This window comes from Cyclopterus lumpus, chromosome 11 (assembly GCF_009769545.1).
Source record: "Cyclopterus lumpus isolate fCycLum1 chromosome 11, fCycLum1.pri, whole genome shotgun sequence".
Classification (NCBI taxonomy): Eukaryota; Metazoa; Chordata; class Actinopteri; order Perciformes; family Cyclopteridae; genus Cyclopterus; species Cyclopterus lumpus.
The window spans coordinates 11,566,308-11,627,255 of NC_046976.1; the positions used below are offsets into that span (position 1 = coordinate 11,566,308).

The 60,948-nt window shown below is 41.1% G+C and overlaps 3 protein-coding genes across 3 annotated transcripts in view; 1 reads left to right on the top strand and 2 right to left on the bottom strand.

Moving 5' to 3' along the window:
• The window catches only part of elp2 (elongator acetyltransferase complex subunit 2), a 22,949-nt gene extending 15,482 nt beyond the window's left edge, over positions 1–7,467 (bottom strand). Inside the window, exons 1-10 of the mRNA XM_034545354.1 lie at positions 7,333–7,467; positions 7,103–7,181; positions 6,644–6,714; positions 6,425–6,569; positions 5,101–5,178; positions 4,703–4,767; positions 4,520–4,589; positions 2,766–2,912; positions 2,458–2,553; positions 1,592–1,692 (exon numbers count right to left, since the gene is read on the bottom strand). Coding sequence (XP_034401245.1) covers positions 1,592–1,692; positions 2,458–2,553; positions 2,766–2,912; positions 4,520–4,589; positions 4,703–4,767; positions 5,101–5,178; positions 6,425–6,569; positions 6,644–6,714; positions 7,103–7,181; positions 7,333–7,464 — 984 coding nt within the window. The 5' untranslated portion in view covers positions 7,465–7,467. The remainder of the gene's footprint in view (positions 1–1,591; positions 1,693–2,457; positions 2,554–2,765; positions 2,913–4,519; positions 4,590–4,702; positions 4,768–5,100; positions 5,179–6,424; positions 6,570–6,643; positions 6,715–7,102; positions 7,182–7,332) is intronic.
• Positions 7,468–12,276: 4,809 nt separating this feature from the next.
• Positions 12,277–54,026, top strand: ctnnal1 (catenin (cadherin-associated protein), alpha-like 1). The gene is made up of 19 exons (XM_034545563.1): positions 12,277–12,719; positions 35,513–35,702; positions 38,978–39,165; positions 40,015–40,134; positions 41,482–41,571; positions 41,822–41,992; positions 42,649–42,849; positions 43,848–43,934; positions 44,268–44,426; positions 45,578–45,670; positions 47,242–47,392; positions 48,557–48,594; positions 48,683–48,733; positions 49,034–49,188; positions 49,507–49,555; positions 50,071–50,127; positions 51,447–51,566; positions 52,138–52,221; positions 52,499–54,026. The coding sequence occupies exons 1-19, from the start codon at positions 12,624–12,626 to the stop codon at positions 52,667–52,669; spliced, it is 2,271 nt and encodes a 756-aa protein (XP_034401454.1). The 5' UTR covers positions 12,277–12,623; the 3' UTR covers positions 52,670–54,026.
• Positions 53,212–56,205, bottom strand: abitram (actin binding transcription modulator). Its single transcript, XM_034545564.1, has 6 exons — positions 56,001–56,205; positions 55,783–55,834; positions 55,059–55,188; positions 54,846–54,922; positions 54,690–54,759; positions 53,212–54,494 (listed from the first exon to the last, which is right to left on the bottom strand). The coding sequence occupies exons 1-6, from the start codon at positions 56,080–56,082 to the stop codon at positions 54,357–54,359; spliced, it is 549 nt and encodes a 182-aa protein (XP_034401455.1). The 5' UTR covers positions 56,083–56,205; the 3' UTR covers positions 53,212–54,356.
• Between the last annotated feature and the right edge of the window lie 4,743 nt (positions 56,206–60,948).

Consider the following 60,948-nt stretch of genomic DNA (forward strand, 5'->3'; position numbering starts at 1 on the left):
ATTACGGAAAACACTCAGACAGAATCAAAGGCAAAATGTAAATACAGTTTAATTCACTAACATTTCATTGTCTGTGTGTGTGTGTGTGTGTGTGTGTGTGTGTGTGTGTGTGTGTGTGTGTGTTTAAGAGGTTAAGCTTCCTTTGTAGGTAGAGAACCTGTCAGTTCAAAGCATTTGGCTCTCTTGTTTGAGAGAAAAAAGAATAGAAGAAAAAAAAACACACACAGGTCGGCGCGAGCAAAAGAGAGGAGAGAACTGCATTTCCAAATTCAACAAAGGATATTTCAGGTAGGGGGGGGTTATATTATTTTTGGAATCAAGAACAAAGGCCTGAGTTTGAGGAAAATTGGCCACACAAGACGGGACTTCAAACTCTCACTGCTGCTTTTCACTTCCACTGACCACCTTTGTCGAATAATACTGAGTGACGAGAATCGACACCGGCTTCAGGCGCTAATCATGGCCCCTTTGTCAGAGGAGAATCAAGACTTTCCAGGTTGCTCTTTTCTGGGGTCTTTGTTGCTCTCAATTGTGGATGAGAATGGTGAGATCAAAGGCGCAAAAATGTAACTGATCAAATGTGGACTTTTTCTCATCACCTCATATGTGATCACACTCAAGGTGCATGCTATGGCGAGGTGAGCATTTGGGAGCCAGTGTGGACACACACACACACACACACACACACACACACATACACACTGTGTGGTACCTTCTGCGTGTGGGAGCAAGTCTATATAGTAAAGTCTGCCCATGAGCCCCTTTTGTTTCTGTGTTTTTATCTGGTACGTGGAAAGGTTATCTGAGGTACTACTGAACCTCCTGAGAATAAGCTAATTGCATTTAAAAATAAATAAATACATTTTAAAACGCTGTGGGGGCAGATGGGCAGAAAACAGCTTTTTCTTCGCCATGCGCACTTGTGTTAAATTTAGCCTCATTCTGGCACAACAGCAGCTGTTGGTAGCTCAGAGAGATGAGGTAGAGGGGAGCGAAAATAAAGCAGCAGACAGATCATGTGTGAGAGGGAGACAAGACAGTAGGAGAGAAAGGGAGGAAAGTCGTGGAGAAAAAGAAGAGGTAGAGGACAGAAAATGGCAGAAGGTGGAGTGAGGAAAGAAAGTGAAAGACAGATCATGGAGTAAAAAAAAAGATGAGTCAGGCGGTGAAGGCAGAGGGGATGGCATATCTCCCAGAAGCCTCTCCATCCCACATCAGATGTGTTTGGGGAATGAGCCTTAAAAGAGGGGGTTCAGTGTGAATGAGTGATAGAAGGGAAGGCGGGGGAGGTCAATCTTGGCTTGTCTAAACTCACAGGCTCGGCGGCTCTTCATCACGGTCTATCACTTCTATTCCTGACACCTAAATGTCAGGGAGAGTGGAAACTGATGCAGGAGAGAAAATACTAGGGGAGGGCTCAAGCTCCTGGATCATGTCAAGTGCTACTGAAAAAGGAAGCTAGCACAAATAGAGTCCGAAATGTGTGTGTGGGTCTACATGCAAACCCTGTATAGACTAATTGATGCCATGTGTGTGTATAGGCTCTGTGTATCTGCACACACACCCTCCCTGAATCCAAGTCAACACTCACCTGCTCCACCCAGACGCCAGATCCCTCCTCGGGAGCCCAGATGATCATGGTTTTGTCCATAGAGGCTGAGAGCAGACTAAGAGGCTGTTGCAGCTCACCACCTGCAGGGGGAGACAAATAGAATACATTAAATTATTAGGCCAGTGGTTTGTGAACTTCTATGATATATTTGTATGGTTGCACTGTAAAAATGATCATGTTTTTATCTCAACAATGTATTTAAAGCTACAAGGAACTTTAATATGGTGTCGATTTTGGCGGTCACTATGGACAAAGGTGGTATTGTTTCTGAGCACCAGAATTAATTGTTACGGATTTATGAAGGGACACATGTTCAGGATGCATGGTATCATATTCTAAAATCCATGTTTCACAAAAAATAATGTAGTCAAAAGCATATGATTACACTATTGTGCAAAAATAATTACCTCTGCCCTCGTAATTTAGCAGCTTTACTTATTTTGAGTATCTAAATATAATGATGTGTGATGAACACAAAAGCCTGGATGGGTGTGAAGTGATCTTGATGTAATAACCAGAGTTTAAAGAGAATATTTAGCACATTTATCAGCGTGTTTTCCCTCCGAGTTAATTAAGACAATAGCTTTTCACACCCGTTGTTTTCTTTTTTTCTCTTTGAAAATTGTCACTATCTTGTGCTGCCTTAGTGCAGCATCTTAAAACAACATTCTCTTACACAGGCTGTAGAAACAGAATAAATTATTGAAATGTTTTAGACGTAAATGTCAGATTTTGAAAGTTTGATTCATGTTTAGACATTAGGACCTTTTTCCAGGAACCTGCTGCCAGTTATCTGAAACTTGTGTGAGTAATGGCCGATCCCTTCCCTTTTCAAATGAAGATACCTTTGTAGAAAGGAGGCTGCCAGTGGACTCCATAGACCCAGTTCTCATGGCCTGCCAGGACGGTCTCAAGAGACACAGCAAACACTGAAGACACGTCTGTCGCAGAAACACAGAGGGCAAATTAGTTCAGTTTTATAGGAGGAACAAGAGAACGGTGGCTGAATAACTGGGTAGGTTTTCATTGTTGTGGCCAACTATATGCAACTCTAAATGTGCCATGAAAAAAAATTAAAAAAATAAACCAAAGTATGTGTTATACCGATGAAAAGACGCACACACACACTTTGTACATATCATGGCCCACTCACCTCTCTCCTTTACTTCAAAAACGTCCTCTTTCATTTTGATGATGGTGTGATCGTCCTCTGTGTGGGCATCTGTCCCAGACTTGGCACACAGCCTCCACACTCTGATGAGGCAGTCCTGGGAACAGCTGGCTAATAACAGCTCCCCACCTGAACGAGAGAAAGAGAGAAAGAGAGAGAGAGAGAGCGTGAAAACCTTCCTGGCTGAAAGACATTTTCTCTCAGTAAATTTCCCCACTGCGGGACTAATAAAGGATGATCTCATCTTGCTGTTGTGTTCTATAGCAAAACAAGAACTGTCATATTAACCTCGAAGCACACATGAGCTTAAGTAAAGTTGATACATAATTGAGCCATGATAGACAATTTAGAACTGAGCCTAACAAACAACTGTTCTGAATGGATTCAAGAATACCAACTTTGGTTTTCTGGTTTGTAATGAGCCTCACGTGCTTGGCCAGTGGACGGCAGGAGTACCGGCCAAACAAAAACAAGCGTTTTTTTTTCAAACACCTGATGTTCTGTCTTTTTTCTTTTAAACCTAAAAAACTGGTCTTTTATTAAAGAAAGATGAAGTGTAAATGAACCTCTGCCCCTCTGCAGTTGACATGTTGCATTTCACTGAAGAAGAAACGTGTGATGCTGAACGTGCATCTTATTATATTCTAATTCTAACACATTTAACTTTATTTGAGTTCAACTAATGACATCAAATGTGTTTTTTCAAAATGGACATTAGCTACCTTTTTGATGGTGATGAGGAACATAAAGCCCTGATAGACGCAGGATAGATCCTCTGCATGAAAAACATCTTCATGACTTGTCGCTCTCATGAAAGTCATCTTGTTGAGGCCATTTTTTTGATTTCTTTTTTATAAAATATGTCTGGCATGAAAAGGTTGAACTAAAAACAACAAGTCAGACAACCCTCCCTTCAGCATAAGTAAAAACCATCAAATTAAAACATATCACCAGCTGATTTTATACTTGTACTTATTGTTTTCTACTACTAAGATTAATGCAAAGAAAATGGTTTTTGAAACACAAAAACTGAAAACAGCATCATGGACTGAAGGCCAGTGTTTAACAGCTATGATATACTGGAACTCTAGTGCTGCAATTTGCCATCTGCCAAGTCATAAAAGAAAAGAATGATTGATGTAACTACTATCACAGTGGAGAGAGAGTTTTGTCATTCCTATGGGAATATTTCATATAAACAAACATCTCTCTATGTCTCTGCTGGCTCGTAGCTTGGCAGTGTGGAGTAGGTCATAGACTGTGAGTGGGAGGGAGACACTGGTGGAGAGAGCTGGTTAAGGAGATGAAATAGCTTTTACACAGTCAGAACAGTGCAGTAATGAAGAGCCCTTGAAGAGGCTTACACAATTAGTATAACTTGGATTGGATCCATACATTGACATGTGCCACCACAATACTGTGGATAGGCCAAGACAAGATGCCAGACTCAAAATAAGTGGTTTAAAGGCTGTATATAAAGGCTGCTATATAGCCCTTAAAAAAATCTAATTTATGGTACCCCAGGAATAACCTGACTGGGTTTAGAGAAGATGCTTGTGTTTTGAGAAAGGCTCAAGAGCACTTAATCAATTCTTTTAATTTCTGTGTGTTTTTCTAATCACAAAACCCTGCCTACATATATTGTATATTGTATGTATATCTGACTTTGAGTCAAGTCAAGTATAGCTAACAGTTAATACAAAAACAGTACCATTACTCCAAACAGTAGCGCTCACCTAGAGATGCCCAGGTCACTCCACGAATCCAGTCTTCATGCCCTTGCAGTGACATGGCTTTATGGAGCTGCTGTAGATCAATTAAAAAAGGTAAAATATTGCTCTCAGACGTCAGTAATTAAACTTAGTGTTGGCACGGAAAACATGAATAATCGGCCCGACAGCGTATCAGTCAGAGCTTACCTCTCCGTTAGACTGCACATACAGATGCACCTGAGAGTCATCACCCCCACAGGCCAGTATGGGAACTGTGAGAAAAGAAGGTTAGATTTTCACAGTCATGCAAGCACACACAATCGCATTGCATACATTTAAATCTAAGCCTACGTTTTATGAACAGGAGCGAGGTGGAAGGGAAGGATGACGCACAGCATCAAACAGACTAACGGCATGTAAGACAGAAAGGCAAATTGATGGGAGACACTTCAAATGCGGGCTGCATTTTGCATATGACATTCGTTTATAGCAGTGGTGCAAATTGAGATGGATGACATGAGAAGGAAAAATGTCTGCGTGTATGTGTGTGAGTGTATGTGGCGCACAACTTAAAGGATGTCTATGTAGAAGCAGCTTAGGCTTACCTCTGCTGCCTGGCAACAGTGCCAGAGAGACATCCATCATGAAACTGCTGCCAAATGATAAGGTATGGAGGCACTCAGCTGAGGAACACACATGCAAACGGAATTAAACTTTTCAATGCTCTGTGTCATATTACTACAAAACTACACTAAATATATACAGTAGAAGATTTTGAACTATATAGTTTGGGGTTTTGTCTGAATAGACACAAAATACATAAATACACAACATATTTGTTTTGACAGTTCCGGTTTGAAATATTTGCCAAAAGATTTACAAAAATATTCTGCCTCCCCCATATGTGTAGAGGCCAAGGGCCTCTCAAGCTGTCATTATTCAACACGGATAGTATTTTATCTGGGATTACATCCCAAGGTTACGCCCCCCATACACACATTTCCATGACTGTCAAGCCCCATCAGTGTTCATCTGCACTGACAGGTGGACAGAAACTTTCAAGCAGTTCTAGGTGACAGCTTCTAAAAAAATAAAAGTAGATATGGAGTACAGTTCGTATCGCCTCTGATTTTTTACTGTAAGCAATATTATTATTAATACGGCTGCGATACTAACAACTTACATTTTTTAGGAAATAAAAACATTGCAAGGAGCGATTACACAGTACGTCACTTTGACCAAAATAACATTTCACTTTTTTCTATCGATGTTAAACACATATTACTATTTTAAGTGGATGTTGGAAAAATTCCAATACAGACTAAATGTCATAGAAGTGACGCATGCTAAAGGCTCAACAGTTCTGCAGCACTGCAGAGGGGAGGCAAACAATCATGCTGTTTGTAAATATTGCCATGTCCCATAGCAGCCACTAGGGGGCAACTCTGCTACTTGTAAGGGAATTAATCAAATTGTTGATTGATTGTTTATTTTTTAAGTAATATGTAAGTCTGTTACTTTCTGGATATATTTCTACATCAAAACAAAAGTGCAAGGTATATGGTAGTTCTTGCAAAGCTGACTTATTAAGAAAGACCTCTTCTTGCCTAAAACTTATTCAAATAAAACCATCTGAGAAAGGAAATCCCTGTGGCAGGTTCATACTGAACCCCAAATGAGTATGGGTATGTGTGTGTGTGTGTGTGTGTGTGTGTGTGTGTGTGTGTGTGTGTGTGTGTGTGTGTGTGCGTGTGTGCGTGTGTGCGTGTGTGCGTGTGCGTGTGCGTGTGTGTGTCCGCACGCATGCACAAGCAATAGTTTAGATCAAAACCAATTCCAACATTATTATGGCAACAAAGTGCTGTACCACAACAACTCCAGGGGGTAACAAATGTAAAATGTATGCGCCAGTTTGTTTTTGTCCATTACCTTCATTGGCTTTATTGCAGAGCCACAGCCTGACTGTGGAGTCGGATGCTGAGGAGGCCACTAAGATCTTTGAGTCCTCCACGTAGATGGCATCCACAGCACAAACTGGACCAGTGTGGCCTTTGCACTCCACTAACTGAACAAACTGGCAACAACAGAGGACCTTTTAGAAGATAGAAAACAACAGATAACCACTGTCTGATGAACCAGGGGACTTACCTTTCCATTTTGAGCCTCCCAGACGATTAGCTGATTGTCTGAGCCTCCTGAGACAAGGTGACTCTCTGGAGCTGCCAAATCAATAACACCACAGTTATTAAGTAAAGATACACATCATGGCTAAAGTATCTTTTGTGCACTCTTGGACTGCAGCTTTTATATCAGGATTTGGGCTATGTCCATAGTTACTATTTAGGTCAATCTCAAATGCAACAGCAAACAATGGTATTTTAGGAGAATAGTGTACTTCCAACTAACGCTATTTGCTAACAGGGAAGGCTTTCTGAGATGAAGTGGGCGGTTTTCAGGGGTTGGTGTGGACAGAAACCCCTGGTTTTGTAAAGAGATGTTCAACAAATGAAATGTATAATGTTAATGTTTGTGTCACGATTGTTGTGGTGGCAAATCAAACGGTCAAGACACATGAATCCAGATCACATCCAGCTAATAGACACTCACCACAGTCCTCTCTGTGAACCCACTGGACTGTATTCACTCTTCCCGTGTGTCCATTCAGGACAGCAACAACGCCCCTTTCCTGACATAAAACAATAACAAATAGTATGTTTACTGAGGGAACAAACAAGAAATAACAAGTTTATATGCAACTATGTGATGCTCGGATATCGTTGGCTGTGACAATTAACAACGAAAGCTAACTTTAAAGAGGGATTTAAACAGACTACTACCTGTGGGTCGTACAGAGCTACAGAGGTACATGTCCCAAAGGCAATGATCCCGCCACGACCCCAAGAAACAACATTTGGAGTCCTGTTTGCGCAACATGCTACATGGCATGTTTCAATTACGGGCGGCGCCATCTTGAAAACTGTATTTGTGGCGTTACTTTAAATGAAGTTGTAGCTAAACCGACCCGTACGAACAAAGGTTCCGCGTCCAAATGTCTGCAGCGTGGCAATAGATTGTAATGGTAATATTGTTTAAGAAACATTTCCACAGACTAAAACATACGCAATTATATTTATTATATATAGGTATTGTAAAAAACATTGGTTCAAATGTCGGTCATAAGCAAATATTAAACAATTGAAAGCTAAAGTGCACTGTTGAGTAATGCCCACTAGATGGCGCACGTCAATCACAAAATCCAGAGAGCCTACCCAAATATCCTGTATAAATGGTTATATGAGCTTCATTAGTTGTTCATTTCTTGCTTATGAATGTTTTACTTGCTCTAGAGTTTAACGTGGCCTTTATGAACATAACTAGAAAACTCTGCAAATGTAATGCCCAGAGGAATTAACCAAAGTACATTATGTATCGTCTTTTTTCTTTATCCACAGAGAGCCAAAGGTCAAAACAAAGCAGAGCTGGTGGGGATTAAGTGCCTTGTTTGGAGAGATTTGGATAAATACTTGAGGATTTGAACCTTGGTTTTCTGGCTGAATGTTGGTCTCCTGTTCTGATCTGTTGAGTGTCTGTAAATGGCACTGAAGACAGCCCATGAATTTATTGAACAATATAGAAATTGGAAAAGGAAGTGCTTGTTCTATCTACCAGGTTATTTGCCTCTCAGTAGAGTATTCAAGGGTCTCGATTAGAACATAATTCAAGTATATATTACTAAAGTCAAATGTTAAACACTTTATCCAGTTAAATTTGTTTTTGTTTAAGTAAGAGGAGAACCAGATAAATATACTGTATATAAACCAGATGGCTAATTTTGCATTATTCTGAAATTACTCCATCACCAATTAAAATGCCACAATAGGCTATACAAACACGGCTGTGTCGGACTTTATTATCCCCTTGACAATAGTGACTGAGGGTGACAGGTCGCAGCTGAGGTAGCTGCGAGCCTTGCTTGTTAAAAGAAGCCCTTGGGCCTTATGGATTTCAAAGGTTCAGGCGACAGTTTTGTCACAAGGAGATTCTAGCCAGCCATTTGACAAGATCAGAGAGAAAATGTGATGGCATTTGTGAACCCTTGAGACGATATGATAAATGACAATGCAGCAAAGAAAATGAGGCTAGAGCCTTTGAGGAAATGAGAAGGGGAAGGAGGTGAGGCTGCCAGGTTGGCTTCCTCCGGCTGACTTGTGGTATATGTGCATGGCAAAGACAAAATAGACGCACTCTCACCAACACTTGGGGAGGAAATAGATTGTGTTCATATTGCTATTGTTGTCCCTCCTCACTCACTCTAAGGGAGACCAGATTTAGACAGACTTGGCAGGGTGAGACGACCTCTCTGTGGAGGATACCCATGCATCTATGGCTCTCATCTCAGGAGTGGCAGCTAGGTGATAGCTGGGATGTAGCCAAACAGCTGCGTCTCTGAAAAGCATCTCTATTATCTCTGTACTCCTGCATTCGTCTTACTCTTGCGGTCAAATCTCTGTACTTGTTTACACAATGCAGGATTAGTTTGGGTAAATGTAATAAGTCATTGCAGCTTTAAACTGTAAAACCGCTCAGGGTCAGTAAGTAAACACAGTGTAAAGCCAACTAAATATTCAAGCGTGAACTTCCCCTCAGTTTGACCTCTCTCTCAGAGGGGCCTCTCCAGTCACTGTATGTTAGTAAGTAAGTGAGTTCAGCTGCAGGTCTCTGTCGAAGCTACGGTAGCCTGAAGTGCAAGTATTTCTTCTAAACTAGTTCATTTGACGCCGCAGCCCGGAGGCTCATATTTATGTGTGCAATGTGGTGTTGAAACTAGAAACAAAACGTGTTTATCTTCACGTTAATCTACCAAATACAAAACACCATTTTCTGGAAAAAACAATACAAAGAGGGCCATAATCAAAAACAGTGTACATAAATATACAATATATACTTGAGAGAGACATTTTCTTACATTTTAATAGTCCAGGAGCATCCTTTATATATTCAACCACATTCTTTGCTTTGAATGCAACATTGCAATCTATGTATCCAACAGGGGAATCTGACTGAGTGCACCACAATCACAGCCAGTGTACAGCTAGAAGGAATGATCCAGAGAGAGAAAGGATAAGTCAGCACTTCTAAAGCACGAGAAAGAGAGAGAGAGAGAGAGAGAGAGAGAGAGAGAGAGAGAGAGAGAGAGAGAGTGTCTGTTTGCAACACAATCACACTATGCGTAAGCATCTTTTATTTAATGAGTAATACCCTTGGACTGTGCAGACGAGAATACACAAAAAGGACTTCCTGCTTATGGGTTTCAGGGAAATTGTAAAAATGCAATCTGCCTAGAATTCAATTCAATTTCAATTCAGTTTATTTTGTACAGCCCAATATCACAAATTACAAATTTGCCTCAGAGGGCTTTACAGTCTGTACACATACGACTTCCCTGTCCCAGGACCTCACATCGGATCAGGAAAAACTCCCCAAAAATAACCTAAGAAAAGATTAGAGGCAGATGAGCTAATATTGAATATTCCAGTACAAATTAGATACTGTTTAGAAAAACAAGCCTGTTTCACAGTAAGAGTATGGCACTAACAAACTCAGCGAGAATATGCACACTATTGTGTTTGTTTGAGCTAGTGGATTGGAAGCACTAATAGAGATAACTAAACTATTTCCACTGAAGTGGTATAGTTTTGGATGTGTCGTATATGCTTCTTGATCTTATCTGCTGTGACGAAAATAATTGAAACCAGCACAAGTTGATACAACACAATGCAAGTAGCCTAAGTGGAGTTCGTTATCATCGAATTGTTTGGAAGAGAGCCGAAGAGAAGATTAAGAAAAAACATACAGATATCATCTACTTAGTAGTGGAGCCATTCATCAAAGTGTAACACAGCCCTGTCCGCACATAGCAGCCAAACTGCTCGCATGCCTTCATAATGATGCAGTGTGTGTGTGTGTGTGGAGTGAAACCTATGTAAACAGGGAGGGTTAAACTATAGCTCTGAGGTTTTAAATAAATACTGGCTGAGCCTGAGAGCGGCGGACAGCCTTGACACACATACACACACACACACACACAGACACACACACACACACACACGACTATTGTCTCTTCTGCTGACACAGAGTGTGCGCCAGCTACCATAGTTGATGATAAAGCAGGCAAAAGCCCTCACTAACAGTGCTTATGAGCCATATCTGCTCTCAGTCATCTGGTGTTTTTGTAATATGAAGTGTTACTTGCCACTTGTTATCCAGTGGCTACACTTGTTATAACATTTAGAACTATACTGGAGCCACTTGAGGATACAGATAATTTGACAAATAGTTTGGTCAGGTTCTGATCCAGATGGCCATAAAGGATTCTGAGTTATATTGTGGATAAACTCACAAAATAAGAAGAGGAACAATATGTCACCAGGATCAAACTTTCTTCTTTTGGAGTGTGACAGCAAGATTTAAAGAACCTCTAAAGCAGACAAATAACACACATTGATGATGTAGAGCAGTAGAACCTATTAACCTTATACCGGGCAGGGGATGCTGGATAGTCTCGTCCCCATGCACACCAACATTATTACAAAATACAAATAACATCCATATGGTCAGTTTGTTGAACATTAAATGTCATCCAGACATTTATCTCAGGTACAAAAATACGCTTCAGCAAGAATAAACCTGTTGCAACTCTATCATGCATCCAAAGAGTCACAATCACTCAACGTGTCCTTTTCTTACCTTCAGATGCACATTGGGAAAGTAGTGTGGGGAAATGGGGTGTGTTGACTGGTGGTAATGGGTAAAAGAAAAGCGGTGGATCTATGACCTTATCTTGCATCTCATCTTTCTGCTTAAACAGTATGAAAAATAAATACAATGTGTCCGAAAAAAACAACACATCTATGTCCATCAATGCACATCTCAAACGCACATCTCTAATTGAAATGCTGGGTTTTATTGATGGGTTCATGCTAATCTTTTGTAAACAGCTTTTTGGCACTTGCCATCTATTAAACTGCAGAGGATAATTCTCTTTTAGTCTGAGCAGCAAAACAATTCCAACCAGCTCTCCGTGTTCCATTTGTTTGATCAAAACAACAAGAGCTGCTCTATTTTGACATTTGTTTGACAATTTATTCATTTCAACCACAATTGAAATCATAAATAAACCTTTTGAAACCACTTTAGTCATCTCAAAGGCCAACTTCACAGTTTTGGACCCTGGGTAAACCCACAGCCTATTATGTGAAAGATATTCTTTATCCAGACACATAAATGGTAAAGTCTCTAACTTTTTAAGACAGGAAGTGTGTTGCAGCTGTCCCATGTGGCTCGGTGCAGCCGGGTTTGATTGGCATATCTGGTGTGTATTTTTGAGAGGACGATAAGGGATGCTTAGACTCCAGGGGATAATGTGGGATTTTTTTGTCTCGGGGATAAAACCAGAGCTGTGCTGGAAGGAAAGCGTTGCTCCTCTCTCTGGAGGGCGACATACAACATCCTGCACAATTTGCATGATATATAACACAGTAAAAAAGTCCTATATAATATTAAATCTTCCCCTTTTGTTTGCACACTATGGCCAAACAGATACACCACTGATGTTATGTGTTACATGACTTTTATCCAAAATGTATCTGATAGTGTTTCACCTTGTAGCTATTACATAACTGCTGTTGGTGAGCAAACAGACGGATTACAATCAAAATGTTCATCCTGATTATCAGTCAAAATGTTGACAACGTTGTTAAAGCCTTGAGTCGCACACGAGCAGCCCGCAGTGAAACCCCTCCAGACGTGTGCGCCGCGGCGCGCGCGCGCGCGTGCGTGCGTGCGGCACTCTGCTCCCTGCCGGTGTTGAGTGAACTACAGGGACGTCGGCGGGTTCCAGCGGCTCAACCACGGAGCCGCAGAGGATTAACACAGCGTGCGTGCGCGCGCGCGCGCGGAGAGCCACTGGACCAACGACCGTGTGCGCGATTCACAAATCCACCGGCGTTGCCAGAGCGAGTCCGTTACAGCAGTTTGCGGCTGCGAGACGGCGAGAGGGGGGAACAAAAAGGCGTTCAGGAAACTCCGCCGTGCATCGTGTGTGTCAGCCAGGGAGAGCTCGGCGGGAATGGCTTCATCTCCGAGCGGCAACAGCAACTTTGATTCCGGGCTGGAAATCAAAACTCGCTCGGTGGAGCAGACGCTTATTCCTTTAGTGTCGCAGGTGAGTGCCCCCGCGCGTCGAAAAACAAGGCGTTTTATGTTACTTTGCTTCCCCCCCCCCCCCCCGTATCCCACCGGAGGCCTACTTTAAACCGTACTTTGGCTTCACAATAACTGTAGTGCTTTCACTCACGAGGCTCACTTTGATTCTCGTGTTTACCTGTTTGCACGTTTTCCGCTCGCGCTGTGTTTAAAGACCATCCCACGTGCGGTTGAGACGACTATAAGTTATTACGTTGTCCTGCCCCTCATTGCTTGTTATCGATAATGGTGTTTTATTGCAAAGTCATACGAAGTGTACACGTTTAACAGGTTAGATGCACATTAGACGACAGACACAGGTCGTGTTGTTGTTAGGCAGAAGTTGCTGTAGATTTACATAACAGGCTACACTCTACTGTAAAAGGGGAAAGTACAAATGGGAGCAATTAAACCAATGATCAGCCATCCAAAAAACAATTAAATTCACTGTGATACTAATCCCCCCCCCCCCCTTTTTTTTTTTGCTGGAGATCACCAGAAACTCTCCTGCTAGTCAGCAGACTCCACTTTGAGGAACTACTGCTGAAGGGGGTATAATAGTTTCCCCAGAAGTTGTGTGCTGTCCTTTGCCAGTCCAGTGCTAGGCGACTGTGAGGCCACATCTCTAATTGTGCCACTTTGGGGCACGTGTTTTGTTTTTCAATAAACAGAAGTAGAAGAAAGTCACACTTAAAGCCACTGCACTCACTCAGCAGCTCTTCTCTCGCACACTCGACATAGTTGCCCCAGCTTTTAAAGCATGGAGTTCAGGTCAATGAGTTAATTCAGCATGTTATTGTATAGTGCTGCAAAGTAGGCTATAGGTTGCAAACGCAGAGGCTGTTTTGTAAAGGTTTGTTAAGCAGTAATGTCATTTTAGGAACAACAGCAGCAGATTCATTTGGCAAAGCTTTAGCTTTTGAACCTCACTGTTATCCACTGTTGTTTCCTGGGAGATGGGTTGCATCTCCTGAATAACCACCGGTCTTATAAATGCTAATATCCCCTTCTTGTGCACAATGGTAAAGAGCAAGAGGCCTGTAAATGTCCTGTTGTTTCCACTAAGAGGTGCCTCACTAGTGGTTTAACAGAGTCTGGACAATACCATGATGGAAGGTTCCTGACACTGTCCTTCCCGCTGAGAACACTGAAAGCCGGCTTCCTCCTTGCACAGAACGATATAAGGTCATCCTGTACTGAATGAAAATGGATTAGTTATAGGAAAAGGACATCTGTCACGGGATGTGCTCTTGTGTGTGGCTTGTTCACTTTAATTTGAAGTAATTCACAAGTACACCAAAAAGAAAGTTTATACATTTTGTTATATAATATGAGAAATTAAGGGTAAATTCAGGTAAGGTTATACCTGTGACGCAAATAGCAATTACTGTACATTTATTTATAATAAGCACTGATGTAATATTGTGCAAAAGCACAAAGTAAATCTGCTGTACTCTGTGTTATCTTAATAATATGTACCGGTATGCTGCAGCAGGCCTATGGTGCACTCCTGCCTGTGGAGAAAGACAGGCTGATCTCCGGTCTGTAGTATAGAAGAATGTGCTATATGCTAACCGCATTCAGCATGTAACAGTCCACTGTGTTGAATAGTGGGCCTCAAGGACAATCTTTTCTAACTTTCTTTTGTTTCTCACTGTGAGGCCTGTCCCCATAGCAACAAAGCTCTGCAATGCTGAAAGAAACACCATTTCCATGGCCCGTTATCTCCATATGTAATGTTTTGTTGATGTGATGTCATCTGGAGGACGGTCACTCGGTAGGTACTGACCGGTCCATTAGTTCCACCCGCTGTGAGTGCTTTTCATCCAGTGTGGTCACATGCACACAAATTACTGCAAATATGCACCAAACATCTTCCCAGAGCTGAAAAGATTAATCGATCAGTCGATTGATGGATACAGCAACACTTATGATAATCATGTAAGTCTCTTTTTTTTCAAGCAACATTTTTATTCTCAAATGGAAATATGTGCTGTTTTTCTGTTTTCTATAATATTAAAATGAGTAACTGTTGGTTAGAATTTTTTTCTTTTTCCACGACAAGTTCTGGGAGTTTGTGATGGGCATTAGTTTTGGAATTTGTAAGCTTTGTTAGACCAAACAATGATTTGCTTAAATGGAGGAAATAATTTGTGGATTAATCGATAATCAAAATAATTGTTAGTGTCCCTACATTCAACGTGATTTCCCCCATTTACTTGTTTCACAATTTTAAATGAAAATAATGTAAATGACTTGTGTTGGGTTAATGTCCAAAAATAGGTGTGGTATCCTGTGTAATAGGAAATAGGAATATAACAGGAAAATGAAGGCACCATGCAGCTATTAATTGTTTCTTGCATTTCCAGAGGCTATAATGTGATGTGTTAGGGCATTTGAGGCATATGCACAGAATCAAAATGCCAAAATAAATCTGCCTAACTTGTGTCTGTACTAGTGGCCATTAGAAAGAGTGATATTTAATGCGACTGTAGTACTCTGATTAGCTCTAATGTGAGTAAGATAATTCAGTTGAAGGGTTACGTGACGGTTCTGAGAATGAGTTTTGCCATACATCGGTTATAATTGAATCATTATAGTAAGTGTAAACGCATTGTGTGGGCTGGTTTGTGTAGCTTTTCTTTTAAAGGAGCTGTCTATGTATGTGTGTGTTTGCGTGTGTATGAATGCCCCTGTGTTTTAGGGATTATTAGATGACTATCAAGGAGGAAATAAAAAGCAGTGTCAGTGAGAAAAGCCAGTGTTTGATAAGGTATCATGTTGTGCACTATCTCCCTTTTAAAAATGGTATTATGTATCTCTCCTCTCCTTTCATGACGTTGATATCCTCAGGCCTCTGTTATCAGCTTCACTCCCACCAGGGTGTAATTATAGGGCTGGGAGTCTTACGGCCTTGCACTACGTAGATACACACCAGAACATGCACACAGTCCCACCCACTTCTTCTCTTTCACCTGTATTGAGTCCAGGTACGTGCATTCATGTTGACAGTGAATCTGAATGGGGACTTCATTCCTAACATTAGTGCTACTCAGAGTTTTTGCAAGTGGTGTCTGAATGCATCTGAGTCCTATTTTTTGTAATGTGGCGGTTTTCTATCTGCATCCCCTATCAATGTTACCATTCACTTCACCCTTTTCAAAAGAAAAGGGGCCCTTTCTTTATTTGACAGAAGCAGCCTCCTCATCTTGGGATTCACTAATGTGTTTCACCTTCTCTTCTACAGTCATCTCCATACCAATAGACTTGCATTGTGAGGGGCATGGCGAGGGTAATTAATTGCTCTTGCGGTAGTCAAAAATGTATTGGGTATCACACAGAGAAGGGAAACTACATGAATGTGTCTGTTGTTGTGTGTGTCCTACCTGCAGCCGTCTGGAAGGCAATTAGTGATAATGTGGCTGCTTTTTCCACGAGATCCAATTCCTGTTTTGAAGTGGTGATTAGTGAAATAACAGCTCTGTTCCGGGGTTTTTATAATTGAGGTGTGTTCCTAGTAAAAACACGCGGTGCGGCCATGGTGGTCCTCCAGCTGACGAGGTGTAAGGGTGTTGTTTTGAGGGAAATATGTGTGGGAATGAAAAAGGGCAAGAAAGTAATATCTGAGACTTTGATCAGGTGAACATTTAAACACTTGTGACACACTGGTCTTGTGATTACATTGCTAGGCCGGCTCCATCCTTGTTTTGCAGTGCTCAGCCAGGAGTTTAAAAAAAGAAAGTTCAACTATAATTGGGCCTGGAAAATCTGTTCTCTGTCCAATATTGTTAGTGCCGACTTTGTCGTGCTGCCAGAGGTGCTGTGGTGCTTGCAGTGTTGCCGCCTGAAGGAATGGGTAAAAAAGCTTTTCCATGTTCATTTTGCTAACAAACTGGATTGAAATTACATATTTATTACCCAAACAAAAGCTCAGTGGAAAGTTTTAGGATGGGATTTGCCCCATATATTCTCCATCAAACAAAACGTTGACAAAAATGCTTTTCATAGACATACTCCTCACTTAACATTTCTGAAAGCACAACCATCAGTCACATTTTCATCTGTCTTTCTAGAAATATGCAGAAATGCAGCTTTATTGAGGCACAGGGCACACTTTCCCTCATAATGTCCCTGGTCCTGTGGAAGGGTGACATGACAAACGTCCAGGTAGTGAAGTAGTTTTTTACATCAGGACAGAGAGGCATTACCGTTGCAACGAGCCCGAACAGATCTGCTTCCTCACCGTGTGATGATAATGAAGACAAATGAGTCCCTGGCATGAAGTTGAAACCACCTGAGGATTACAGTGTGCCACAAGCATGCAATGTGTGTGCATTCACACTCGCAGACCAAAATATACTAGCCTCCTGCGAGTGAGATAAAATATGCACTCATTGTATCTGTGTGTGTAAGGAAGGTGGGGGATTCCAGTGAGGTTTGTGTGTCTTAGTATCTGGTATGTGTAATTGTTTGCTCATGGACGACAAAAACTAAATGATGGTGCCCGTGGTGCCGGTGTTTGAGGTGTCATGTGTGTTGCCACCATGACCATGTCACCTTCACATCAACGTTCCTGATAACACAATTTCAGCGCAAATCATATTGTCACCCGAAGGCGACAACTTTTCCTGTTTTGCCATAATCAGTGGAAGATTTTAACGAATGGCGAGTCTGTACACTATTAAATAGCCGACAGTTATCTTTCTTTTTTTGATTTTGAGACTCTGAGTGACTCTGAGCTCGACTCACATTGTTGTTGTCTAAATGAAGATCTGAGGCAAGTTCTTGCTTGGTTGTATAGTACAGATACAGGCAGTCAACAACCCTGTGTCATCAAACTGAAATGAGATGTCATTTCAGTTTTTTAGTAAAGTGGTCAGCTGACTTTGCCAGTTTAGAGAATTCACATTCTCTATTTTCATGATTACACTCACTCCCCTAATCCTCTCACTCTCACTCATTCTCATTTTTTGTATCTTTCTGACACACACACACACACACACACATAAATGGCCTGCATGACTAGTCTTTCCCCCTCGTCCTCCCCCTTTCGCTCTTCTCACTATTGCTACCAGGGGAGTCATTACTGATCGCTGTTAAGTGACGATAAAAGGCTCTGGTCTCACATGTCGATCTGTTCACCTCTTCCTCTCTAACAAACTTTTATGTGAGAAAGTTGTGTGTGTGTGTGTGTGTGTGTGTATGAGAGTGATTGCATGTGTGTGACCGAAACCTCCAAATAACCCGGCCTTAAGGGATCTGTCACCTAGAGAGAACAGCCAAGTTAATTTAATGGTGAAAAAAGCTCTCTCACCCGTTGCCATTTAAAGTATATGAAGGTTGTAGCTAATAGCAATAACCGCTTTTAATTGCCTCAATGAAAGCGTCTGCCTCCGATGAAGACATATTGCTATAGCTGGTAGGGAGATAGTGTATTGATTAAACAGCTCTGCCATTATCAGAGGGGCTCAGTGGCACAGTGTGCTTACAAAGCTCAGTCTGGCATTCTTTGTCATCTAAAAATGGAAAGTAATTTCAAGGACCTGTTCTCTATAAAGTATGGTCCCCTGCTGGCCTTTGGTTATGCAGTTTAGTTTATTTTGTTTCGAGTCATCCCTCATTGAGATTTCTGCCAAAGAAAACCTTTGACCGTGAGTTCTTATAAAGACAAACCAGGACATTAGTTATGTAAATATATATTGCTATTGAATTTTTCAAATGTATTTGTATTCTATTATCGCCATAAACTAATTTTAAATAATCTCAGCTGCCCCCTGTGTAAAGGATTCTTCGCAATGTGCAGCCTCTGTGTGTAAAGGGCTGTGTGCCAAAGGCTGTTAGAGGTATTCTTGTTCAGTATGAAGTGGTTCCCTGGCTCATTACCACCAGGTATTAAACAAACAGGTAGTATTTACAGGATTTTTTTTATTTTTTTATAGTTTATGATGATAAGATAGTGATGAGACGTCTCATCTCAAAGTGTGAACACAGCACACAGGAAAAGAGCTCTGTCAGCGGGAATGTGTTACGTAATGTAGCATCGTGTTTTGTGTTGTCCAACCTTGCTGGAAACACTCTGCATAGACAAGGACATACTTATTGACATTAATTACTATGTTGTTGCACAGAGACCATCTGTGAACGGTGCCAGTCTGTCGATACCTGCAACTAATATTTCAATAACAGCACGCCATCAGAAAGGATGTGCCTGATATGATGTGTGTACGGTGTGTACAGTTTGGTGGTGAAAAGATGCACAGAAACGTAACGTGTTACTGCACATGCTGTGCATGGACAGAGGAGACAGATGAGTGTGAAGGGACAGCCCACTTACTGTAATCTTGTTGGCATGCACCCGCCCACTCGTCTTGTCGTGTATTGCCAAAGATATCACACAACGTATCTATATTGTCTGCTGGCTGGACAACCACAGCTAAACAGATCACTAGATACTAACGTTTCCTCATGCCTCTCAGTCCATGCCCCCCTCACAGAAAACCCCTGCTTTTTGCAATAGGCCAAACTAATACTTTAAGATCCTATCCCACTCTATCTGAAAAAAACATGTCTGTTGTTTGCTTTGGATGTGAGTATCCTAAAGATTCCTAAAGATTCCTTCAAGATCATATAAAACCAAAATATATGATGGACATCCAAAAGCTCGCCAAGCCATCATGTTTGTTCCTCTCTCCAGCATCAACATTGTTGCACCTCAGAGGAATCCTTCAGTCTGACTTGTATGTGTTAATTGCTTTCTTCAAGCGTCTTTGAACTTCTCCCCTCTCGATAATGGGTTCTTTTAAAGAGATGAGGTTTGACATGACAGAACAACGAGAGTGTGAAGGACAAGGACAACACAGAATACCAAACATTTTTCTCATCTTTTCTAATTCAGAACAGTTAGAAATCAAAAATATTTAAAGTCTACCTTGTTACTCCAACCTTCTTGTCTCTCTTTCACATCTTTTTCTAGAGAAGGTATTATTTCTATACTATTTTAATGCAAATATTGACACTTGTTGTTTGATTGGCAGCTATCTAATACATCTGTAAACTACATCTGCACGTGTGTCACCTTTGACCTTGTGCAATAGTAGAGAGCTCTGCAGAGTGACACTTTAAGTCGTCGTACTGAGCTTACAGTGGAATCTTTCACTTTCAGATGCGAGTTCAGGGTGTGAGGAAGTATCAGTATGTAAGACTCTGTATAGCACCCTGTTTGTATGCCTTCCAGCCTTCCTCTGTGGCTCTGCCCAATTTCCTGATTTTGTTTTCCTGTCATACACCTTACTCTCTTGCTCTTTAATTCTTTGTCGTCAGCCTTGTGCTTAGTTTCTCGCCATCTCTCTACATTTAGCCCCCTTTTAATCTCGATCTCTTCAGAGAGTCCAGTGTCCCCGTATCACCTCATCAATTATGCAGCCTACGGAAAACCTAGCCAGAGGCTACAAGTTGTGCACAGAAAGTTCAGCCTCACCATTTCACTTCTGATCTTTTACCTTTCTTTCTGTGCTGTAAACTGAGCTCAGCCTATCCACCTATTCTGGGGAAGAGCCACGGGAACACCATGTGAGCAGCTCACCCAGATTTGGCTGTCCTTTTCTTTAACACAGAATTCAATCAAGATGATGGTATTCTTATCATCTTTTGTCTGAGTGACACATATCTTCAGGGGAAATGTTCTTGGAGCCAGTGCAGTGATGTGAGCACAATTGTAAGCAGATATGATTGAAAAAATTGTGAAAAGACTGAGTACCAAGAATGGGACACTATTGTTTTAACTTGATACTGATAAGTATTACTTATGGTGGATAGCTTTTTCTGATTTTTGTCTTATCGTCCAACTCTCGTGGCGCTCTTCCCTGATCAATAACCTGAAAGTACCCGATACAAGACAGGGAGCGTGCTCTCATCTTGTCACGGTTTCTGGGTGACTGGAGCCGGTGGGTGAAGCTGGGGGCCAGCGAGCCGGGCACACACACACACACACGCACGCACACACACACACACAGTGTCAACCCCTATAAATAAGTTAAAGTCACTTACCTTCTATAAATAATGTTCCGGTTGTTCTGGACATTCAAGCGTGTCTGTTATCTGAAGGACTGAAAGGAGCTTTTGGAGTTGCTGATGATATAAAAATAAATGTACTTGTCTGTGAATGTAATAGTTTTAGAGTGGAGTTATATTTATTATGGACTGCACTTAATATTCCTGTTTAGATTAGACTTCTGCTTCCTGACCATCATTTTAAACACTTGAAGACATGGGTATGTGTCATGAAGTGAAAGCATGTTCCCCAAGCCCCCCATGAGTATGTGTGGAAGAGTTGGTGTGTCACAACATAGGCCATTATGCAGTCTGAAGTCAGGGGGGCTGCATTCCTTCACAGGGCTCATATTTCAAGCTCCTACAATGTGTAATAGAGTTCAGTCTGAAATTGTGTCTATGTTTCGTTTATAGTGGCATCACGGCCGGGGTCAGACCTTTACGCACTCTATACTGGCTGGTATGCAGGAGTTAGTACCTTCCCCCCCCAAGGGCTTGAACTTGGCTTTGAGTTGTTCGCTCACCACTTTCATCAATGAATTATCTTGCTCAGCAACCATCCTTTAGCAATGAGGGCTTTGATGTTTGCTTTGACACACTTCATTGATTTATTAATGCGGTCATTCCCATTTTTAAGCCCCTCACTTCTCAAATGTCAAACCTCCAAGACCACATTATTAGACATACTTTTTTTCTCCTTCTGGGTGAGGATTTGTCTCACTCTGGGGATAGTTGGCCAACTTTCTTCCACACCTGACATCTTATCGTCCCATCTCCTTCCTTTCATCTGTGAACAATTTTCAGAGGCTTAAAAACTGGGAGTGCAAAGCATTCTGGTGGTAGCTTGTGATATTTATTTTAGGGTTTATATCAGACACATTTTAATTTTTTTATTTGTGTCTCAATTGGTAAATCGGAAGCAAAACTGTTTTATTAATGAAAAACAAGCCTTGTTATATGAGAAGCAAGCCAGTGCTTTGTGTCAGGTGTATTAGGTCAGCATCCTCCAAGCAGCCACTGCATGTCTTTTTTTTTTTTCTCCACCGAACATGCCATCACTGTGGGAGGCTGTCACAGAGCCTGGTTAAGCCACTTTCACACACTGTTCACCGCACACCATTATTTGTCCATTACTTGTAATTACCCATCACGATGACTGATGGAATGTTTTCGAGGCTGAGTTGGCAAGCAGTTAGGATTATCCTGTTGAGGACTTTATATAATTACCCAGTCATTAAACACGGCTCAGTGTGAAGACAACCTGAGGGGGGGCGACTTGCCAATGGTTGTTGTGTTGGTATCGCCAGGTTGTGGGAGCAGGCTGTTGTCTTCATGCTATGTTGCATCCAAGAAAGTGACTCTGGGACAAATGTTATTTGTGCAATAGCTGCTGCATCGCTTTCATTTCGAGTGTAGAAATCTCCAAGACTGGTATTTTGTTCTAGGAGCTTTATAAGGCCAGTTTTATAAAACGAGCTGATGATGATGATGATGATGATGATGATGATGATGATGATGATGACGACGATGAGCGGATTGTCTTGATTTGTATGAATTGGGCTTCATCTAAAATATGTTAGGTGATAATGGATAGTTTTCTGACAGGATCCATCAATTTACAGTTTTGCCTATTTGGCTTTTCACAGGTACTCATAAATCTTTACTGGTGGGCTAAGAGATCCTGACTAAGATAATTGAGGATCAGAAGGAAGAATAAAATAGAGCCTCATGAGGAACTGGAGTTTGCTTTCATATCAAGTTTCAACAGCAAAGAAATCATGGAGGGGGATATTCAAAGTTTGATGTCAGATGACAAGAACAAAGTAGGAACAGTGCTCTGGGCCACATTGTGTTTTGTCACAATGTTTCAAAGAGAAAGTTGTGTTACAGTTTATGTAAATGTTTTCCTTGTTTCATTTGAAGGTGCGTCATCTCACAAGGTGAGACTGATTATTCAACTCGTAAGAGATTTTCAGGGTTGCCTTTTGAGGAGCTTATCTGTTTTTGGACATACTCCAGAATACAATGCACATTGGCGTTGTTGTAGATGGTATGTTATTAATTATTTGCAAATGTTGGTCTGTTTATGCACACCAACAACGGGCAATGTCAGCAAATGAAACCTTCCCCCGGTAAAAACACTGTTTGTTTGTTTACTTTTCTTCTTGTCTTCCTGGAACGTAACCACTTGCATAATATAGTTATATGAATATTCTATGAAGGAGAGGCAAGTCATATTCAATTAATGAAAATAAATGTGACTTCAGTGTCCAGGCAAAGGCTTTTTCATGAGGAATGCTGTTTGAATGTCAGCATCCTAATCTGAAGGAGAGATTGGAGACTCCATTTGAGGATAAAATATGTGTGATTTTTCTGCTTCGTTTTTCTCCCCTTTTAATGTTTCCTGGACAAAATAAACAACTGCCATATCCATATAAAGATTTATACCCAGGCAAAAGTATGAATTAGACGTTTTTTTTTAAATAACCTGTTCTTCTGTGGAACAAAGAGCCCAGTGTAGCCTGCAGAAAACTGTAACTGCATACCGTGTACATTTGCAAATGGGTGGGATCTCACCTGAATTGCCCTGCTGCCTGGGTCAAAGATGCCTTTGATATTACGTCTTGGATGTTTTGTGATAACTTGCTTAGATCAAAGATGTCTGTGCTGTCAGGCCGGCTGTCTTGGTTTCAGCACGATAACAATTAGATCCACATACAAATGTGGGATCCAAGTGAAGAATTCTTTGTGTTGCCAGTATCTTGTGTTGCTTCCGTCTATTTTCGCTCTCCGGAGCGCTGTTACTCTCCCTTAGACTATGATTTGCTTCTTTTGGAAAATAAAAATCCATTTCAACAACAGACTCTCAGATAAACTTGGTAGAATAAGAGCTTTTGAACATTATTATACTTTTGTACTATACTTTATGTATAACAGGAACCTAATAAACAATCAGGTATTGCATTTCAACTCACTAAAAGTCTTTGATAGTGAGATAAAACAATTCTCTTCTCACACTTTACTACGTCATGTTAAAAAAGGAAGATTTCTGTAGAATTCTGTAGAGACATAACAAGATAATGTCACATATTTTCTTTGGATCAACATTCACAATGCGATTAAATCAGTTCATAAGAGGCTGTTTGACATTTCAGTCAAACTTCTTATTTGCTTTCTTCCCGAGAGTAAGATTAATTGATTCATACCACTTTTATGCCTGTACAGTAAATATGACTCTACAGCCAGGAGCCAGTTGGCTTAGCTCAGCATAACTACTGTAAACAGGGGCAAATAGTTAGCCCTAAGGTGAAACACTCCACCCACACGAGCTACTACAAGTCTGGCAAAGAATGGTCAGATATATTTATGTATGTAAAGTGTTGGGGAAAAAACATTTATAAATGATTTTCCTTAAACCTATAACTTTTAAATAGCTCATTAAAGGAGGTTGATGCTGTGTTTTCAGTAATTCAACTGTAACAACTAATGGCTTCATTTGCACAGCAGTGGGGAAACTGTAAGTGAGTTTTTTTTTTATAATAAGATACCGCTTGTCAACCATGCTTATAAAGTGCCTCTTGGTGCACTGTTTAATTCAATATTGTTATTAAATTAGTTGTAATCAGATTTGTCTTATTCACTCTTCGCCCAACCGCAACTATAAAGGGTTTTAAAGAGAAACAAGATTGGTGTACCACAAGAGTAGTTTGGCTCGTGGTCTAGTGAGCTGGTAAATTATTATTTTTGCTTTATTTCCTCTGTAGCTCTTCTCGGCCGTGCCTTCTGTTTTTCCCATCTTAGCTGTCCACCATTGTCCCTTATTTACTGTATGCCCTCTGCCATGTACCCGTCTATCTCTCCATCACAGCTGTCCGTCTGCTTTTCTCCCAGGTTTATCATTCTCTCTTATCGGCTGCGGGTTCCTCTAGGCTTCCTGCACCTCCTATCAGCTCATTATACTGTAGCAATGCTCTGCTTTCAAGAGAGATTATGCGTTACTATCAGTGCACTAACAAACCAGGTTCAGTGGGGTCCCATAATACAAACGCTCAAATATCAAGTACAGCTTTCATCCACATCGGACCAAATGTGTGTGTGATGCATTTGAATACAAGTGTTTTATGGGAACTGCTGACATAGGACGACTGCTTTAACAAAGACAGATTTTATTTGGCTTGTCACAATTTGTCACACGGTAAACTACAACTAGCTCAGGTCAGAGTGACTCCGGAGAGTTCTCTGCTCAACGCCCTCAGTGGGCCCACTTAAGACTTGATAGATTTCTCATTATTTTTAGACAGCTATGATGGAGCACCAAGTAGCACACGGACTGTTCTGCTTTCCTTTTAGATTCTACTTCCTGAATGGAAACACTACCCCTCTATGGCACATACATGGTAAAACAGTCTACTGCCTGCCATACCCTGGAGATGAATACTTCTCTTCATGTGAAACAATAACAAATATGTAGTCTGGAAGCCCTGGGCCATTTTCCCATCCCTTCTCTGAGAAGTTTCAGAAAGACTACGCATACTTGAACTGTGGCAGAGCACCAAGGAATCAATGTCAAGCTACAATACCAAGCAATAAGTGGATTGTATTTGTCATTTATTTGACAGTGAATGGTTCCTGGGAAAATATGAGCTGAGTTTATTGGGTTAGTACACTGTGTGCCAACCTTACAATCAATTCTGCAGTTTTGTCTTTTCAGCATGTGGACAGGGTGAGCTGATTGACTGTCAAGATTGTTGTAATATGGAGCCAAAAAAGGCAGAACAGATTCAAAATATGAAACACAACCAACACCATCCATTCAAAGAAATGTAACTTTTCTATACTAAAAAGTTGGAAAAGCAAGTCTGCATTGTCATCACAAAATCAATTTGGATTCATATACTTTAAGTGCTTCGTTCAGTAAAACATATCTGCATTTTTCATTCTTGGTGTTACTTGTTGAGTCAGCTAATCTGACCGAGCTTGAATTCCTTACACAACGCTGTTGTGCGACAACGCTGGAATAGGAGCGAACGAGTATAGTGTTTGACACTTTGCCGCGCTGTGAATAACATGAGGAGCCTGGAGCAAACATTTCAGTTGACTACTCAGGGGTTAGATGTTAACTCAGCTTTAATGGGAAAGTCACAGTCACCTGCAGAGATTTAACTGCAAATCATATTATGGCTTCAACTATGACAATGCACAGTGAAAGCAGCTAACATCTCGGTTCTGTACTACAATTCAGTCTTTTTTACTTATTCTTCAATTAGACATTTTCTAATAGCCATTCCTTATTTTAGACTCTGCTTCAGTTGTTTTGCTGAATTTATGTTCTTTTATGGTTTTGTATATTAAAGGAATAGTTTAACATTTTGAGGAATACTCATATTCACTTTGTTGCTAAGAGATAGAACTGAGGAGGATTGATACCTGTGTACAGTAAATATGCTACAGTCAACTGAGAAAATCTTGTTTCAGTACCATATTGACATGATTATCATGAATATATAACCAGCCCTAGTCATGACTGAAATAGTAATTACATACTATTTCACATGCAGCACTTTCTCCAGTAAAGTAAATGGTTTGGGCACAGAGAAGTCACCGTTTGAAAAAGCTTGGTGGATGTAGGTCTCAAGGCCCAGGTGAGCCACCGCCTCGGGTTGCTCTGGATCTGATGCTGACCCCCACAGTATTCCAAAGTATGCCGGAGAAGAGGCAGGTGAACAGTTGAGACAGCCAGAGGGAGTTTAACCTGGCAGTCGTGTTGTGTTCAGGGCACATCTGTCCTCTCCTTGGTTGACCCCTTCCCTGACTTTCCCTTTATCTGTCTCTGTCGCTCTCTAACTCCCTCCCAGAATTACGTGAGCAAAAAGGAATGAAAAGAGGTATTGTGCTCTATTGAATGTAAGCTGTGTGTGTGAGCGTTTCAGTGGCTGTCTCTCCTCTAGCGCTATGCGATACAACTATGCAGATATCACAGCCTTGATAACACACTGGTGTTTTAACTAGCGGCATATGTACTGTCCTTTCCATAATGTCAGGGTAAAATCGTACAAGCTTCACACACAGAACGTGCCTCTCTCTACATGAGCAGTGAAACAATTGCTGCTCAAAAGTTGTTTTTCAGAATATTTGATATAGCCTGCTGAAATTGCACTGTATATTGGCTCACAGTACTGGCTTTGCATTTAGTTTAGGAACAGAGCCCAGTAACAATACTGTCTTGTGTCCACTGACATACCTGTACTAGTTAGACAGCTATGCCTATTAGTGGCCTCTTTCTGTGCAATAAAGACATATTTCAGCATGCTTTTAGCATGAGCCCTTTGAGGAAAACACATTGATGTTTGTACTTTCACAGCTTGCAATGCAATGCTTGTTTTTTAAAATCTGGATATGTGAACAGCATGCACTGGCACTTGGGTTAAATACTCAGTACTGAATGGGCCTGTAGCACAAAGTAACAGAAACCACAAAGAACCAAAAGATTGCACTGAATGTCAGATAAACTACTAAAGAAGTATGGTGTTATTGGTATTAGCATAAAACAATTCAAACGCTAACCAGCCATAACTGGTACACAAGTAATTGTTGTGTTGGTATTTCCAACAGTAATTTCTTTCATGCCTACTGCATCCGCAACACTATTTGTAATTCAGACTCACCGTAAGAGACATGATACTCCAACATTGGTCATGGTCCATCTTGAGAAGTTAAACACACACACACACACACACACACACACACACACACCGGTGAATAGCTAGTTAGTTGGTCGTTAGTAATAACCTCTCTCTCTGATGTTTGCCGTGGTTCCCGTCTGCCTGTCCTCATGTCTAAATGTCAGCACTGATTGCTGAGCAAAACAAGGCCCTTCTATGGTGCAACTCCAATGGGATACAATCTGATACACACTCAATATACATACTCATACTCCTTATCCTTTATGGCGTTCACAATGTCTTTATTGTCTGTCAGAGCTGCAGCGATAAGTCGATAGACAGAAATATATTCACCAACTATTTAAATAAATAAATAATCAGCAGATTAATCAATAACCAACATAATTGTTACTTGCAGGTTTATACGTCTGCCCGTGTTTCTGTGTCTGCACTCTGCAAGCCATCAGTGTCGTCTGCTTGTCCGTCTTATTGGCTGCATGTCTGCTGGCATACATGGGCGAGTGGGCTAATGTTCATGTCATGTGCTCCTTTTCTGACATGTGACCTTTCTCCCCCACCATGTTTAGTGAGACTAACCACTGCCCAGACTTAAGTCAAACAAAGTGGAAACTGGCTCAGCACATTATAGGATTGCTAGCTGTGAGCAACTTGGAACATGAAAACATGACAATGAAAAACAAACAAAGCCAAAAAATACAGTTCCCTTGAGCAACATCACCCGTTCCACTTAACTGTTCCTTCCAACATGCACTTCGGAAGAGTTCTTAACCAAGGGTTAGTATTATCATCAATATGTTAATGCTTAATCTAAAATGACCTATGGCATCAATAAACAAATCATGATACTCTAGCAGTTTGAAATGTGAATAATGTAATGCCATTGGCAAAATATCATAATTCAATCAATCATTATCATCAAGTCCATATCATTGTCCTGACTATGTTTTTAAAGCAACACAGTTTTTTCCCCTCTTGGGATAAGCATAAACCAGCTGTAAAAGCAACAGCAACATATTATTATCTTTCCTTAAATTCATACATTCCCCAGCTGTAAACAAACATTTGCCTCTTTACACATTGCAACATTAGCATTCATTTGGAGGCATGTTTCTAGCCACCTGAGGGAATGGAAGTCCAATATTGATCAGAACATTATTAAACTAATGCTGTGATGGTTGTGATGGAGAGGACAAATCAATAGAAAAGCAGTGTCCTTGTGCAACTGCAGTTAAAGTTCAATAATAACTTCATGACAATTGTACTCTCTCAAAGCATAAAGATGCTGGCCCTTTGGGCATAAAAAAAGAGTAATGATAATGGTTTTTTTTCAGTTATACAACATGGCTGACAGTCTGCCCCTCTGTTGGCTTCTGTAGTCGTCCCACATCCATCACCTCCCAGCATGCTATGCCCTTCTCCCCCCTCGTCCTCTCTCTTAGGCAATCAGCTGGTATTATCCCTGTCATCTTGTGGTTGTATAGGCACGCAGTGATTTGACTATCTGTTCTCTGGAATTATCTGTCTTGCTTGGTAAAAACATCTGCGTGCAATCATCCTAAAAGGCTGCAGCCACTACTGCCAACTCACGGCAGTCTCTTTCTTTATCTCTAGGAAGGCAGCTATATAGGTGTGTCTTTGTATGGATGAAGAGGAGAGGGGAAGCGAGCTTCACTAGTAGGAGTTTAAGAGGCTGTCACTAGTTCAGGGAAGCCTAAATCGAGCCCCAGAATCAGACTGATCTGAGGTCAGTTTGTCTCAGGAACAGGTTCACCACAAGCTTAGTCTGTCTGTCTATCTGTCTATCTGTCTGTTGATGAAACATTTCTCTTTCACCTCTTATTCCTTCTGTTTCTTTACCTTCTCTCCACCCACACACTCTCCACTTAATTAGATATGTTAATATGTGTTTTCTGTTTTTAAATGTGCATTCCAGATGGTCTTACTAAGTGTGTGAATAATTGTGTGTGTCTATATGCTAATTCGAGTACACATATTATTCAACCGAAAGCCTCAGGCTTGTTTGGGTTAAGTGTTAACGCCTAAAGGTTTTTAGTATAAAGATGAAAACGGTTATGTCTCTCATCTGGGTGGCCCCTTAAACAGGCATGTGGTGTGTGTGATGGAGTACTAATTGTAAAAAAGCTCTGCATAGGCAATCTAATTCCTAAAGAATGCATGAATAGAAAAGACTACATGTGGTGCAGCTCAGCGTTAATGCTAACTTGAACTGCTGTTTTGTGTTTTAACAAGGTAAACTTCTACATTGGCCACTGGTCCAGATGTTTTACAGTTTATTTGTTCAGTTATGACCTCTGCACTGGTGTCCAGAGGACTGGCCATTTTAGTTTGGACCAATTTGTTGTTCACTATGTGCATTGCACACTTGAAATTAGGGCCTTGGAAATGAACTCATTTGCAGTGTATGAATTGGATGGGTGCAGCCACTCTACTATTTCTGCAGTTTCCGTGCACATGTTAAACATCACAAGCTGCCACTGTATTATGTTTTGGAAAAGGAAGTTCAGCTTTAACAATGGAATTCACAGTTGAATGCTAAACCCAAAGTCCAAAAGTGAAAATATAAAACATCCCAGTCAAGGAGAACAAAATACAATTTCACTTTATTTGGCTCACTCCATGACTCACTAGTCAGAAGTGGTGTGAGCCAAATAAGCAAGTGACATGTTAGTATTTCTTCCTCCTTGACTTTGAACTCTGGGATGTGCTACCTTTTCACTGTTCTTTGGGAATATGCTGCTGTAGTGTCTCACACTGTAGGGCACTGCAACAGCCAGTCTCTAGAGACAGACTTGAATCAATTACAATACTGATCACAGAGGACTAGAGGAGATGGTGCTAGAGGAAGGAACAAGACAAGTGTGATGCAGATGTGACATGTCCTACTCTTTATTCTCTTGCTCCCTTCCCCTCTCCCCATCTATCTTTGTCCACTCTCCTCCAGGCTTCCGTGTCTCTCTTTTCATCTCCTTGTATTGCAACTCCAGTCTGGCTGTGGACCAGCGCAGCATCAAACTCCCATCTGCTTGCGGCCAGATTAAAAAGAATTTGCCCAACCATTAAAGTTCTCTCTCTCTCTCTCTCTCTCTCTCTCTCTCTCTCTCTCTGTATTTTGGGGAAGACCAAAGCAAAATGTTTGGAGACCTCCAGGAGCAATCCACATGGATAAGACAAACATTGCCCCGGTCCCTTTAGGTGCAGCTCTCCCTGCAACAATGATCCCTTTGTACTCTTTAACGGGCCAAAATGAGACCGGGAAGTATTCCTTTTCCTGTTTACTTTAACAATGCTGTAGAGTTTGTGTAATGAGAGCAATGGTGTGAGGTGTACAGAAATGGGAGGCTACCAAAGTTAATAATTATTTTCCACATTAACAAGGACAAACACGAAAACCCCTCCTTTTGTTTCTCTCCTCGTCTTCTTCACACAAGCTACTGCCCAATTATTTCCCGCCTATACACATCAAGGTAATTTAAGCACACATACTGTACATGCAGTAAAGTAAACACATATCTGCACACACCCACTCACGCCTAGGTAGACAAAAATAACAAATAATTATTTTGATTAACACCCCCACATCCACACAACTTATTTTGAGCTAGACTGCCAATGGCTGCATGTATTGTGAGTTTCTTTGCTATGTTTTCAACTTCACATCCAATCTTTTTGCTCTAGAAAACTGTTCTTTTTGAGTTGTTATTCTCCTCAGGAGGCTAAGGAGAGCTTAAAGGAATCAGAGATGTAATTCAGACAAAGAAGCAGGTCTTATATAACAGATGCCAAGCAAGGAATTATTGTTATGAATGCTACAATGTGTGTTAAGGATGAGCTTGCTCACACTTACTTGTATCGTACTGCCTTTGTGAAGGATTTCTTGCAGCTATTAAATGACAAGGATGACGTAACTTTGCCAACGGGAAAGAGAATTTTGATTGATCTGTTTTGAGCAAACTGGATTTTTCTTCCACAAGCACATCCATTTATCTACAGGTTCATACAATTGCATTAGCCAAGAATCGGTACAGGAAAAAAAACATGCAGCGGAAGAATGACTCAGATAACACCAAACTGACCAAAAAGCCATTCAATGAAACATAGTAGCCATGGGAGGCAGCCACAAATGTTTCCAGCTTTTGTTAGCCTCTGATTTATAGTTGGTCACTGTGTCCTTGAGGTGCTGGTTTAGATTTCCCGCTCGCCAATGGGTGGGCTCTGTTGGTGTATTGTTATGCTCGGAGTGAGCAGTTGATGTCGTTTCTGTGGCCTTGTAATTGTCCTCCTAATTATGGACAACAAAGAGGTGTGAAGTGGATGGTTGGGAATGACTGGTTGTGTGCCAGGGGAGAAAGTGACAAAAAGGGATGAACTGCCGTGTTAATGGCAAAGGGAAAGAGAGACACTTTATCAGAGATTGCTGAGTTATACGTGTGTCGCAGCAGCAGGAACGCGGTCCATTTATGTCCAGAGGTATGTCATTTCCCCCACAGCAGGGACGTCAGGGAGTTTGTTTGATAACTTCTTCAAGTTGACCATTTTTCATGAATACCAGAATGTACATCACAAGTTGAGCCCTTAAATGTACGACATAAATAGTAGAAAAAAGCCCTTTATCTTGACAGCAAACCCTTGTGTAGCCATGCCGATACAGCAATGGAGAGACAACCAGCTAGCCCTGTCAACAACACATCTGCTGGAGGTCTGACTTTGAAAAAAAGCAACATTTATGCTTAGATTTCATTGTGTGTAAATTCTCAGTGAAGCTTTGGAGGCTTTGGGATGGATGCTGCTTGGTTGGTAGTGATCATTGGCATTCGAACATTCCAGCAGAGCACAGCAGCATGAATGTGAAACCTAAAGATGACAAATGAACTGAGAGGAGCTTCAATGATTGAGCAGGTGTCTTCAAGGAGTGAAGCTGGGTATCTGTTCCATTAAGTAGCAACATCTGTGATGACTTAACAGTCAGGTCATATTGTATGCTTACGATGTATCACTTTACACCAAACTAATACTTCAAATTGAATCTACACTATGTTTTAAGGGTTTTACTAACACATCTCTGCAAAATGAAACTGAAACAAGTTCATCTTGACACACACACACACACAATGGGCTCTGTGCTGCGATGGCACTGTATCAATATTATGTTCTCTCCACCCTGCTCTGTTCCTGTTTGCACAGCCCAGTAAATGCACCGACCTAGTAATCTCTAATGGAGGAAATTCCAGTCTGTGGTTTACCTCTGCTCTGTCTCTCTTTGTAATTCACAAAGACTGTTTCACTGTTTGTCTTTCACAGACACAAAGTGTAAAACTAACTTCACCCTCCGCTCATCTGCTGGAGTGTAGCAGAAGATACTTCGCACAGGAAGATCTGTAATCAGGCTTTCTCTGACTGTCCCCCACTCTGTGAGTGCTGCTGTTTGTGTACCTGCACACATGCAGTCACTAAAGTGTCTTTCTCATGCTCTGGCCCCCTTAAACACTGTGTTCATGAGAGCCGCCATTTATTTGCATGTACAAAGCCATCTGGGAGAACACTCATTCCTTTCCCTGAATTCAGACATCCATGGGCCCTGCATACATGGAAATGCCACCCATACACTTGTGCAAGACAGTCCTCCAGAAAAGCCAAGGTCACGTTTTATAACTTGAAGCCCACCTGAAGTTAAACAACGTTCAATATCATAACGTAGGTCTGAATCATGTGTCACTGTGCCCCAATTCTTTTTTTCTATTCTGTTTTTCTATATATTCTTTGGCTCCCTTGAGTCAACTTTTTCTTTCTATCCTTATTTCAAACTATTAAAAACTAAAAAGATACTCAACTCAGCAGCTCAACATCTTTTATGTGCTTATTAGAAATGCTGCCATTATTCCAGTAAAAGTGTCTTTTTGAGATTGAACCGAACTACCAACTTCAATGTGACCTTCATTGTTTAACGACTTTAGCAGCACCTTTTTCTGTGTTATGCAGAATTTATTCCAAACCAGATGGCAATCTTTTTTTTGGTATTACACCCCCCCAGTTACATTTCTCAGCAATTTGAAGATGAAAAGTCTGACACAATATAGTTTTCTTCTGTATCTATCATGGTAACGTATTGGCTGTGCGCAGTGCTAATAAGCTCGGGGCCCTGTGAAACAACCTCGAGCAGCATTACACATCAACATTACTTTGAAACTCAGCACAGCTTGTTGAAACTGTCAGTGTGGATGATGTGTGATGTACAGCTGTAATGTGGGTCATGTCTCAAAGGGCTGCTGCTCAAGAGGATGGCTGACTCAGGATCATTTAGCATTGTGGCATTGAGATTGAGGAGGATTTGTATTGAGGATTTGTATTGAGGTGAGATTGAGGAGGATTTGTACTGCAGCAGGTTTATGGTCCCACTTTAGTGGCGCGCTATTGGCAAGCATGAACTTGCATTAATGAAGACAAATAATATTTCTTCACCACCTAGTAATCATGATTGAAATTGTTCACAATCGTTTGACAGATTTCACATGATTAATTGATAGATTGAAAAACAATCAGATCAACTGATTACATGAAATAATCGTTTGGCGTCGAGCTACAACATGATTTCATCTGAGCAGAGCGAAAGACAATTAATTAAAGACTATTTTGGTTCTATTTTGATTGGTTTTGTATTTCAAGCAAATATGCAAAATATTTGATGGTTTACGGTTCTCAAATGAGAGAATGTGCTGGTTTTCTTAGTCTTTCGCTGTGTGGTATTTTTTTTATATTTTGGGGATTTTGGACTGTTGATCAGACAAAACAAGAAATGTAACGATTGAGTATTAAATTGATTAAAATATAATTAATCTGCCTTGATAATTGTATTTTGTTTGATTCTCAAGCAAAGCTAAGGATCCAGATGTCAATAACCTCAATATCATATTTGGGCACAATGTTGTGTGTGTGCTACCTATCAGGTGCTGATCTATAAAACAACTTTCCATGAGATAATTGTGTTACACAATGTCAAATATCCCTACATGTGCCCTCGATGGACTGGCGGCCTGTCCAGGGTGTCCCCTGCCTTCGCCCTATGTCAGCTGGGATAGGCTCCAGCGCCCCCGCGACCCTAATGAGGATAAGCGGTATTGAAAATGGATGGATGGATGGATGAAATGTCAAATATATCTGAACACATTTCAAAGGATTTCATTCAGATTCGTTTGTGAAACAAAAAAGGTTCCCTGTTCCCGTGTCAGGGATGCTGCTCATTCAAACAGCTGGCTGAGTGTTCAGCGTGGGTTCTGTATCCCACAAAGACTTTACTGAGAAAGATTCCGCACTTGGACCACCTGCAGCTGTGGACCAATTATCACCACCCACCACTCCCTGACCCATTAGGTTTGACTCACATACACCCACTGACACCCACAATGAAAACAGCTGGAGAGAGTGAAAGCATCAATGAATAATTGATGATAATTGGCTCTACACATTCATAATTCATACCCTCAATTATCACTAAGAGGCCCCACCTGAGTTTGGTGTGTCCGCGTGTGTGTGCGTGTGTGTGCGTGTGTGTGCGTGTGTGTGCGTGTATCATATCTCGAATATATCACGGAAGAGTGTGTGCATGTCAAAGCCACTGTGTTTGTTGCTGCTGTTATTTCAAATTTCATGAAATGTTTGGTAAGAGTTGTTGTAGACATGCATAGTAACCGTCTTCCAAAATGTTATTTCCCCTGGTAGCTGTACAGGCAGGAAACCCCTCTCTCCTGAAAAGCAAATGGAGTGCGTGCTCCAGACTCAACATGCTCCCTTATCGTTTATTTGGATGCAATTGGAGATACTTACACTATAGAACAAGTAGTTGTGATTCTAGAGGCAATATGCAGCCATGCAACTTGTCTATTCATTTATCCTCCTCCCCACATTTAGAAGGGTGGATGGAAAACTACCAAACTATGCAGGGGCTAGATAACTGGCTACAACAAAAGTAAAGAATGTGTCTTAATGTACATTTTCCGCCTTTTTCTTTCTCCACACTTTTCTGCAGATCACAACTCTGATCAACCATAAGGACAAGCCAAAGAAGTCTGAGCGGACCCAGGCGGCCATACACCGGGTGGGCCAGGCAGTGAGTGTGGCTGTGGGGCGCTTTGTCACTGTCGGGGAGGCCATCGCCACAGAGAACCAAGAGCTCAAAGATGAGATGGGTCAAGCCTGCTTCGAGGCACGCAGAGCAGGTGGGCCTCTTTCGCCGGCTCAGATTATGTGCTTTGAATTATGTATCTCTGACCCTAAACTCAACGCATGAGTGTTTTCTTTTTCGGGCGAGATAGAGACGGCACTTATTTTTTGGTCACATAGAATATAATAATGTCATAAAACGTTGTGGTGCTTCATTCTAAAGACGTCCTCATAGTGGAGACCAGCACGCCCATGGCTTTATGGTGTTCAGAAATGGCCATTGAGGGTGTAGCTGGTGCGCTAACAAGACCAATCAGTGTTTATTTGTTAAGACAGACATCGGGCCTTCCCTTCAGACCTCGTGTTATCAAATTTGAGTTTCGATTTGTCTCAACAGCCTGGCTGTCAGGCTGCATTACACCAGAGGACCTCCGGATTATTCTAAAGACATTGTTGTTATTAGGTTAGAAGTAAAGGCTAAAAAACAGTACAACTTCACCCAAGGGTGCTGTGTAGAATGAGAGAGTGTATGCGTCTGCGCTAGTTTGGAAAGCACTGCATAGATTATGATAGGAGGCTGCATTTCGTTTCCTTCCCATTCTAAAACATGCAGGGTAAGCGATGTGTGGCAGCCTGTCCTTTCCCAATGTGCAAATCTGCAAAGATAATCAGTTTGATGGATTTATATGGATATATGAAGGTTAAAACCGTAAACAACTGAGAGAAACAAAGAGGTACAGAGGATTGTAGGGGGTGGGGGGTGGAAACAGTGACAACCAGTGTGAAGGAACAAGAATGTGTGGATCACTCTTTCACAGGACTGTCAGCTTTTATTGAACCGGAGAAACAAGAAGTGATGGTTTTGTCAGGAATGTGTTTCGACACTTTCTTGTAACCTTTTGCCAATAAAATGCTGTCTACAAGTACACACTCAAGACAAACGTCAACCCGTATCTTCCTGTCAATCTAAACTTTCTTGTAATTCTTAGCTTAGATATGTTGACACCACTTGCTCGGTGAAACAAATCTTCATATCAGAAAACCTACTTCTTATCAGGCAAAACAAGGACCTAATTTAGCCTTCTGCAGAGTAGACCGGAAACCAAATCACAATTGATATAATTTAGACACAACACCGTGATAAAAGGTTTATGTTGGGGGAACCAGCTTGTGTAGTAAAGCGTCTAATCCTCGCACAGCGTTGATTTGTAAAGACGGCTAAAACTCAGACAAAGAGAGTAGTGATGGGTGGAGGCGAAAAGACGGATGAGAAAATGTGTGTGTGTGTGTGTGTGTGTGTGTGTGTGTGTGTGTGTGTGTGTGTGTGTGTGCCCACTGCGACTAATTTATTTTAGTTTTCTTCTTTTTTTCTTCTTAGGGAGGCGTTTTTACAGCTTTCACTTACACTTCCCCTGATATACACTATACAACTGTTCCCTGAGTTGAAAAATATGAAACTTTTGTTCTCTCTGACTACTTCTTTTTTTTCAGGAGAGAGAGGGCTAGTTAGTGAAGGACTGGTGTTTCTCTTATGCCTAGCCGCAGGGAGAGTGTAATCAGGCAGGCTTCAGCCATGTCTGCTATAATTAATGAAATAAAGGCACTAGTTTAATTAGATGCTACCCATCATCAGAGCGATGCAGAGATCCAATGAGGCAGGTCAGTGAAGGCAATCTGTGTTGGATCTGTCTCTGTCTCTTCCACTCAGTCTCTCAGTGTCATTCTCACTTCCGCACTCTTCTGTCTCACTTTTTCTTTCTTTCTCACAAAGATTGTAGAAGTCATAGCAGGTACAATATGTGAGTGTTTAAATACAGGACCACAGGTTAAAAAAAAAAAAGAGGGTATTGTTTGTATTGTTAGCATACTGACATTTGCTAATTTTCATTAAACAGAGAGAACAGCTGAGGCTGTTGGTAATGTCACTAGTTTTAAAGGTATTTGGAAAAAAGTATTGGAAGAATCAAAATGTTGATTTGGTGATGGTACTAGATGAAAAGTTAAGTAATCTAGAGAGGGGGACATGAATGTGTGTATCAGGTTTCATTGCAATCAACCAATAGACAGACATTGCCATCCATTGAGTCATGAAAGATTGACTGCTTGCATGTGCTGTACCAACACATCAAGGATCGGCCTTTCAAGTTTTCACTTATGAATAATAAATGTTCATACAGAAAAAAGACTGCTTTTTACAGTGAACAGAGGCTACAGAGGTCTCGAGTACATATGATAACTGAAGGACCAGAGGAGAAGGAAATGGCTCTGTTTAAAATTTAAGCTGCATGACCCGATAGAGACGTAGCCGTATCTCCAGCCCCCTCCTTTTTTAAATCTCTTTTTCTGAGAGATTTCCCCTCCCTGTCCCACTTGCTCTTAACTCTGGACATTTTCCTCTTTATAGGAACTATTTTACTGATGGGATTTTAGCTTAAAACAACTTGTTGGGGCTAGTATGAGCAGGTTAGAAAGAGAGAAAAGGGAAAGTTTTATTTAGCATTTGCATATTTCATGCAAGAGCAAATTCATGCTTGGCATGTTTATTCATTGTATTTGAGGGCCTTAGTTGTCTCCAGTCTCTCAGAAAGCATGCCAGTATTGATTAGGTCAGGCTGGCATAGCTGTCGTACCACAGTGCTGAATATATAATCATATATATATATATATATATATATATATATATATATATATATATCAGCAGTCAGATTGGAAGAACATTGTGCAGTAATGTTGTCTGGCTTAACTTGGAGGGCATATCAGTTGAGCACCCATCTTTTCATTTTCGTCCTCTTGTCTGGGTTCAGATCTCAGTGGCAGCAGGCAAAGCAAAGCAGCCTAGAGGTCCTTCTGGCCAGTCACATCCTCCAGCTCTTTAGAGGGAATCCCAGGGCGCTCTCAGGCCAGATGGGATATGTTAACCCTCCAGCATGTCAGCCTCTCCAACTGGACATTTCCTGAATCATCTGACAGGCAGATAGAAAAGTCCCATAAACCGTCTAGCTCAATATAATCAAAATATGCACAAGCCGAGAAAGAATGCTGTATGAATGTCCACTTACAGTTAAGAAATTGTCTTTTAGTTTTCATGTTTGTTCCCAGTGAGCTCCACACTTTGAGGAAGCCTTGTGCAGATTATACATTTGGGAAAAAGAGAACACTGGATTGGGATCAGTACTCTGTACCTGCAGTCAACGAGAGTGTCTGTAAATGAAACATTAGCAGGAGAGAAACATTTGGATCCCTATACACAAACATAATATATCAGCCTGAGCAGTTTAGCACTTTAGCTCTGTTGTTGCACCAAGCAGTACCTTTCTCTCCTGTCTTGTAGGTGATGCTATAGCCCAGCTGACTGATGTGGGACCAGCCTTGCCGTTCCAGTCAGACGGACTCGTCACAGTGTTCAGTGATAGGACAGGGATGGTGAAGGCTGCCCGCTTGCTCCTCTCTTCAGTCACTAAAGTCCTGGTCCTGGCTGACCGCATCGTCATCAAACAGATAATCACATCGCGCAACAAGGTGACACATGCAAATGTGGATATGCATGAGCTCTCTTGCTTCATCTCTCTTGCACACACACACACACACACACACACACACACACACACACATACACATGCACACAAACATATGGACCACACATACATACACACACACATCTCAGCAAACTCCATCCGGAGTCTTTTATTTCCTAATAGATAAGCAGTGGCTCTCTGAAGAAGTACTCTGGAGGTAATTGAAGGGAAGCAGCACATGTAACAATCACATAAAAACACAGAGCAAGAAACTGTCCCTCTTCATCATACCTGGCTATGCTCTTAGCCAGACAATGTGATATGGATGTAGCTGTAGACTGAGCCAAAAATGGAAACAGGGGGCCTAATCATGACTGGTTAGCCTGGTTTGAACAGACAGTCAACAGCCCCCTGCCCCCCTCTATTACTGGCAAACACAATTACATCTCTTCCTCCTCTTTGTCTGGGAAGAATAAAAGCTGCTGCATTAGCGCTGCCAGCTAGCCTTCCCTCGGCAGCTAAATTAGCAGCCACATAGACTACTATTAACTAAAATGCAGGTTAGGAACTACTTAATCCTGTGGTTTTATTTTAGAACATCACAGATACAATAACATCAATTTGAACTGTTAATACTACAAAAGAGAGATTTGGAGTAACACAGAAATAGGATATTCAAATTGAATATTGAAATGTATCACAGTCAAATAACCTTTATTCTTGGTTCCGTTGTAAGGCGAAGCTTAACTATTGGGGTATGAATAGATCTGCAATAGGTTGTTACAGTGTGGAAGGATTTCAAGAAGACAACCTTATGTTCACCGTGGTACTCTGATCTTTTCACTCCTCTCAGGTCCTGGTTACCCTCGAGCATCTGGAAAGAGTCAGCACCTTCCAGGAATTTGTACAGATATTTAGCCAGTTCGGCAACGAGATGGTGGAGTTTGCCCACCTTACCGGAGACAGACAGAACGTGAGTAGCATGTGAAGGAACCAAATCTCTTTCGTTTTAAGAGTGCCAAAATCATCCGCACACTGTAACGTTCTTTCAATAAATGTAATAAATCAGTCATCAAACATATAGAGATTGTGTTTATGAACATGTAGTAATTTGCAACACCATGAACATTTGTTTATTCATGTCGATGTAATCTTCTCACAAGCCGTGCTTTTCTAAACATGGTATTCTGAATGTGAAAGCAGGTTGTGGAATTGGACTGTGTAACCTGCAGCACTTACAGACCCACAACAGATCAATAATTCAGGCATCAAATATTTACTACTCCCAAAAAATAAAACAACGAAGTAGCAAGGTTTCTTCAGGCTTCTCTTATTTCGACAAATATTTTTTTTTAACTCTCAATCCATAAGATAAATGTAAAGGTCGATGTGACTCATACTCCTCAAACATTGTTTACATCACGATTCATTGTTGATATAAATTGAGCTATGCTTTCAGCGATGCCTTCTTTCTGCACTACATCAGCTTAGGTTATAGCACATTTGCAAAACAAAACTTTTGCTTCGAGCTTTTGAAAAACCATCCAACTTAGGGTTTTTAACTTTGTTCTGTCAAAGACTGCTAATCCTTCTTTGATGCATACATTCAGCCTCTGCAGCTAAAAAAACTGAATTGAAATAAATAAACTGAATTAAAGGGCTTTGTCTGCAGAAGATGATGTAAAGTGCGCCGGCTGCGATATCTAGACAGGAAGAGAGGATCGAGCATCCCTCTTTCTCAATTTTTTGGACGCACGTGTTTCGAAAACACAAGTCATTTCTCTCACCAATGCAACGCAGCTCATGCTCCCTTTCCTCATGTGCCACCCTGTTTTTCTTTTTTTGCCATATTCACTCACATTCACAAGCACACAGCGCTTTAGAAAATCTACCATCTTCTACTATTGAAGCCAGATGAGCACAGAGGCGTCTTTGTAATCCACGGCACAGTAATGGGAGAGAAGTAGATTCAGCTGCCTTTTCCAATTACCTAATTCGAGCTGTCTATTTCTATTTTGAATACATGGGTGGGGATGCAGCAGGTCATACACGCTCCCTCTTCTTTCCTATACTCGTAGTATCTGTTTTTATTCAGAGATAATTAACCCAGGAAGTTTTCATGTGTGTGTAAACTTGGAAATCTGTGTCACATTTGTGTGACTCTTCATTCCAGCATGAAAGAGATTTGTTGCTTACTTTAGAGGCTTCATGTCCCTTGGACACCCAGAGAGTTCTTAGATGTTACAACTGAAGTAAAGCCACCCATTACCATCTGGTCTGCCACCCATTACCATCTGGTCTGTGTGTGTTTGTGCTGCAGGACTTGAAGGATGAGAAGAAGAAAGCACGGATGGCAGCAGCCAGAGCCGTGCTGGAGAAATGCACCATGATGCTCCTCACGGCTTCCAAGGTGAACAGCTTGTGCACCGACAGTGGACCTCTGGGCAAGGGTTATAGATCATGTAAAGATTTATAGTCTTCTGAAGTTGTATTTCATTTCATGGCTTCTCAAATACTGGGACCAATGGTAAAGCCACACTATCATAGAAAACACCTAAGAGAGTGAATAATCATGGTCGCAAAACATGAAAAGGGCTCAAAGTTGAAGAGAGTAGAGGAGGGCATGAGCTTTGACATTTCACATCGAATTCCTTCCAAAGACCTGCCTGAGGCACCCAGATTGCGAGTCGGCGCGGATCAACAAGGATGCTGTGTTCCACCGGATGCGCTGTGCCCTGGAGCAGGTCATCGAGATAGTCACCGAGGCACGGAGCTGTGGGGAGAACAAGATCCTTCCTGCCAGCATCTATAACGGCATCAAGGACTTCAAGGTAGGATCCGAAATTGGACTTAGTGAAGGTGTCTGTGAAGTTAAGTCATGATCCTCTTGTGGGCGAAGCATCATGCTTAACAATGTAGATATTAGCTATCAATATGTAGGACCTATCTGTTATATGATCTGGTTAATACGGTTGTGTCAATCACCATAAACCTTGGACTAATCCTCCTAATTAAAGACAAACCACAACAAAAAAGGGTTTTGAATGGGTCTTTTCCATGAGGTGAAAGAAGAAGAGATTATTTTAATTAAAGGGCTCAGATATGTGTATTGCTTTTAATAAATGGCTTCTTAGCTCCTAATGGCAGAGCCACCTGTCATCTTAGGACACATAAACAGAGAATGTTGAACATAGATTTTTTTTAAAGAAAAGAGAAGGATGAAACAGGACAAAATGCATTAGGTTTGATGTTTGTGTACTTGAGATGCTCTTTGCAGAATGTATTGTCCACCTTGGATGGTCCAAGGTGACCCACATCCCATTTATTTGATGACGAGATCATGTGCATAATGATAATGAGATAATAAATGATGTGTTTTTTTTTCTCCGCTCAGAACATTAGTTATTAGTTATGTATGAGTAAAACTCTTGTGTGTGTTGCCACCTCAATCCGCTCCTGAATTCCCAACCCTCCTCCCCTCCTGCAGTTCAGTGTGGAGTGCCTGCGGGAGAACCTGAACTCCTCGTCCCCCCAGAGCATGGGCAGCCAGCTGGAAGCGCTGGTGGAGCGCACAGAGGACTTCACTGACTCCGCCTACACCAGCCACGAGCAGCGGCAGGCCATCCTAAGTCTGTGCCAGCTGGCACGCCAGGATACTCAGCAGCTGGTGCACGCCTGGGCTGAGGCGGTATGTTGGGACAAGCAGGCACGCTTGCACAGATGCTCATACACCTACAGAAATATTCATAAAAGCATATGCTACTATATGAAGAAGAAGAATACGTACCTCATATGTTAGACACTTGTAAAAGTATGATAATAAGATGCAAAACCAGAAGAGATGTTGGTTGAATTACTGTTGTAGTATAAGGAATGATGACGAGTTGGTAAGGTTATGAACTAAATCTTGTATCTATCTGGTATGTAGCAGACCGTGTCTGTTCAAAACACACACACAGTATGCTCCACAGACCTACACACATTAAGACTCATAAGCCTCCTCAGCTAATCTAGTCATTCTTCTTGCCTCATCACTTTATTTTCATACATCCCTCCTGAAACAACAGACCATAATAACCAACCCGAATAACCACATTTACCAAGGCTCATTGAGTCGCATTAAGAGAAACATCGCACAGTGTCTTGTGATCTGCTGCCATTGAACAGTCTCCTTGGCCTTCGGAAAAAAAACCTTTCAGTTTGTCGTTGTTTGTCGTGACTGCTGCCACGTCGTTGTACAGTGTTGTCTCATGTAGCCTCTGCAAGAGAAGGTCATCTGGAGAATGGAAAAGACTAGAACACTGTGGTGTTTTGAAACGCATCCGAATGTGTAAATATTCTTGGGTGTGCTGCACAGTCCAATTTGTGGTCTTGACTCTTGTTGTTGAAAGCGGAATATATAGTTTTCATTCCAATTCGATTCATGGGTCTGGAAGTATAACATTTTGAAAACTGTTGTACAGTATTTAAATACAAATAATTAGTTTGATTACACTAACTTTTTTGCATATTCGGAGCACAACTGTAATTGGTCAAAAACCATGTTATTAAGTGCCCAAGTTCCTTTTCCAATCCAGTTGTTTTATATTGTCAAACTCCCCCAGGTAATAATGAAGCTTTGTGTGTGGGCCTGTAAGACCATGTTAAGTCTCATGTTGTATTCCCCTCTCTGTCTCACTGGAGCAGCAGTCTGTCCATGCCAAAGAAGCCACAGAGGACATGGAGGTGGCCATCCTGAAGACATGCCACAGTGTCAGTGACCTTAGACGCGAGGTGAGCAGCAGTCTCTCCGCTCTGCCCGTCTGCCCTCTGAGTCTGAATAGATGTACAAAGAGACACAGACAAGACTGGGATGTCTCTCACTAGATGTTCTGCCTCTGTGGTTGGTTTCCCACTTTCCTTTTTTACATCGCTCTTCAGCTTACCTGCCGTCTATCCGTCACCTCAACTATGTCATTGTGTCACCTCGGCTCCTCTTCTTTTTTCTTTTCCTCCTCAAATGCCACCCTCATTCATGTCTCCCACTCCCTTCTTTTGTGTTTGCTCCAGCCTCCATTACTTTGTCCTCTTTTTATCCTGCAATAAAATGTCTGATTCCTCCTCCAGCTCCATAAGGTGGCAGTCATTCGGGCCTCTGACTTGCTCAAAGTTCATGGGGAGCAGTTGCCTCTACGGGCTCTCAAAGCTGCAGGCGCCGAGGGAAAACTGGAGGCAGTGGCGGAGTATTCACGCACACTCACTGAGCAGAAGGAGCAGCTGGTGGAGGTAGGTAGGGGCAAAGGGAGGCAGAGGGAGGTTTGTTGTAGTGCCACCGAGTAAAGGTGTTCAATTGGCAAACAATACACTAGAGGAAATCTTTTGTGAAGTTTAGATTTGATTTTTTTAAATAATATTAAGTTTAAAAGCTAGTTTGCCATGAGTTGCAAAGTTGCTAAAACACATTGAAAATACTGTGCAAGTAAACACAAACGGCTTGAAATCAGAATCAGAATCAGAAACCGTTTATTGCCAGGAATGTTTACACAAACGAGGAATTGTTTTTAGCGGAAGGTGCAACATTAGACATGACAAACAACAATCAACGCGACAGCAACAGTGACGAAAACAACAAAAAACAAAGAGCACCCAAGCGCTGAGGCGGCCGTTTGCGGCGCCATGGCAACCAGAAACCAGAAATGAATGAACTTGGAGACTACATGTCTAATCTCAACCAAATGAAAGTCCACATGAGGCTTTGTTATGAAAACACTGAGCAGGACAATGGCATGCAGGCGTTGTCATGTCTTTGTTAGGGCCCCTAACAAACAGAACAGAACATACAGTGGGGCGACTGGCTCAGTGGTGAGCAGGGTCCTTCAATCAGAGGATCGGCGGTTCGACCCCCTGCGTTAGTCCCTGCCGATGTGTCCTTGGGCAAGACCTCCACCCCAAATTGCTCCCGTAGGGTGTATGAATGTTAGTTACTGCTGATATGCATGTGGAACCTTAGCTCCTCCAATCAGTGTATGAATGGGTGAATGATGTCATGTAGTGTTAAAGCGCTTTGAGTTTTCGGAAGACTAGAAAGGTGCAGGTCTGTTTTCCATACTGTATAGTATTCTCTTAACTAATATTAATTTCCGAAAAAATAATAAAAATAAAATGTTTTGGTGTAAAACCTTTTCTTAACCATGCAGCCTTACATTTCATTTTTTATTTTTTTCTGAAACATTTCTCCAGTTTTTTGTGTAATTCATCAATGCACCTATAATCAAAACCAGGAGAAATGACCAGACAATAAGTGTAATTCATCCACTGTGATACAATTATGTATACTTTAAATTATAATCAAATTGGTAGCAAAAGATAGCGTTAGAACATGTATCTATTTCCTACAGTGTGACTTTCAAACTTTTCGTACTTGTCTCTGACTTCAGACGTGTCGTCTCCTGTGCCATGTGTCGGGGAACGAGCCTCTGGAGATTACCTGCATACACGCTGAGGAGACCTTCCATGTCATTGGTCCACAGGTAACAGCCAAACATGTTCTGGAGGGACTTTTATTTTTGTTAGAGTGATATTATAACCAATTGACTGGCAGTAAGCAGGGGAGACAGGATCAGTCTGGAACATGAAACAGGTTAGGGTTAAACCTGAGACCCATTAATTTGATTCAACTGCATGCCAGTTGGTCAAACTGGTCACACAGTGGTCTGGGAGGGAAATAAAAAACGGAGTTATATTCTACTTAAAAAAAGGCAAATTACCTCACGTCTCCTTAGACGACCTTCGACACCTAGTCCCCTATCTAATTATGTTTGCTCTCGGAAACTATCCATGCCAGTAATTATCCAGCGTTGTAGAATGTTCCCGTCCTGCGGTACAAATGTCAGGCTCCGCTTGACTCTGCAGCAGTTCTAGTTCAAAGGTCAACCAATCAATAATACTGCAGCATGGGGCGACGGGGGTGATGTGTGTCTGTATTGGCCCAAAGTAATAGGGGGGTGGCCCAGAGGGTAATTGGCTATTACATACTACACTGCCGGGGAAGTGTGTGTGTGTGTGTGTGTGTGTGTGTGTGTGTGTGTGTGTGTGTGTGTGTGTGTGTGTGTGTGTGTGTGTGTGTAACTTGTTTTTTTTAAAGTTGTAGTTTTAAATGAGTCATGCATCAGAAATGTGCTGAAATGAACTCATCAACCTTAATCCATTTATTTGTAAACCACAAGGTTGATAATAAAGCATTCAAGGCCCAATGCTTAATTTATTTGACTATAGCAGCATAAACTTAACTGGTGAAAACCAGCAGTAACCTTAGTTACCGTACATATTGTTTTTTGGGCTGCTTAAATGACTTGGTGTGAACGTTATTTTATTGCTAATGGTTAACATTTAAGTTGCTTCCTCTAGGCCATTTTATTTCCTACTTGCCTTTGTTTTATGGAGGGCTGTTGTGATTGGTCCAGTGTTGAGTGTAATGAGGTCCTGCGTAGAATCGAGGCTCTGATGTGAACCCAGAGAGCGTTACCTCTGTGTATCGGTATAATGCTGTCCTGCCGTGGTGGTTAAAGAAGATTACCATATTCCAAGCGAACTGTAGCCAGTTTATAGAAGCCACAGCCCAGAAGATGGGCTATATTAATGACTTGGTTAAGTTATTGTCCAGTTTAGTTCCTGTATTAAATAACAGCTTGAAACGGATAGCAGCCTCTGGTCTCTGGTTTCTGTCAAAGTCTGGGAAACAGGCACAGGGGATGGACCCAAATGCACACAAAGACGAGGAAGCAGCATTAACAATGCAAGGATTTAATTCAAAACCAATACAACAGACAGGAAACAGCAGGCAGGGACCCAGACTAGTACAGAACTCCAGACAAGCCTGAAGACAATCTAAAAAAGGAACTGGGGTGGTATAAATGGAGACTGAGTAATGGGGAAGTGGGTACAGGGGATCCGCAGCACAGGTGACTACAGGGCTGAGGAGAAACAGGTTTACATTTTGTTTCTCTGTCTTTTACTGTAATTTTTCTCCCGAGTTTACTGACCAACTCATTTTAAATATTTGTTTTCTCATGTCGCAATTCTTCACACACTTCCCACTCAGATCATGTCGGCAGCCCAGACGCTGGCCCTCCACCCGTCCAGTAAGATTGCGAAGGAGAACCTGGAGGTGTTCTGCGAGGCCTGGGAGTCGCAGCTCTGTGACATGGCCCTGCTGCTGAGGGAGATCAACGACGTCTTTGAAGGCAGGCGAGGTGCGTTTTTTGTTTAGTTGTTAATGGATACTTGTGTGCACTTGTGTGGCTCAGCAGCACAAACACCAGAGAGGTGAGAAGAGAATGCAGGCAAAAATATGCTCTCAATGCCTGAAAGAATAACATGTTCTGATAAATCCTTGACGGTCATTTTGCCCCTGAACACCTTAATGACTTTTAGCAAAGCGAGCACATATCTTTGAAAAATGTATCATCATACACTGTGGGAAGCCTTTTGTAAGAGAAAATATGTCAATGCCAATAAACACCCATGCATTCATTCCTCCTCTGTACTCCCTCTCTCTTCATTCATTATTGTACTCAAATGGTGGACTCTTACAAATCAGTTGCCTGTGTGACTGTGTGTATATTTATCTACTTTACTATTTGTCCATGTGCACACAGATCTATGTTTGTATCAACCTTGTGCTTTCACACACTGTAAGCCTGTTTTGGAATATATCCAGGATGTGGTTGCCCTTAAGAAAAGTATTACATATTTTTGCAGTGCAGCTCAGCGTGTGATGGGATCAAATCCATCACACATTTGTATTCTCAAGAAGCCCAAATGCTGTGTTGCTTTTATTATTTTCTCGTAATCTTCCCCCATAAACATGACGGAAGCATTTATCGTACATGTAAATGTATATGAATAATATAATAATTAATACTTAAACGAACCGTGCACCTTGTGTTTATGATGACAGATAAAAATGTTTCAAGGGTGGACAGTGATAAAAGAAAACCAATTTCAGTACCATAACTACTTAATATCCATAACTGCCATCCTAATTATTTGTGTCAACATCTTTTTCATTCAAAGGGATATTTGCTTTTAATATATTTAAGCCTCTGCACCGCCAACAGCTGTACTTCCCGTTCTTGTGAACGCAATCTCTCAGGAACGTCTTGGACTCAAAGATTAACTGCTTAAAATGTGTTGGTCAAAGTTCACTGTGACCTCACTAAACACATTTTGGGCCGTAACTCAGGTTTCATATGCTAATTATGACAATTCTACACAAATGTGTAGTGTATGACGTTTTGGACAGACATAGCTGTAAACTGCAGCTTAGTTGGTGGCATAGAGCTATTTAATATATCTATTAGATTCCTTACGTGTTACCATGTGTTCAGAAAATCACAATTACTTTCTTCTCCTAGGAGACAAAAGATCTTATTTGTCACTTCCCAGACCTGGGGTGAGTATCACAATATCCATCCTCATGAATATTCCAGTGACCCAATATTACGTAATCCTCTTAATAATACCACTCTCTTTACCCACAGAAACACTCAGCTAACTTGAAGACTGCCAAGGCTGTCAAGTTGGACACAGAGGTAGCGTACACCATACTCCTCTGGCTTTCACCAGCAGTATATTCATCGCTTGGAAAACTTTGTGCCACTCGTTTGAAGAATTGATGGTCTTAATATGCTCATAGGCTGCGATTATTTTTGCTGGGCAGTTTTATTACATGCTTTACCACCACAGGAAGTGGGATTATGCTGATTATAGAAGTTATGGTGTTAACAAATGAAAATACGCTGTTTGCTAATATGAATTTTTCTGAAAATGAGATGCATATTTTAGTTTTTCTCCTCTAGAATGACTTTGTGTGCCTTTCTGTGTGCGTTCAGGAGCAGACGAGCATGGCCAAGCTGGGCCTGGAGCTCCGTCTGCTGTCATCAGACGTGGACACAGAGGTGGAGAAATGGGAGGAGCAGGAACACGACATCGTCCGACAGAGCCAGAGCCTGGCCAGTATGGCATACAACATGTATCTGTTCACCAGGTGACTGCACAGCAGCACACGACTACACAACCACGCACATGCTCCCATTGCATTCATTTCAGAGCTCAATATGGTGAAGCCTCTCAAGCATCCACATGAATCTCTTTAGAGGCTTACTGTTAATGAGATTCTAGAGGCCCGCCAGCTATCGATATATCCACCAGGCGTAGTTGGTGGCACTGACACTGGACATCAATGACTGACAATAAAATTGTTTTGATTTATCTGAGTCACAGTTTTTGTTGGTAGGTGTCTTCATCTTTCTCTCTCGTCCATGATTCCTCTCCTCATTTTCTGTTTCCCATATTGATTCCCTAGAGCGGAGGGGCTTCTGAAAACAACACTAGATCTTTTTCATCAAGCTGAGGTATGTGTGTCCAAATCTCCTAATCTTTCCACCTTCTGTTCTTTTTTTCTCCCATTTTATCAAATAGAAAAATATCAATAGATTAGTGAATGGCAGCATCCCCCCATTCACTTCCCCCTCGCATCTGACGGGGTACAACTAGTAGGACTTATCATTACGATGGAAATATAGTGCTCTGTGTTCCTGGCAACATTGGACACTTGAGGTGATAACAAAGCATGGAGGCGAGTGTCTATTGAATTGGGAATGTTCAGTAATTTGTAGAATCAGGGTCCAAAATGCAAACAGAATTATTTTAATTTCCATTTGGGGTGAGCGAGGGAGATAAGAGAGGAGGGGGAGGGGGAAAAGATGGGAAGGCATGCTGTTAAGAAGAGCAGAGAAAAAGTAAAATCTCAAATATATATGCCGACTTTTTAACGGCTACCTGGTTCGTGGAAGTTAACAAAATGATAGTTTTGCCTGTATTTAGGTACGTTTTCTGATTTTTGTCCATTTTCTGCCTCATTCTTAAGGTTCTCTCTGAAGAGGGGCTCCAGCTGTGCTCATCTCTTCGCACTTTTTCCACTCAGGTATATACCGATGCAATAAATCTCTCACTCTCTCTTGAACACACACAGTTTAAGGCTGGATACCAAATCACGATGTACTCACATAAAACACATTTCCAAATGTTTTGCACATTGAGCACTCTATGAAAATACATATAATGTGAGTTATGAAAAAGAAAGAAGACTTTTTGTACAAACAGGATTAAAATCAGTTCTCTGGTGGATTCTGACAAAAATAATAGTGATAGATGTGAAAGAGAAAAGCCAAAGAGAAAAGAAAACAGTTGGGTTTTTTTGCGGAGGATGAGCTGCTGACCCATCTGTATGCAGATACACAGGCTCCTGTGCCCCCACCCTCATGACACCTCTCACACACACACACACACACACACACACACACACACACACACACACCCGTATCACCTATTCTGGCATGCCACGGATTCAAGCTTCACCTTACAAATCACACAGCAAGAGCAGGAAATGAATTCCACCGTACTCTTTAACTCTCTGAGTGGAGATCCAACAAACAACCGTAGCCTCAGTGCCTTCCTTCCTCTTGCCCTCCACCAACTTCTTCCACAGGTCCTCCAAGTGTAATTAAATGGCTCTTTTTGACAGCCGTTAACGACTGCTATTTGTCACTGCTGCGTCCGTGGGTGGGTATGTTTGTGCTCATGTGCATGTGTGGAGGGGGTCAGGGTGGGGGAGTTTACTGTGACCGCACAGGACTAATTCATAATCAGGAGGCCCAGCTCGTCAACTTGCCTCACGCTATCTGATTAATTACATCAAACACACTGGTGCTAATGGAGTCCCTCTGTCTCACCCTCCACTCACACAGTTCTTTGGCACCAAACACACTTGTAGCACACCTGCTTTGCCTTCATTGAGATTGTGAGGCTGTTTATGCAAATAGGTTTGTGCACTTCTGTAATTGAGGTTTAGGAGGTATCATATACTTTTGTCTGTCATGAGTATTCCTTCACTGAATAAAAGAGCTTGTGTTTTTAGGTCGCTGGTGGCGTGTAACAGAAATAGATTGATGGCCCCCGTGACTGCGATCGAGGGATTAACCCAGCTGGATAACAGACTTAGGCTGTAGATCATGACCTGGCTGTTGCTGATGGATTACATCAAGCTACACAACAGTTTGGGCTTTTTTGTGATACTTGATTTGTGTTGGAACAAGAGCGCTGTAAATCTAGTCCAAATACATCTATCAGTGTCTGTACATATTAAGCCAGGGTGTCTGGATAAACCTGGACATACCATCATAAACCATCTCTGCTGTCCTGAAGACATGCCTCCCTCTGTTTCCATCTTCATCTCTGTTCCAGCTAGTTGAGGAGGAAAAGTCTGTGGTGATGACGGAGATGGAGAAGATGGTGGCATTGTGCCAACAGCTGCAGATGGGAGCCAAAACTCCTGTGCAGGGCAAGACTGCCACCTTCCAGAAGGTACTCGTACTACGCTTGTGTTTGTTTGTGTGTATACTAAATAAATACACAATGACTTTGTTCTGCCACTAGTCTGTGTTGTTTAGAAGACATCAAATTGGCAACATCACACAGAGTGTGCAGAGCAGAATTACTCTTGTTTTTTTCTTAAAGGGATAATTAGCTTAAAAAAGCAACAACCGACGGGCATCAATGGAGCACTATGCTCAGTGAACACACAATAGAGCATGACTTACTGCGTCACTTCATTATCGGCTACAGCATAATCTTTCAGCGAGTTACACCATTATTGGCCACATGGGCGCTAGATTAATGAGCATCTTGGGCAGGGATGAGCTGCCTTAGGTCACCTTGTAATAAAGGCAAAGGTTATAATCAAAAGGACGGGATAAAGAATAGCGTGTCCATTGCTGATTCATTCGTCTCTTATAGAAGAGTGTGTTATATTCTGATGTGCATGTGTTGGCTGCTAGGTATTAATGCATGTATGTTGTTGTGCCTTTGTATCCAACGGGTATCTATGCTACCCCTGTCAAACTCTTGCATAATAATTGTATGTCTTTGCCTCTAGGTGGATTCATCCATTCAGACAACCAGAGGTATCTTGACTGTGGTTCTCTCTCTTCTACCATCCTGCAACAAGCTCACCAGAAAGGTGACTAAACAGGACTCATGACTGATTGACTGGCACCAGTAGAAGCCTAGCCAGCTACATGGAAATCTTATGTAGCCCTAGAAAGTATTATTAAACTTGTAATAACTCATTTGAAGGCCACTTAGGGCCAGTGGAAGCTTGCTTTGAAAATAACATGGACATATACCACCTTAAGTTGATGTGTTTTTTGCACGTATATAAAACAGCAAAGGATACTTATTTTCTCATTATATCTGGTTTTTTTCCATTCATTTTTCTCATTGATGTCCATTTGCAGTACAAATCAGAGAGGAATAGCCTGGGTTTCCCGCAGGACTGGAGAGAGAGGCAGGATGCATCCACACCTGTCAAAGAGGAGGGAGCTCTTCACAACAAGAACAGCAACGGCTTTGGTGTCAAATCTCTGGAGCAACACATGGTCGGTCTTAACCTTCTTGAGAGCAAATAATTCAGAAAACATCACCTCCTCTGTACCAGCTTCTCCCTCGAAGCAGCACATAGCCAACCTCCCCTTTCTGGATAAAATATTCCTATTCCTGCTCCCTTCATCCTCATGCACCCACCAGAATGGGCTAGAGCAGTGTGTGTGTGGTGAAGATGGAAGCCTCGGGTCATATAAAGTTTGTATTTGTTGTCTGGGTGATGAAGTGTAAGCTTTACAGAGGAAAAAGCAGATCCAAGATTGCTGTGCCAAGGGGGAAGTTGGAACCCAGGCTAGATGTGTTACCTGAAGCACCAGTTGCACACCAGTCCACAAGATGGAGACAATCAGCCAACACTATGACTTTGCCACTTGTAGTCAGCCTCCTCACTGATTTTTGAGTCACTTTAATCAATTCTCTAGATATTGAATTGATATACTGATCAGAACTCATCTTAATGCTCAGCTTCGCCATACGTCTTCACTATGTGCCTGTGTTACAAGCCCAATTGCTTCGTGGTGTACTCTAATTGTGTTGTACATGTTCGCCAAATTGGGGTGGGGGGGGGGTGCATGATGCATGATGCGATCATCACCAGACCTTTGTGTTTGAGTCTCTTGTGGTCAATGTGTCATAGGCTGTAATATTATATAGTGGTACATTGTGTCCTGGCATTCTATTCATCTCACTTCGATAAATAAGTATTTAAAAAGTAAATATTAATGACTGCTTTCCATACAGTTTGCCATGGAATGTTAATCACTAAATCACAATTTAATGCCAAATATGATTGTTCTCAATTATAAGCTCTGATCTTCAGCTTGCAACTAGTGTAAAATATAAAGCTCTTACACCTCCAGTTTACATCACTGGATGGGCCTGGTTTCTCCAAAGAAAGTCAGGTGATAAACATTCAAATGTTATTATGATGCTTTTGGGACATCAGGACCTTACTTTATGCTGTAATCATTGTGTGTAGTTATACATGCATTTTCTTTAACAAAATAACTGAAACATAATTATGAAATGGCACCTGTGTCAAATGGAGCCTTGAAGTGTACTTGTTATGAAGACTATCATTGTGAAGCTGCCTTGTAGGCCAATATGTAAATGTATATGGTATCTATAATATGGTACTTGAGGCATAGTATGTATCTAAAGGTAATGACTTTGGTACTAGATGAGGTGTGATAATGACGGAGATGAATAACATACATTAGGCTTTAGAGATGCTCTGAACAGTTTGAGAGCAGCTAAGAATGCTGGGTATTGTAGTTGAGCTACCGATGTGAAGAAATCTTAGATCTAGTTTTGGACCATCTAATCTTTTGACAATTGAAAGGTTAATAAAAGTGACAAACAAAATAAACAATATTTTTCTTTAAATCCCTGTTGGTTTCATTTATTGACGTTCTAGAAAAATAATTCAAACTGAATATTAGTTGGGGATATTAAACAAACAGACTGCAAGTATAATTGTCATGCTTTTCTCCATTTCCTTATTTTTCAAAAAAATAACCTTCGACAGACACCTTCCAGTTTCTGAAACACAGTATAAGTATATAGGCTCAGTGCACCGCTTGCATTATATGCAATTGTACTTTTGAAGTAACCATACTCAAGAATCACTCAAGTATAGCCTCAGTCTTAACCCAACCTAATGGGAGTGTCAGAATAGTTTTGACTTAAATATGGCAAGAATGTGGAGCTCAGTCATGATGGTAGAGATTGCACAACAGTGCGTTTGGAGACAACGCTCTCGAACTCCTCTCTGCTCAGAAGATTCTTTGTTATGCTCTTGCTCTCCTCAAACTTTGGCAAGATGACTGCAATGTATCCTTCGGTGGACGGCTGTTCAGATTTGACAGACAAAGCACAATTAAAGCATAAGATGAAACTTCAATGATTGTGTTTTTTTCTTCTTTTTTAACAAAGTGCTATATACAAATAACCATTTTGAAGAGGGCAATACATTATTAAAAATGGACATTCACAGAAGGACACATATACATGCTAATGTAACCAGGTAAATGTAAAAATATTTACCTTTTCCAGTAAGAGAGTAGGTTTTTCTAAAATACTCTCATTGACCTCGAGAAGACGGCCCCTGATGCAGCTAAAGAGATGACAGATTTGTGTGACTGATCATGGACGGACAAGAATGTGGACTGTATGGCTAAAAAAACTAAACTATTATCTCACCTGTAGATTGTGTATTCAGTTTCATCTGTGCATGTTATCCTGCACAGAGGTGCAAACTCAGTGAGGAACTGACCCCCCTAAAATGGGAAAAGAAAATTGTTGACAGGCATTTAAGGCCAAGCTGAAAAGAATGTGAAGTGAGGCTACACAGGTAGTAATGCATGTACATAGAGCAAAATCATTTGCAGCTTTATTAATAATTATGAAATGTACCCTCTTAGACTTCCCAGACACTTTATTGTTCAGCCGACTGCAGCAATTACTGATCTGGTAATTGATGCTTTTGATTGCCCGCCCATTCTGGAGGATCGGATGAGTCTCTGCTAACGTGACAACACATAGTCTGCAGAGAACAAACACAAAACCAAAAGTGGGACTTCAAAAAAAATACCAAAAGCTTACATTATCAGTGTTGGTCAGTCCCTCATACAGAGTGTGGATTATATATATCAAGTTAGAAACACAAACACAAATCTTTGAGGTAAATTGTGGATGCATATTTTAATTGTGGTTATCAAACTTATATATTCATATCATCTCAGGAAATATATCAACTTAATAAACTGGGTGACCAGAAAATAGAAATATGCAATCAATTTTCCAGTAATTATGTTGTTGTTTTTTTACTTTTTGTTTAAGCTGTACTTAGTATTGTTAGTTCGCAATATATATGTATGTAAGGTTTTTCAAATACTATACTATAATAAATTTAAAAAGCAATATTTTAGAAATCTATCAAAATAATGTAACTTAATACTACCACAAAACCATATTGATACAAGAAAGTATCAACAAAACTGAACAGTTTAGTAGCATCTGTCCCATGGAAAAGCAGTTTATATCCAATTACCAGTTATAAAGAAGACGTTTTGAAATTGTCACCACTGTGTAGATTTCACTGAATACCTATCAATGGCGTGACTCCTGTTAACCTTACCTGTTTGAATGCTGCAGGATGCAGTGGTCCTCACACGGTTTCTCCTTCATATCTAAAGAAAACAACCACAATACACTCAACGTATTTGACTTAAATGCATTATGCTGGACAATCTAAATCAACATGTAACGTCAGCACGTTTCCCCCAGAGAGCTCAAGTGCTGCTAACGTTAGCTTGATTAGCACAACACGAGAGGCAGGGCAGTGACATTATTTACCGGCTTTGAACCATCGTGTGTAATATCGGTCGATAACTGACGGCGCCGTCGCTTCTGTGTCTTTCTGCTCCACACAGTCCATGAAAACTATTCACAACAAAGGCTGTAAAAAGAAAACGAAAGGACGAAGAGTACGTTTACAGAAACGTGTTACACCGGGAAGTCGGTACGGGGAACGACTCCGACAGTTTAAAGGAAAAGGGTTCCGGATATTCTTTTCGCTTTCTTTTTAATAATGCACCTCACGGGACTTTATTGAAATGACAATGAACACTTCTAAATTAACACGTAATTACACAATAACTCGTGGTCTGTCTACTTTAGTTAGTACTATTTAGTTTTATCTAGTTTGTTTTGATGCGAGTTGGCTCGTTATTACTGCGCGGTGATGAGGTTGGCGGTTGTAGTTTGGTAGAAAGAAAATAGTTCATGCACAAAACTGTTCACAACCAGGTCTGTGGATTATCTTGAGAAACCGGGTCAGGATTTCTGGCAAGAGACATTGCTGTTGAGTTTTTCAAATGTATTTATTTGGTTCCCTGAGCACCACAAGGCTTTATTTCCAAGTTTATATTTATAACACCAGAATAGCTGACGTGTTTGGTTATAAATTGAAAATTGAAAATAAAGATTTTAGATGTAAATATTATGTTCTATGTATTTTATTAAACAATCAATGGTAATTGTACAATGTCTCATCAAAGTTAAACTCTTGATTATTAACAAGGATTAGTGTAGGCCTACTAAACATTGAGGTAGCTTTTCATTGTGGGCACTCGTACTACAAGAGTTTTAGAGTTGTAAAATGAAGTGTAACAATGAGCACTTCAGCCAAAGAAAAACTACATCATATGGATCCTGTTTGTGGTTCAATGTTTGATGGTTCATTGTTGTGTTCTGTTTAGTTATACATGTACACTTTAATTAAATAAAGTGATTTGGATTACTATCTGGGAAGTTCATTCAGCCTTTAGGATACTGGTAATATATTGATAATACTTTAATGGACAATGGTATGTAGTGTACAAAGTAATATAATAATAATAATCCATTTAATTTATATAGCGCTTTTTAAGGTACAGGGAGCAATGCAGGGTTAAGTGTCTTGCTCAAGGACACCGACTAGGGCGGAGGATTGAACCGCCAACCCCCTGATTGATAGATGGACCTGCTAACCACTGACCACAGTCGCCCCCACGAATAACAAAGTGTGCTTTCTTACTTTGAATAAGCCAAAAGTATAACTTTTAGTATATGAAATAAACATTCATCTCTGAATGTATTGAGGATGATACTGCAATTTCATTTTCAAATTTGAATAAACATTTTAATATAGTCCACTGGATAAACATATGTTATTACAGTCATAGAACTAGAGCCATGATTTAATTAATCTGAACAGGGTTGAATCTGCTGTTGAATTCACCCCAGCCTTGAGGACATTTGAATGTCTGTGTTAAAAATCTTGTTAAAACGAATAACCACAAAAAGAAGTCAATAACTGCCGACAGCAAATGTTTTACCATTATCATTTGTGTGTAGCAGGGTCATGTTCATGGTGTTGCGTAAACTGTGTTGCTACCTGGGACACACTGTGAGAGCAATGTTCACATTACCCACTAGATGTCAGACTAAGAACTGCAGTAAACTCTATCATGTGTGATTTGGCTCCTCAGACAACATCAACGTTTATTCGAATGTGAATCAGTCTGAATGATGTGGGTACATCTCAATATATTTAAACTAAAGTAATATTTCCAGTTGAACATTTTCATCCTTGATTAAGATGCATTTGTTCATGCGTGTTAAACAATATAATATGTGTTATATGTGATCGCATGATGTCTTTGATCAACTGTGTGTCATTCTTTTCACTTAGCTCTAATGATTCTTCTAGAAGTCCGATAGACATTTCAGTATGTTGAGTGTGCATCCGAGTGGATTATGTAATGAAGAGGTCTGAGCGAGAACGTGAGCAGTATTGAAGGACTGGACCTGTGAAATCTCACCTCTCCGACCTAGAGAACATATTAATTGCATTGTGAACATTTTTCAGGGATTGGCATTGGAATGATGACTTCATCCTGGTCAGAGAGAGAGAGAGAGAGAGAGAGAGAGAGGGGCACAATGAGTTTTCCATGCTCACCACTACCAAGACTTAAAGGTTTGCTGTCAAGACCCATCGTAATGAGTTTTTCCATGACTCCTCCGTCTGTGGTAGGCCGTAGTCTGTATTTAATTCAGAGATGAAACACAAAACCGTGGAAACAGTGGACACCAAGAGAGAATCTTATGGATATGCAATTTTGCATCAGGCATTTCCAATGAACATGGCCATCGTTAATATAAATCAACAATTTTAGCTGTGATTTGACTTTTTCCAAACAAATTTACGACTACTACGACAAGATATACAGCTGCTGATATTAAAACAACACTTAGATGGTGGATGCCAAAAGTTAGGATTTATCATTTGATCATCAGAGTAGATTCTATGAAAGTTCATGAGAACGTTTCACAGTTTTTCATTTTAAATTGTTGTGTGAGAGGGAAAAGGGCCCTTATATGTTCTGATAACTAGTGATCTCCATGGATATTTGTATTTGCAAGAGTGTATACGTGCATCTGTGTTTATCAGTCTGTTCATTGCCTACATGTATCTGTCAGTCTGTACATTCCCGAGCCTTAACTATACTTTGTTGGAATGAAACACTGCTCCATCTCACCCTCTTCAAGATTTGACTTCAAGTTTCACTGGCTGCTTCTCAGACAGGCACTTTGAGTGCCTCCAGCTGCACAAGTTTCTGTGTGTGTGATGCAAGCATAGCTCCACGTCAGCTGTTAATCGAGCAGCCTTCTTCTCTGGCCTGCAGTTTGTCTTCAGCAGTCTCTCCCTCCACTTTGAAGTTGGCCAGCGTATTCCCCTAGCTGGTCTTCAGAGCCAGAGGAGAGCCTGATAAGGGAAGAGAGAAGCTCTAACCAAGGGGGGCGATGTCTGCGTGGCTTTGAGAAGCCAATGGTTTCTTTTTTATTATCAGTAATGTATTCATACCAGACCAGATTTCGGATTTCCTGGTTCGTGGCACATAGTTAGCTGGGTTTTAAGCCAGAGAGACGGACGAGATATTTATGTGATGTAATGCAGATGGAGAATTATTTAGTGAAAGGGGATTTCTTTTTCATGAGTTCAAGCAGACCAGCTATCACACTTTCAGATATTCATTGTTTATAGGGGAGAGAATTGCATGCAATCCAGGCTCGCCCACAATATCTCATCATTTGATAATGGTAGGAAAATTGAGAGAGGTATGCCGCAGTCAGAGATGCTGCCCATCTTTTTCCTGGAAAGCATCAACGCCTGCAGTTGCTATTTAAGGGATTAAGTCATATGCTGCCGAAAAGGCACATTTAAAGTACTGTTTGAGTCATTGGAGTATATAGAAGGTGTCAATTAAAGCACTGTAATTCGTGGGTAATGTTTTTGAAGGGCTGTCAATTGTGATTTTGTGTCACAGGGCAATAATTTGATTTTAGTCAGACTGTGATTAAGACCCGGGTGGACTGATCAATGAATACAATGTCACAGTGATCTGTTTTCTCTCTTTAAAAGTTTTGATTGGGAATCATTAAGTGGCCCGGCTGCTGTTAATAAATGTGCTGACATGCAGCAGCATAGAAACCCATGAGCTCTGCTTTGAATCCGGTGCATGGAGGTCCAGTGAGCTTTATTAATTTCATGACTACCGAGGAGTGGTATCACTCCGATAAGCTGGTCCCATGTCAAGTTATTATTAGATTTCACTGCGGTGATCAGTGGCCATAGGTGCAATCAATCATGTCAGAGTTTCTTTGTTATTACTGGCCTCTCTTCAAAGGTAAGAGGCCTGAGTTTTGGAAAATGTGTGTGTGTGTGTGTGTGTGTGTGTGTGTGTGTGTGTGTGTGTGTGTGTGTGTGTGTGTGTGTGTGTGTGTGTGTGTGTGTGTGTAATTGTGTGTGTGGTTCATCTTCCCTTCACAGTGGTAACAATAAATTGAATACAACTGAAGAGCAGACGGAATGTTAAGCAAGTGATCACAACATTTAACTTTTCATTGCTTATATTACCAATGGATGTATTGTTACCATAGAAACAAAACAGCTGTCTTTACTGAAGTGTTATATTTCCTTCAACCTTTGGCTCCTTTGTTCTGCTGACAAATACAATTATTAAATCAATAAATTGTTCTCACCTACACCTGTACATCTTTGTGACTCTATCTTACACGATTGTGACACTATTGGGATGATAAAATCTGTCCACTGACAGACAGACAGAAATATAAACACCTGGCAAAGTACTCAAAACTGTCTCTGTGGTAGTTTCCGCTACAGTAGGTGTCTCCCGGACCACATTTTTCTATGATAACACACACACCGACTCGCAGGCTTAAATCAATACCAGCCACACATCCTCGGCTGGTAACAATACAGTTGTTTGCATGAGCAAGACCAAAGCCAGTAAAGCAGACATCTGCCTCTGATAAAGGATAATAAAGCTATCAGTATCTTAAATATTGGTGTGTGTTTACACAAACTGTGTGAGTGAAAGGGATTAGGTGTCCCTGGCTGCAGAGCAGGACTCTCCTCCCAGAGCCACAATGCTCCCATAGTCCTATTATGTGGAAACCATTATGATACAAACATGTGTGCATGCTAAATAAGTCTCTCATTATTCCCTTAAAAGTTATAATTTCAGATGATATTTTTCAGCCAACTTCTGAAGTGTGGAAACAAGAGGAAGTGGTCTAAACTGGTTTGTTTCCACCGCTACCTGTCAGTTTGGGGACACTGTACTTTGATTTTGAACTTGGTAAAGGCAATCTGTATTTTTAAAGGGTGTTTTTTTTTATCATTTAATGTCCAATCTTAGTGGTCAAAGGTTAGTTGAGAAATGAATAGTCCAATAAT

Coding starts and splice junctions, on each gene's coding strand:
- ctnnal1 (XM_034545563.1), top strand. CDS start 12,624: ATGGCTTCATCTCCGAGCGGCAACAGCAACTTTGATTCCGGGCTGGAA. Junction 41,572..41,821: donor TGCTCCTCACGGCTTCCAAG/GTGAACAGCTTG, acceptor TTCCTTCCAAAG/ACCTGCCTGAGGCACCCAGA. Junction 52,222..52,498: donor GCAACAAGCTCACCAGAAAG/GTGACTAAACAG, acceptor GTCCATTTGCAG/TACAAATCAGAGAGGAATAG.
- abitram (XM_034545564.1), bottom strand. CDS start 56,082: ATGGACTGTGTGGAGCAGAAAGACACAGAAGCGACGGCGCCGTCAGTT. Junction 54,923..55,058: donor TGTCTGGGAAGTCTAAGAGG/GTACATTTCATA, acceptor TTCCCATTTTAG/GGGGGTCAGTTCCTCACTGA. Junction 54,760..54,845: donor ACTGAATACACAATCTACAG/GTGAGATAATAG, acceptor TCATCTCTTTAG/CTGCATCAGGGGCCGTCTTC.